Raw genomic sequence first — 72,089 nt, 5'->3', positions numbered from 1 at the left:
CGCATTTGGAGACCCTGATGTGCCTAAACAGTGGAAACCCACCACAAGTGGCACCATTTTGGAAACTAGACTCCTCAGGGAACTTATCTACATGTCTGATGAGCACCTTTAACCACTAAGTGCTTCATAGAAGTTTACAAACTACATCTCTCAAATAATTAATCTAGGGGTGCAGTGAGCATATTGACACCACAAGTGGATCACAGAATTTTATACCATTGGGCAGTAAATAAAAAAATAATTACTAGTGATGAGCGAGCACTAAAATGCTCGGGTACTCATTGCTCGGGTCGAGCAAATTGGAATACTCGGGTGCTCGACCCGAGCAACGAGCCCAATGTAAGTCTATGGGAAACATTTTTCAGGCGGCACCCCCCGGCGGTCTGCAGAGGGCATAAAAATTTCCAAAATCGACGGGAACAGTGCTCAAATGACATGGGAACAGCATGGGGAAGACCCCTGGAAGCATTTCTGACTCCCAGGTCACTGCTGTCAACAACGTTGTCAGAGTATTACGCCACTTTTACGGACTCACAATAAAACATACCAAAACGACACCAAAATGGATTTTCCTGGGAAATACGTTAAGGAACATCCTTTCCAGGGTAATGACTTGTATATAAGGCAAAATAAATACCCAAAAGCAAAAATATTACTCCACACCTTGGGCTATGTTCACACATAGCGTTTTTGATGCGTTTTTGCACTTTTGCATTGCTTTCAACCAAGACAAATGCATTCACTGGGAAATGTAATTTTAACATTTTACAACCTTATCTGGCCATGTGGTGTGTGACACATTATCAGACACATTCATACAGTGCTGAAAAGACATAAGAACAGCTTGGGGAAGACCTCTGGAAGCATTCCTGACTCCCAGGTCACTGCCTAAAAGTGTGCCCATCATAATTGATCATTGGTGCATGCGAAGATGCCTCCCGTCATGCACCTGTCATTGCAGACTTGCAACAATCACCGTCCACGTCCTTGTCCCAGTGCAGCGTTCAGTTGTCCCTACCCCATTCCTTGGAATGCAAGCGCAAGTATGCAGCCAGCTACCCACCCACAGGCTGCAATACTATACTGCCAAATTTTTGACAGCTGCTTGCACATGAAATGTGGCCTTTTCAGCTCATGGAGGCGGAAGCTGTCCACAATCTTATGGCGACGGCGACCGGGTATCCATACCCGGTCCCCAGCCGCCACTATTTGTCCCAGTGTCGTCTCCACCTTCCACAAGCACGGGTCCCACAACATTACCCGTGCCCTCCCCAGTGCACTTACTGGGAAAGACCGCCTAACCACAAACACGTGGACAGGTGAATGTGGCCAGGGACGGTACAGAGCCAGTCCACAGCTTTTTTTGCTGTGTTGTATTTCACCACAGCCATATTCTTTAGCTTGGTGAAAGGACTTGGGAAACCATATCTACCCCGCTGTCATTTCTCTCAGGAAGTCCTCTAATGCAGCTTGTTGCAGAAGCAATGGCAGCCCGTCCAGCATCAACTTGAACTTGTCAGTAGTGCTTTGACACACAAACATCTTTCTTTGCGCATTTAATTTTTTGAATACAGAGTTGGGCAATGGCCTGATCTGCAATGCAGTTTGAGAAATATCATGCATAAGCACGTCCGATCCACATTAAAAAAGCAGCCATAGAGTGTCCGGGAACCTTCCCCCACACTTTTCTTAGCCAGGGCTGCTTCTCGGCAGGGAAGGACGGTGTGAGGAACTGCCCCCTTACTAAAGACTATGATACTTTTCCAGCAACGGACCACCATTTTTGTCAATATTATTATTGTGCATTATTAGTGATTTACTTGTTATGTTTTTTATAGTTCTGCTTACTTGTCAGTATGTAAGATTCACTTGTAAAATGTCCAGCATTCCACTAATCTCATCTTTATCTCAGGAGTCCATTGTTTCAACAGCCAATGGTCTCATTAGGTGAGTGTGGATTGAGACACAGTGGAGCCGTCACCACAGGGGGTCTTGCAGGCAGTCTCAGATGAAGGCTTCTAGAAAATTCTTCATTGCTTTTTGGCTTACAGTGAATGCTTGAGGGGGAGGGTGATCACTTCTGATCTGGGAGGGGACTGATCCCAGTGAAAGAAAGGAGAGTCATGTTTTAGAGAGTTGGGTGGAAGGATTGAAGGAAGAGGATGGAGACCGTGGACTTGGAAGGATGAAGGGATAAACATGTTACCATTATGGATTATGTTGTTTGGATTTACACTTTCTTAAAAGGACTGCTGCTACTGGATACCTGTGCTTTCATCGTTTTATCTGCCATCTAGAGGATCATGGACTGTGGCTACAGACTATACTGGCTGGAGATACGAAATCTGTGGGCCAACCAAAAGTTGGGAAACAGTGAGTATGGCCTTATACAAAGCCAGTGGAACTACTAAACCCAGATTGGGAATTTGAGGACTGAGAGAACTGTATTTTTGCCATTTACCTGGAATTGCTTTATTACCATGGCTGTGATCAATAAAATATTGTTGCATCGTTAACCTGCCTAGGTGATTACTTACAACCCACAACCTCAGATCTCTACAGACGGACCCACCAGAAAATCGGAGACTCCTCCGGTGGGCCCTGGCTTCTCCTTCAGGAGGCTTTATAGTGCCGAGGTGAGGCCATGATGATGATAGAGACCACCATCTGCTTAGTTTTCTGTTACTTGGAATGCAAGCGCAAGTATGCAGCCATCCACCCACAGGCCGGAATACTAAACTGCCAGATTTCTGGGCAGCTGCTTGCACTTGCTTTCAACAACTCTGCAGCGCTAGGCGGTTTGTCACCTAAGCATTAAGCATGTTATCTTCAGCACAGCCTGTTGCTGCTTGGCCAAGGCAGTGCTGCAGTGCTGTCAGCTTTTGACTGATGTGGTCATTTTGGAGAAGGAGGAGGAGGTGCAGGAGCTGAACAAAGTGATTACATTGAGGTTACATTGGTGAAGCATTCACCGGGAAATGTCATTTTAACATTTTACAACCTTATCTGGCAATGTGGTGTGTGACACATCATCAGACACATCCTGTTTCATTTATGATGGAGGGACTCTGAAAGTCATAAAGCCTAATTTTATAGGGCCATCAGGCGGCCCTTACTATTCTTAAAAGGCCAGCAGGCGGCCCTTACTATTCTTAAAAGGCCAGCAGTCGGTCCTTGCTATTGTTAGAGAGCCATCAGCCGGCTATGCTTTGTTGTTCCCATTATTAACAAGTGGGTCTCCTATACTGTTATTGCGTATGCAGTGACTGCAAGGGCTGCCAAAAATTCAGACGCAACCCAATACCCCTTTGAAGAAACATAGAGGAGGGTCTCAGTAAAAGAAATATTCTCATTATAAAGGAGCGGGTCTCCTATAGTGGTAATGCCCATGCTGTGACTGCAAGGACTGCCAAAATTTGGGAAAAACCCCACTAACAATTTGAAGACACATAGAGCAGGGCCACAGTAACGAGTACGACATGTTCCTATTAGAAAGGAGAGGGTCTGCTATACAGTTTTAGGGTATGCAGTGAGTCCAACGGCTGACCAAATTTAGGAAAAACCCCACTAAGAATTTAAAGACACATAGAGCAGGGCCACAGTAACAAGCACGACATGTTCCCATTAGAAAGGAGAGGGTCTGCTATACAGTTATAGGGTATGCGACATGTTCCTATTAGAAAGGAGAAGGTCTGCTATACAGTTTTAGGATATGCAGTGAGTCCAACGGCTGACCAATTTTAGGAAAAACCCCACTAAGAATTTCAAGACACATAGAGCAGGGCCACAGTAACAAGCACGACATATTCCCATTAGAAAGGAGAGAGTCTGCTATACAGTTATAGGGTATGCAGTGAGTCCAACGGCTGACAAAATTTAGGAAAAACCCCACTAAGAATTTAAAGACACATAGAGCAGGGCCACAGTAACGACAAATTCCCATTAGAAAGGAGAGGGTCTGCTATACAGTTATAGGGTATGCAGTGAGTCCAACGGTTGACCAAATTTAGGAAAAACCCCACTAAGAATTTAAAGACACATAGGGCAGGGCCACAGTAACAAATAAGACATGTTCCCATTAGAAAGGAGAGGGTCTGCTATACAGCTATAGGGTATGCATTGAGTCCAATGGCTGACCAAATTTAAGAAAAACCCCACTAAGAATTTAAAGACACATAGAGCAGGGCCCCAGTAACGACAAATTCCCATTAGAAATGAGAGGGTCTGCTATACAGTTATAGGGTATGCAGTGAGTCCAACGGTTGACCAAATTTAGGAAAAAACCCACTAAGAATTTAAAGACACATAGGGCAGGGCCACAGTAACAAATAAGACATGTTCCCATTAGAAAGGAGAGGGTCTGCTATACAGCTATAGGGTATGCATTGAGTCCAATGGCTGACCAAATTTAGGAAAAACCCCACTAAGAATTTAAAGACACATAGAGCAGGGCCCCAGTAACGACAAATTCCCATTAGAAAGGAGAGGGTCTCCCATAGTGTTGGCCTATGCAGTGAATGCAAGGGCTGCCAAAAATTGGGAGGCACTCCAATGCCCCTTGGAAGAGACGTGGCAGAGGGCCTCATTAAAAAATGTTCCCATTAGAAAGGAGCTGGTCTCCTATACTTGTAATGCCCATGCACTAAGTGTATGGGCTAACAAACATTTAACCCTGGGGGGTATACATGAACATACTGTATAATTTTTTTTTTTACAGGCAACATAAACACCCTTTAAAAAATTATGTGGGTGTTGCATTACGGACCACGGTCACCCTGGTGATATGGTAGTGGAGGATGAGGATGAGGAGAAGGAGGAGGACAAGAGCAAATAGCCAAAATCAGGAAGGGTATACCCATGTCTGGGGGTGAAGAGGTGCATGGGAATACACCTCCCAAAAAAAGACACTGGATTTGAGTTTATGTTACACTGCTATCATTTTGGTTGTGTTGAGAAGTCTGGCCCAATCCAGCCCTTGTTCATTTTTATAAGAGTCAGCCTGTCAGCATTTTCAGTTAACAGGCGGATGCGCTTATCAGTTATAATTCCACCAGCGGCACTAAAAACCCGCTCTGATAAAACGCTAACGGCAGGGCAGCCCAGGACCTCCAAAGTGTAGAGAGCCAGTTCATTCCACGTATCCAGCTTGGATACCCAATAATTATAAGGCACAGAGGAATCACGGAGGATGTTGCTACGGTTGGCAAGGTACTCCCTCAGCATCTTTCCAAACTTTGCACTCCTTGTGAGAGTACCTCGCAGCTCAGGGCCTGTGCGATGGGAGGGTCTGAGAAAACTGTCCCAAAACTTTGACAGTGCTCCCCTGCCTCTGCTGGATTGCATTTGTGTCTCTCTCGCCTGTACTCCTTGGTTGTCCAACGAACTGTGACCTCTGCTGCCAGCGTTTTCAGATGGCAATTTTATTAATAGTTCCGCAACAAGGGCCTTCTGGTACTGCCCCATTTTTGTAGACCTGTCTGCCTCCGGAATAAGAGATATAAAGTTCTCCTTGTAGCGTGGGTCTAGAAGTGTCACCAACCAGTAATGACTGTCACCCAAAATTTTGAGAACGCGAGGGTCATGGGAAAGGCAGCGTAACATAAACTCAGCCATACGTGCTAGACTACTAACAGGCAAGACTTCCGTGTCCTCACCAAGAGAATGACTGACCATGCTCTCCTCCTCCTCCTCCCTGTCCTCTGGCCATCCACGCTGAACAGACGGTATGACAGTTGTGCAGGTAGTAAAGTCTATAGCGCATTAAACTAGCTCCTGTTCTTCCTCCTCTTCCTCATTGTGACCATATCCACGTTGGGATGAGATGAGGCTGGGATGTGTAATCACCCTGTATGGTTCCTTGCTCCATCTCATCGTGCTCTGCCTGCAATGCATCCTCTTTGATTGTGAGCAGAGAGCATTTCAGAAGACAGAGAAGCGGGATGGTGACGCTAATTATGGCTTCATCGCCGCTCACCATCTTGGTGGAGTCCTCAAAGTTTTGGAGGATGGTACATATGTCTAACATTCATGTCCACTCCTGAGGTCTTATGTGTGGAGTCTGAACTGAATACCGACGGCCTTGTTGATGCTGGTACTCAACAAGTGCCCTCATCTGCTCACAAATCCTTCCCAACATCTGCAGTGTAGAGTTCCAATGCGTGGGGACATCACATACCCGTCTGTGAGCCGGAAGCTGCAAACGCTGCTGAAACACGACAAAGGCGGCGAAAGCTGTAGCTGACTTTCTAAAATGGGCACACAGGCGGCGTACTTTAACAAGCAGATCCGGCAGCTCCGGGTAGCATTTGAGAAACCGCTGAACCACGAGGTTAAGCACATGGGCCAGGCATAGTACGTGTGTGAGCTCTCCTCGCCTCAGAGCCGCCACCGGGTTCCGGCCATTGTCACATACGACCATGCCTGGCTGTAGGCTCAGCGGTGTGAGCGACAGATCTGCTTGCTCTTTCAGAGCTGTCCACAACTCTTCAGCATTGTGCGGTTTGTCACCTAAGCATATTAGCTTCAGCACAGCCTGTTGCCGCTTGGCTGAGGCAGTGCTGCCGTGCTTCCAGCTTGTGACTGATGTGGTCATTATGGAGATGGAGGCTGAAGAGGAGGAGGAGGCTGAGGAGGATGAGGTTCAGGAGCTGTAGACTGTGGGGGCAACCCTGATTGACCCAGGGATCGCAATCCTTGGCGTCGGGAGGATGTGTTCCGTCCCAAGGTCTGACTGGGTCCCGGCTTCCACGATGTTAACCCAGTGTGCCGTTAGCGAGATGTACCGTCCCTGCCCACAAGCACTTGTCCACGTGTCCGTGGTTAGGTGGCCTTTCCCAGTAACTGCGTTGTTGAGGGCACGGCTAATGTTTTGGAACACGTGCTTGTGTAATGCGGGGACGGCACACTGGGAGAAATAGTGGCGGCTGGGGACCGAGTACTGAGGGATGGCCGCCGCCATCAGGTTGCGGAATGCTTCTGTCTCCATGAGCCTAAAAGGCAACCTTTTCGACCGCAAGCAGTTGTCAAATGTGGGAATTTAGTACTGTAGCCTGTGGGGCGTTGGCTGTGTATTTGCGCTTGCGTTCCAAGGACTGGGGTATGGACAACTGAACGCTGCGCTGGGACAAGGATGAGGACGTGCTTCCTGATGCTGCTGCTTGAGAGTGTGCAACGACAGATGCAGGGCAGGAGGCATCTTCTCATGCACCATGGACAGGGGATTGGCTTGCATGCACAACAGCGGAAGAGTCCTGAATCTATAAATGGAAAAGTGAACAACCCTTCGGAGTGTACAAGTGTGGGATCAGTTGTCTCTGGGCACTCGGCATGGTGGGAGGAAGGAGGTTCTGAGTGAGTAATATGCGGTCCAGACTCACAGCTACTGAGACTTGACTGTGTGGAAGACAAGGTGGTGGTGGTGGTGGTGGCTAAGTGACTGGAAGCATTATCTGCTATCCAACCAATAACCTTTTCACACTACTCTGTGTTCAATAGTGGTGTTCTGCGGTCCCCTATTAATTGGGACAGGAAGGTTGAGCGAGAAGATGTGGGTGTTTGTTGTGGCACAATTTCAGCTTGCCTACGTCCTCTGCATGCACATCATCACCATCACGTACAGTTCCCCATCCCTTGCCACGTGCCTTGCCCATTTTAAATGGAGGACAATATCTTCCACGCTCACAACAAATGAATGAATTTGGAGCGAACTTACAGTATATGTGATCCATGTGACGGACAAACCACAGTTTTAAATACCTGGCCTGTAGGTAACTATTTTGAACAGCAAACTGTGTCAATTGCTTCACTGACACACTGAAACTCATTTTTAATGGAGGTCAGAAATGGCAGTATTTTCTGAAAACTTATATGTGATCCGTGTGACGGAGAAAACACGGTTTTAAGTACCTGGCCTGTAGGTAACTATTTTGAACAGCAAACCGGTGTCAAAAACTTTGCTGACACACTGAAAAAAAAATTTAATGGAGGCCAGAAATGGCAGTATTTTCTGAAAACATATATGTGATCCGAGTGACGGAGAAAACACAGTTTTAAATACCTGGCCGGTAGGTAACTATTTTGAACAGCAAACTGGTGTCAATTGCTTCACTGACACACTGAATTTTTTTTTAATGGAGGCCAGAAATGGCAGTATTTTCAGCGCAATTATATGTGATCCATGTGACGGACAAACCAGTTTTAAATAGCTGGATTTTTAGCGCTGTAATATGGAAAGGACCTGGCTGTATTCTGCAGTGCCAACAAGCAAATGGCGCAGAAAAACTGTGTTCTCTCGATTGCTTTTTAAGGAAATAATGAGGATTAAGATGCAAAAAATTATTATGCCTGGCCCCTGAGACCTGGGCCTATTTTTAGTAATATCTAACAGCAGCAGCAGACAGAACTGGAATGGAGCCTCTTGTCCTATGTGCACTGCAGTCTGCTATATACCCTGCCTGCCTATATACACTGCCTGCCTGATATCTCTGGAGATGGATTAGTCCTCAGAAGGACTGTTTGTTGAGATGGATATGTGTCTCTAATATAGTTTGGTACACCTACACTAACTAGAAACAAGCAAATCTCTCCCTAGCTCAGCAGCACCTCTACCTACACTGTCTGATTCCGGAGTGACTGTGATGAGCATGGCGGCGCCAGGTCTGATATAGACCTGATGACGCTGTGCGGCCAGCCAGTTACTGTAATGCCACAAACAACATGGCTAAGGCATTACAGTGAGTGGAAGGCAATCCCTGCATGTTCATTGGCACTCTAAAGAGCACCAAACATGCAGGGCGGAGACCCGATCTCCCGCCAAGCAACCCTGGAAATACTCGGTGAGCGCCCAGCATCTCGATCAGTGAGATGCTCGGGCGAGCAACGAGCAGTAGCGAACATGCTCGCTCATCACTAATAATTACATTTTTACCACCAACATTTTGTTTTAGCCCCAGATTTTATATTTTCACACTGGGAAATAGGTACAAATGGCACCAAAATGTGTCCCACAATTTCTGCTGAAGGTAGAAATACCCCATATGTGGTTGTACAGTACTGCTTAGCCATATGTCGAGACTCGGGAGGTACGGAGTGCTATTTTCCTCCTGGAGCACAGATTTTTCTAGAATAGTATGCGGACTTCATTTAGGGGCTCTGTCCTAAGTGTTAGAATAGCAGAATCCCCCCTCAAATTACCCCGTTTTGGAAATTATACTCCTTTGGAAATTTATCTAGAGGTTTAGTGACAATTTTGACTCCATGGGTCTTTTCCAGGAACAGGCAGCAGCGGATGTTGCTGAATGAAAATTGCAAAAACTGCCATTGTAGCAATCAGTATGTTGTGCCCAGCTCATGTTTCTGGAGACATGCACCCGTAAATTAGGCGTCTCTCATCGCTACAGAAATGCCAAACATGTGGACACTAACTGCGGTTTAGGCACACTGTGGGGCTGAAAAGTGAAGTGAGCATTTGTATTTGGGAGCACAGAATTTGCTTAATTTATTTTGAGGGACAAGTGCCATTTCGCTTTTCCAGAGTCTTTGTGCTACTTGTAACGTGGAAGCCCCCTATATAAAAAGATGATGGACCTTTTTTTGTGGATTGAGTCAAAGCTTTTATTGTGATCCAAAATGTTATGTAAAATGTTCCCATTTATCCTGTGCTCTACGCTGAGCACTGATATCATTGTTTCCATTTAAATCTCCGAGTGACATAACTCACATGAAACCCCTGAGGGATCCATTCCCTATAATGAGGCAGACGAGTTATTTTGGACTCCGTCTGGCCTCTGTTAAGCTGTGTCCTTTTTTTCAGAGGTTTACAAAACTGTAGCCGACGGCACTTTTATGCACTTCTAATAAAAAGACTGACACTGTGGGATCACAGGCCAGACGTCGTCCACAGTGTCTTCATCTGCCTCATTATAGGCAATCTTCCACCGGAGGTTCCGTCTGAATCACGTATTTCAGAGATTTACACGGAAACCCCGGTGCAAGTGCTCAGAACAGAGCGCAAGATAAATGTGAGCCGAGCCTTACTGCGATCTTTGGGAGGCAGAATGAACAAATCAGCAGCAGGTGAAGAATTGGTGTTATTTATTTTTTACGCTGTTCCTCATGCGGTATAAGTGATTAGATGACTTTCTTCTTCAGGTCGGTGCGATTTCAGCAATACCAGATTTATATCAGGTTTTTATATTTGACTTCTGTCACACACTAAAAGACGCTTTTTTTTTGCAAAAACTAGTTTTTGCATCATCATATTTTCAGAGCTATAATTGTTCCATATTTCGGTCGACAGTCATGTAAGGGCTTGTTTTTTTGCAGGACAAGTTCACGTTTTTATTGGTACCATTTTCGGGCACGTGACATTCTTTGATTGCTTTCTATTCCGATTTTATCACCCAAAACATGTCATACAAAATCTACCAGTAGGAGAATTTGTGAGAGCAAAAAGATGTTGCACCACAGAAAAACAATATTTACACCGTAGATAACCGTTTTTTGAAAAGAAGATATTTGAAAAAAACTCTAACCTGAGCATAAAAAGTAGCTAATTCAAAATCCCGAGATCAATATCTTACACAACAAGATAAAATAAAAAAATATACTGAAAGTAAACCTAGAATTTTTTTCCACTCAGTGTAGTAATTCACATTATCAAATTACTAATATTATCAAAAAATATTTACCGATTTTGAACACAGATCATTCCTTGAGAAATATTTTACAAACAGGTTACAAATTTGTGTCTAAATGTGGAATTACTATAGGTAATATTATTTTGCCAAGTGATCATACCAATAGAAATAAAATTCCTAATAATTGGTTATCAACAAATTGTTCTTACAAATGTGGAAAAAAATGTGCGGTTTGTGTCCCTATATGGTAAACACAAAAACTTGCACTTCCACTTCTACCAATGAAGAATTTAAAATTAATTCCTTCATCAATTGTAGCACTACTCACACTATTTATGTTATTACATGTGAAGTTTGGAAAATACAATATGTGGGGTGTACTACGCACCCAGTAAGAAAATGCATATCAGAACACATATATGATGCTCAAAATAAAACCACACAAAGTCTCTCCGATGCCTCTCAACAGTTCCTACATATTCATAATGGGAATGTTAGCACTTTGATGGTTAATGCTATAGAGAAAGTATCCACACCCAATCGACCTGGAGATAAACCACATATTTTAAAATACAGAGAGGCTTCTTGGATTTTCAATTTATATACACATACTCCAAAAGGAATAAATATTAGATCAGAACTTATGTAGCATACTCCATAATGTATTTATTTATTATGTTTAAATTTCCTTTTTTTTCTGTGGCACCCCAGGAGTCCGGTTGCCACATTGGCATTGTGTCCCTCACAGGGGGCAATGCCATGCCTGGAAGCAAGGAGGGGTCCCCTTATCAGGTAACACCAGCATCCAACATATTTCCTGGCTCCAGACCAGATGGGGGAGCTCTAACCCGGTTTCAGGGGAGCTTCTCCTTTAAATTGGAGCCCGGGGGGGGTAGAAAAGTCAGTTGGAGTGAGAAAAGTCAGTTGGGGACAGAGGAGAGCAGGAGAAAGACGAGGGAGAACCCTCAGTCCTGCACCCCAACATCCACAATCCCCTACATAAACCGTACCGGTAACCCTGGGGCCCTGCTCTACCAGTGGGGAGCAAATCCATCCCAACTGTGTCACCAACGGCCCCAGCGGTCTCTTTCAGCAGCGACGGCCACCTATAGCCGCATACCACTGGTGGCGTCACAAAACTTTTCCCCTAAATAAACTGTCCATTTTATTGACCGCCTAGGGCCCCGGACCGGGTCACGCCCCCGTGACAATCCCAAGGAACCGACCAACCTGATGGCGAGTACCCCACGGTTCTAGGGGGCGCGTCATTTTTTGCGTCACGAACAGGATTGTCGTAGCCTGGTATAACCGAGTACTGTGTGCCATAGACTTATATATCTATAGACTATAGAACTGTATAATCACGTCATTAGATGTCAGCCGGAGGGAAGCTGGAGGCCCTGATCCGGAACCGCCGGGTAAGCGATCCCTCTCGCCTGCAGAGCAGCAGACTGGTACGCCAGCAGAAACCCAGGACCTGGCTGAGGTTCACTAGGGGTGGAAGAAGATGCCCAACCTAGAAGAGGGTCCAGCTGCGGGCGCGGCGGCAGCAACTGTACTGCCTTTATCCATGCTGTATATCCCAGGGGCGGCGTGGTTGCCTCAGTACTCAGGGGAGTGGCACACCCTGAGCGAATTTGAGGAGAGACTGCATAGTTTGTTCGAAGTGTACCCCCTGTCTGAGAAGCAAAAAGTCAGCATCCTTATAGACCACCTAATTGGTGCAGCCCAGAGGGAGGTGCAGTCCTGGCCGGGGAGGGACAAAAGAACTGTTAAGCAAATTCTGGCCAGGTTGAAGGATACCTTTGACACCCGCACAGCAGCGGAGATTAAAATGAAGTTCTACCGGTGCAAACAAAGGGTGCAAGACAGTTTACGGGACTATGCTCTAAACATGCAGGAGGAGCTGTGGGCCATTAAACAGGTAGACCCCGATAGTGTGCGAGACGAGGACTGATTGCTAACCGAACAGTTTATTGAGGGGCTCCTGTCTAACGCTCACCGGACACAGCTGCGCGTTATGGCTCTGCAAAACCCTGATCTAGACTTTGCACAATTTAAAGACCGGGCCATCCGGGTGCTGCAAGAATCAACCCCAAGTGGCACTGCACCCCTCCGGCTCCCAGCTATCACATACCACCAGAAGGCGGCGTCCTTTTTCCCGGCACCTGTGGAGGCTGATGCGCAGACCCTAGATAATGACCCCTCTGCAGACCTACGCCTTCAGGTCCAGGAGCTGACCAAAAGTGTGGCTACACTAACAAAAACCGTGCAGGCCATGCAAGTGTCTCCAAAGGAAAGGATCCAGCTGGCTTCCAGTCCAGATCACATCCCGTGGCGACGGCAGAGAATAATTCCACAGACCAGAGGGAGAGTCAGCGATTGCTACGACAAGAACAGACAACCCATCTGCCGCCGCTGTCAAAAGGCGGGGCACATCGCAAGATTCTGTGATTTAAACAAGCAACCCCTGGGGCAGAGGGTCAACCCCCAGGAGTAAGACGACCAGGCCTACAAAGCTGGCGAGACAATTACGTGGGAGGACGACCGGTCCTGCCTGTCGTGCTTGATGGCATCCCGATGAACGCGTTACTGGACACCCGTTCCCAGGTGACAACGATGCCGTATATTCTTTTTAAACGGTACTGGGCTGATTCAGACATTACCCGCAGTCCAGATGAACACTTTAACATCTTTTCCAGGAATGGTCAACCCTTGCCTCAGGTGGGGTATAAAGAGGTGACCATAAAGTTTGGCTGAGTAGAATTGCCATCACAAGGGTTGATTATTGTAGATATTGAAAGCCATCCTATGATAACCTTAGGCACCAATGTGATAGAGAATTGTCTTGGGGAAATTATTGTTTTGTTGCAACAGGTCACAGAGACTGCCAGTTCTAGTCAGCAGCGAGTTCTCCAGAAGGAGATTAAAGCCCTGATGCAGAGACAACAGGTAGAGCTGTCTGGTGGAGAAGTTGGCAGTGTCAGAGTGAGTGATCCATTCCCCATTGCAATACCCCCTAGGAGTGAAATGTTAATATGGTGTCGGGCAGCAATAGGTCTCAGGGATCAAGATTATCAGGCCCTGGTAGAACCCGTGTACTCTGATAGTAGGCCCACCATCTTGACTGCCAGGGGGGTAGTCGATGTCCGCAAGGGACACCCTTGCTAAGCTGTTCACTGTCAGTAACAACGCAATAAAGGCAGTGAAACCCTTGCCTCCGCCTGAACAATGTGCCAAGGGAATGTTACGGGAGATGAAGGAGGCTGGGGTGATCAGAGATAGTTGTAGCCCCTGGGCAGCTCCATTAGTCCTCATTAGAAAGAAAGATGGTACAATAAGGATGTGCGTTGATTATAGGCAGATTAACCGCACTACACATAAGGACGTCTACCCATTACCCAGAATTGAGGAATCATTAGCTGCACTGAGATCCGCTAACTATTTCTCCACTTTAGATCTCACCAGTGGGTATTGGCAGGTTCCCGTGGCAGAGGCAGACAGAGAGAAGACCGCATTTACGACACCAATGGGCCTCTGCGAGTTCAACTGCATGCCATTCGGGCTCTGCAATGCTCTGGGAACATTCCAGCGGTTAATGGAGTGTTGCCTAGGACACAAAAACTTCGAAACCGTTCTGCTGTATCTGGACGACGTAATCGTCTACTCAAAGACGTACGAAGACCACCTGGAGCACCTGGCCGAGGTGTTCGAGGCCTTATCCGGTTTTGGCCTGAAAGTAAAGCCGTCCAAGTGCCACCTGTTGAAGCCCAAGGTGCAGTACCTAGGCCATGTGGTAAGCGCCAAGGTGTAGCACCAGACCCTGAAAAAGTCACCGTGATCAAGGATTGGCCAAGACCCTCCACTATCAAGGAAGTGCGGAAGTTCCTCGGGCTGGTAGGCTACTACAGGAGATTCATCAAGGGTTTCACCAAGATAACGGCACCCATGCAGGACCTCTAAGTGGGCCAGTCCAAAAAGGCCAAGAACCCGAATCCTCCGTTCAAGTGGGGTAAAAAAGAAGAATAATCCTTCACTCGACTGAAGGTGGCTCTTACAGGAGATGGAAGTCCTGGCCTACCTCGACTATGGCCAACCCTTTATACTCTATATGGATGCCAGCAACGTGGGATTGGGAGCGGTGCTATCCCAGGTACAGCAGGGCAGAGAGAGAGAGTGATTGCCAACGCCAGCAGGAAGCTCCGTCCCATGGAAAGGAACCCCGACAACTATAGTTCCTTTAAGTTGAAGTTTCTAGCCATAGTCTGGGCTGTAACGGAGCGCTTCAAACACTACCTGGCTTCAGTGAAGTTTACCATTTTCACAGACAATAATCCGCTGACCCACCTTGAAACGGCAAAGCTAGGTGCGCTGGAGCAGCGATGGATGGCCCGGCTGTCCAACTATGAGTTTACCATCAAGTATCGGGCGGGGCATAAAAATGCTAATGCTGATGCGCTGTCCAGGATGCCCGACTTGCCAGATAGGGGAGAAGACCCGGAAGAGCTTTAGAAAATAGAGCTTTCCATCATCACGGGGTGACCCAGTGCTCCCACTGTGTGAGGGACAAGCGCTCCGCCAACAGAGAGGCCACGTTTAACCCATTGCCCCACCATGGATGGGCAGAGACGCAGGATAGCAACCCAGCTGTCCGCCTAGTAAAGGAGTTTCTGACACAAGCTGACTCGCCCCCTAGTCCATAATGCTCCACAGGAGACCCAACAGTTGTGGAAGGAGAAGGGCAAGCTGTTTATCTATGAGGGAAAGCTGTGTCGTAGAAGCATCAACTCCCGGACACACGAACTTGTCTGCCAGGTGGTAGTCCTGAAGCGGGATGCGCCAATGGTCTTAGAGGCGTACCACAATGGAGCAGGATATTTCGGGTGGAAGAAGTTGAAAGTCCTGCTACATGAGCGATTCTACTGGGTTGGCATGAGGAAAGCAAGCGAGAGATGGTGTCAAGAATGTGGTCCATGCAACCTAAGACAGAAAGACCGTGATAGCCAGAGGACTCCCCTGCAGCCCATAGTCACCAATCAACCACTTGAACTGGTTGCCTTGGACCACGTGAAGCTAGCCCCAAGCCTGTCAGGCTATGTCTACGCTCTCACCATAGTAGACCACTACTCCCGGTTCCTGGTAGTAGTGCCAGTGAAAGATCAAACGGCTAAGACGGCAGCCAAAGCGTTTCAACAACACTTTTGTCGCCCGCACGATTACCCTGAATGAGTGAAGCAGAAGTGTTTCAGGAGTTCTGTAACTTGTACGGCTGCAAGAAAATAAGGATGACACTGTATCATCCCCAGACCAACAGGTTATGCGAGAAAATGAACCAGGTAGTTATAGACCTGTTGAAGACGCTGCCCCTTGAAGAGCGTACCCTGTGGCCAGAGAAGTTACCGGATTTGGTAGACCTATATAACCACATCCCGGTGAACTCCACCAACTGTACACCCGCCTACCTGATGAGGGCAAGACCTGGCAAGTTACCCATTGACTTAGACATGGGAGTTTTAACACCTGAGACGACATCACCAGATGCAGACTGGGATACGAAGCGGCAGCATCAATATCGCAAGGTGCAAGAATGTGTAGAGAGAAGTTTGTCCCAGGCGAGACAGAGGCAGGAAAGAACTTATAATCAGCATGCACCTGCAGTTCCCTTGTCAAGTGGAGAACAGGTACTCAAAAGGAAGAGACGAGTTCATAAATTAGACGATCAGTGGGAGGTTGAGCCATACACCGTCTTACCTTCAAATTTCGACAGCACCAAGGTATGCCTCATCAGTAAAGATGGAGGAGAGACTTTGGTGGCAGTCTCAAGAGACCACAGAAAGATATGCCCTGATCAATTGAGACACCAAGAGGAAGACCAAAACAGCCCCCAGCACACAGAAAAGGTGGAAGAGACGGTCCAAACCATCCTTGGAGAATTTCCCCGGTCTTGGACGCGGGTGAACCAAGCAATCGTGGTACCTGTCCTGACTTTTCCCCAAGTAGCCTTACCAGAAGCCGCAGAGGCTCTAGAACAGCTGGGAAACCAGATGGCCCCAGCAACTGATGCCACAACCTGTCAGTCCCATGGTGAGTTTAGGAGTTCGCAGAAGGCAATCTGGTATACCAGTACCATGTAGGTCCACAAGTAGCGTAGTGAATAGTGCACCCACCACACCAGCGGTAGACACTAGAGACCCGGGTAGGTCATTAGCAATAACTGTACTGTGTAGATCAACCCATAGTACCAGAGGTCAGCTCCCTGCCCGTTATAAGGACTAAGGTGTTATAAGATAATAGTGTATAGTATATAATTGCAACCGTTAAGCATGAGAGCCTACAGAGACTTCCTGTAAAAACTTTTAAGCAATCGTGAGTGCATATAGTTATTATATTTATGGACAAATGGACCACAGGACTAGATGTGGTCAGAACAATATTGAGTAAAGTTAATTGTTAGCCTTGAAAATAAACCGCTAGCGTGGCCGAAAACCAGGCCCACCGACAGAGTGCCCTGAAGCCACGCCCAGGGACGATACACGAAGTGGGTTAAGGCGGTTCCCACCAACCAACCTTCAGGTACCCGGAAAAAGACAATTCCCGGATAGCGGCGTAAAGAATAAGCGCCGCAATGACTGCTTCCAATTTTTGTTTGTGTTTTGTTGTTCTGTAATTTTTGCCTTTTTGAGACTTTGTAAATTTTTGGTAATATGAATCGTTATTGTTGTTAATTGTTTAACTCTAAAGGTGTCCTCAGTCCAGGAGTACTGAATTTAACTAGGGGGGAATGTGGCACCCCAGGAGTCCGGTTGCCACATTGGCATTGCGCCCCTCACAGGGGGTAATGCCATGCCTGGAAGCCAGGAGGGGTCCCCTTATCAGGTAAAACCAGCATCCAACATATTTCCTGGTTCCACACCAGAAGGGGGAGCTCTAACCCGGTTACAGGGGAGCTTCCCCTTTAAATTGGAGCCCGGAGGCGGGGGTAAGAAAAGTCAATTGGAGTAAGAAAAGCCGGTTGGGGACGGAGGAGAGCAGGAGAAAGACGAGGGAGAACCTGGGGAGGGGAGCTGTGACTAAGCTCGCCCCAGAGAAAAGCGCCAGAAACCGGACACCGGAGTCCGTGGTTGCTCGGGTACTGAAGTCCCGGCAGCTAAATCCGGAGGGCAGAAGACTGCAGGTCTCCTGGCCCCACCAAACACCCGGCGGCTCAGCAGCATACTAGAGCCCGAAGCCACCACGAAGGAGCGACCCCTGTAAAAAGCTCGAGCTGCCTACCATACGGGCTAGGATTTAACGATCACTCAGGAAAGAGGGCCACAGCATAGCTTTAGGAAGCAGGGCCAAAGAGGACAGCGCAGAATGTAGGCCTACAACCCCACCTGGTGAGGTGGATCCCAAATTGCTTCTAGGCTGTCCGGATGTCCATTACTTTCTCTTACCAGTGCCCCGGTCTGCACCATCAAACATCAAGTAAAGGTAGAGGAAACCGCCATTCCTGTGTCTTCTGGTCATTTTCTGCACCCTCAGTCCTGCACCACAACATCCACAATCCCCTACATAAACCATACCGGTAGCCCTGGGGCCCCGCTCTACCAGTGGGGAGCAAATCCATCCCAGCTGCGTCACCAACGGCCCCAGCAGTCTCTTTCAGCAGCGGTGGCCACCTATAGCTGTATACCACTGGTGGCATCACAAAACTTTTCCCCTAAATAAACTGTCCTTTTTATTGACCGCCTAGGACCCCGGACCGAGTCACGCCCCTGTGACAATCCCAAGGAACCAACCGACCCGGTGGCGAGTACCCCACGGTCCTAGGGGGCGAGTCATTTCCATGACACAAATGTCACTTCACCTTTCTTTGGATACAAAATGGACTCTATATACAATGAGATTGTACCACGTATAAGAACTGAACTGTTCGAAGCACGTAAGCTTCTTCCCTATTATTTTTTTCTTCACACTATTTTTCTTGGATGTTTATAATCTTAAATTTTAATGTGGAATAATAACGGATTGCTATTGGAAACATATACTCTGGACGTGATGCTGGATGCACCCAACATTTGCATTTCTACCCGCTGCCAACACAGCTTCTATCCCTGCACCGCCCTAGGATGATGTCAACGAACTGCATTTAAACTAGGTGAGCTGGCTTTCAACTTTTTCTATGTACTACAATTGTATATAGAGAGGCTATTTTAGGGCCCATAATGTATATAGGGGGCTATGTGAGCACTCATACTGTATCTAGAGAGGCTATATGAGGGCTCATACTGTATTTAGGGAGCCTGTGTAAGGTCTCATACTGTACCTAGGGAGCTATGGGTTGGCTCATACTGTATATAGGTGGCTATGTGAGGGCTCCTACTGTATCTACGGTGCTATGTGAGGGTAAACAGTATATACGGGGAGCTATATGAAGGTTCATACTGTATATAGGGGGCTATATGAGGGCTCATGCTGTATATAGGGAGGTATGGGTTTGCTCATACTGTATATAGGGGGCTATGAGGACACTATATAGGAGGTTATGTGGGGGCTCGTGCTGTATATAGGGGCTATGTGTGGCTCATGCTGTATATAGGGAGGCTATGTGTGGGCTCATACTGTATATAGGGGCGGTGTGGGCTCATACTGTATAAAGGGGGCTGTGTATGGGCTCATACAGTATATATGGGGATGTCAACATACTTAATTCTGCTCAGTATTAAGTGATTGAATTAATATGTATATAAAATAATAATTACCATTAATATGTTAATATTAATATTGAGCAGAATTAATTTCAGTCTATTGGTTCGGCCTCTACAACAGTACAATGTGTAATGTGGCCCCTTAGGAAAATTAATTGTCCACCCCTGTTCTCTTATTTATAGCGCTATGTTATGTATAGTATTGTACATAAGGGAAAAAAAATTGCATTGTACGCCACTGTCTCTTGTTTTGCATCTACATAGGTGCACCAGAGCACCTGTGTGTTAATCACGTGACTTATCACATGATACATTTGGGAATGGAGGCCCCACGCCTTCTAAACTGCCCAGCACCCTGGCTACTCTTAATCTTCCCCTGGTAAGAGTTAAATAAAAGTGTTGCAAGATTACTGTAACCCCTTAACAGTTGGTGCAAATATGAGTCTTTAAAATAATAAAATACAATATATAAATGCATGATCTCTAAGTCTTTTGTATGTTAGTGAAAGATTTTTTCCGAAAATTTAATTTACCACTCTGTGTTGTCATAAAGATATATTTCATACATGTTCTATACATACCAAAGGTGACTGAAAAAGATGTTCCTGGAAATACATATCCAATTTTACTTTTTTATTTTTTTCAGTGTCAGAATAACTTAAAAAATATAATATTAAAAGTAGGAAACAGCAAAAAAAATCCCCTTTTTCCAATACAGTGCAGTTTTTGTAGAGCTAACATGGTACATTTACACGTATTGCTTTTTCCACACAGAACTACTCGATCTGTTGGATGCATGCATAGAGTCATCACAGCAAACATTATAGTCCAAGGTCGAGTGTAACCCAACATTTAATCCCAGCTCCTTCTCTGTATTGTAGTTAGCCCAGTTCTCTTCGTCAGATATTTTGTAAGCAGGACATTTATCCTTGTCTTCAGGAAAAAACATACAAGACTTCTCCAGCACTGGTGCACTAGGTGAGTTATAGGACTTTTCATGGAAGATTATTTGTGTATTACCTGTATATTTGACTGATATACAGCGTTTTATCTTCCGACAAATGCTCTGAATAATAAGAATGGTCAACTCAAGTAGATTAAGGAATAACGAGATAAGAGAGACTACAAGCATGAAAAGGATAAATATGGTTTTCTCCATGGGTCGAGATACAAAGCAGTCTACCTTGTGAGGACACGGAGGTCTTTCACAAACATAATTTGGAGTCATCACAAAGCCGTAGAGATACCACTGACCAAGAAGAAATCCAGCCTCAAGAATACTCTTGGAGACGATACTAATTATGTATGTGCACATCAAAGCGCCCCTTATCTTGACCCTTCCATCCTCCTGAATTAAGAATTTCCTAGGTTTTTTTTCATCTTGGACTTGATGGATTTGATCTTCCATAATTTTATAGTCACTTTCTTTATTCCTTATCTTTGCTTCTTTCTTTGATATGTAAAGTACGTGACCCAGATAGAATAGCGTCGGAGAGCTGACAAATAGGAACTGTAGCACCCAGTAGCGAATATGGGAAATAGGAAATGCTTGATCATAGCAAACATTTGGACATCCAGGCTGTTTAGTGTTACAGATGAAGTCTGATTGCTCATCCCCCCAAACTGATTCTCCAGCTAAACTCAGAATCAGGAGACGGAACACAAACAAAACCACCAGCCAGACTTTTCCAATCCCTGTAGAATGCTCCTGCACTTGGTCCAGTAACTTTTCAAGAAAACTCCAGTCACCCATTTTGCTTGGTTATCTATCTGAAATTAAAAACAGAGGAAATGAGCTCTAGATAAATTTGGTTGAAACAAGAAACATAGAATTTACCAGAATGGAGAGAATCAAATAAGGTGGGATAAGCTGCGGAAAAGGAGGAGCTTTGGAACTTCAAATAAGGTTTCTATTAGTACCAACGCGTTTTGGCACCTTCGTCAAGGTCAAAAAAAAAAATGAAAAGGTGCCGGTCTGGTACTAATAAAAACCTTATGTAGCAAATACACATCTGGAAGATATCTACTACAGCGATGGGGCAGCAGCAGTGGATATTCATGCTTAAACAGGTGTTGTGCCTTCACACATCACCAGGTGAGCGCAACTATCCCCAGCGATCTTCTTTTTAAACGGTACTGCCCTATTGTGTGCGCTTTTACCCCTCTCTAGAGTACTTCAAGAAACATAGAATGGTGCCTTGCTAATTAGAAAAGTGAAGGAAATATTTATCAGTTCATGATCTCTACCACGCTGAAGCCTGACTTTACCTAACTTCATGAATACGGTCCTTAATCAGAACATCAGAGTTTTCAATATATTCAGAAACTGGTATAAGTAATTCAATCTATCTGTTCCACACAGCTCTGGGATTTTTCAATATGAAGACAGTAAACAATATAAAACAAGACAAAAGAATTACCTATGCAAACCTTTGTCATTCCAATGCAAGAGCTTTGGTGGTCATACTGTAGTGATGATGTCACATTCATCGCAAACACTTGACTGCTCCAGCCAATCATTGACTTCATATTTGCATGTATGATATGTTACCACTAAGGCCATTGTTTGGCTGCAGAATTCACCTGAACGATGAATAAGACATCATTGCTATAGGACTGGTGAAGTTCAGTGAAGTCATGGTACTGAAATGGCACAGATATGAACAGGCGAGTAATACTCTTATTATTGCATACCATTTCCTGCTTTTACCCAAATTTTGAAAAAATTTGGACAACCACTTCCTTGCTTTGTTTCATGCCATACATAATATAATTGCCTGATGCAGCCATCACAAAGGGAGCTCAGTGTACATAACTTGATAAAACTGTCAATTAGCTCCCCTAGTGGTGGCCACAGGAAAATACTATGGCCCTACATTAGTAAGCAAGAGAAATCAAAACCAGTCTCCTTTTCACCAGAGGCCCTATAACATTTGAATGATCTAGCTCTATGGTAAAATACACTACTAATTCTTACATTAGTTTTGGTTTAATTGTGCAGTTTATTAAAAAATTCACAGAGTTGATTAGGAGTTCCACCATAAGTATTTAGATATTTTACATGCTTTATCTAAAAATGATTTTCTAGATTTTAGGTAGATAATACGTATTTGCTGTATAGTAGTTTTTGCAGCTTTCTAGTGAGCTTAGCATTTCAATACCTCACCACATCATTTCTAACATCTTTTATTGTTGTCAATGAATGTGTGAATAAGAACATTTTTTATATCTAAAGCATGAAAACTTGTCTTGGTTATTTCCAACATAATCTTGCTCTTAACCACCTGTCCTGGGTATCCTGGGCTCCAATTCCTTCCCCTGGCTCTGCTGCCTTCTGCTGTGCTCCACATGTGGTTTTGCAAGTTGTCCAGAGAGGATCAATGACATCATCTATCTAGACCTATTTAAGGCCCATTTAGACACATACCTGTGTCTTGGGATTGAGACTCTAGTCCTATGTTTGGTATGCTCCACCATCTGTGCTTTTTGTGTTTGTGCTTGCATTCATCCCTCCTGAGCTCCACTTCATCTGTCCTGCTGCTCCTGAGATTCAAGTGTGTGCAAAGCCCTCGATGCCCATGTGCCTTCCTGCTCGCTGCATCAATGCTCGAGGTCTGTGTGCACACCCGGATCTAAGGCTTCTAGGATCCACCTCACCTGGAGAGCCTTACACATGCATAATCATGCACCTGTTCCTTCACTTACTATGACTGACAGCTGGCTCTGTACTGATGCACTGCAGAGACAGCTGTCAGTCAGTGCTGAGGCGTGGTTACAGCCGCTGCACACTATGTACTAAGCGGTGACTGAAGTTGCACCTTTATGACAGAAATCCAAATAATAAAGGAATAAAGTTAATTTTCTCCCAGTAGTCCGCACTCAGTTCAGCTTTAGAACACTGCTATTAACCTGCAGGTTAACCCCTTTAGCTGCAGGTTTATAGCATTTGGGGACATGACAGGTTCCCTTTAACCCCTTTACCCCCGAGGGTGGTTTGCACATTAATGACCAGGCCAATTTTTACAATTGTGACCACTGTCACTTTATGAGGTAATTACTCTGGAACGCTTCAACGGATCCCCCTGATTCTGAGATTGTTTTTTCGTGACATATTGTACTTCATGATAATGGTAAAATTTCTTCGATATCACTTGCGTTTATTTGTGAAAAAAAGGAAATTTGGTGAAAATTTAGCAATTTTCAAAATTTGAATTTTTATGCCCTTAAATCAGAGAGATATGTCACACAAAATAGTTAATAAATAACATTTCCCACATGTCTACTTTGTATCAGCATGATTTTGGAACCAAATTTTTTTTATATTAGGGAGCTATAAGGGTTAAAAGATGACCAGCGATTTCACATTTTTCCAACAAAATTTACAAAACCATTTTTTTAGGGACCACATCACATTTGAAGTCACTTTGAGGGGTCTTTATGACAGAAAATACCAAAAAGTGAAACCATTCTAAAAACTGCACCCCTCAAGGTGCTCAAAACCACAGTCAAGAACTTTATTAACCCTTCAGGTGCTTCACAGGAATTTTTGGAATGTGGAAGAAAAAAATGAACATTTAACTTTTTTCACAAAAATGTTACTTTAGACCCCATTTTTTTTTATTTTCGCAGGGGTAACAGGAAAAAATGGACCCCAAAATTTGTTGTGCAATTTCCTCTGAGGACGGAGATACCCCATACATGGGGAAAAAACACTGTTAGGGCACACGGAAGAGCTCGGAAGAGAAGGAGCGCCATTTAACTTTTTGAATGTAAAATTTGCTTCAATAATTAGTGGATGCCATGTTGCATTTGGAGAGCCCCTGATGTGCCTAAACAGTGGAAACCCCCCACAAGTGACACCATTTTGGAAACTAGACCCCTCAGGGAACTTATCTAGATGTGTGGTGAGCACCTTGAACCCCCAACTGCTTCACAGAAGTTTAGAACATTGAGCCTTAAAAATAAAATTTTCACATTTTTGCAACAAAAATGTTTTTCAGCCTCCAATTTTGCATTTTCATGAGGGAAACAGGAGAAATTGCACCATGCAATTTGTTGTGCAATTCCTCCTGAGCACATCAATACCCCATATGTGGGGGAAAACCACTGTTTGGGCGCACGGCAGAGCTTGGAAGAGAAGGAGCGCCATTTGACTTTTGAATGTAAAATTTGCTTGAATAATTAGCGGACGCCATGTTGCATTTGGAGAGCTCCTGATGTGCCTAAACAGTGGAAACCCCCCACAAGTGACACCATTTTGGAAACTAGACCCCTCAGGGAACTTATCTGGATGTGTGGTGAGCACCTTGAACCCCCAGGTGCTTCACAGAAGTTTAGAACATTGAGCCGTAAAAATAAAATTTTCACATTTTTCCCACAAAAATGTTTTTCAGTCCCCAATTTTGCATTTTCATAAGGGTAACAGGAGAAATTGCACCACACAGTTTGTTGTGCAATTTCTCCTGAGTAAGCAGATACCCCATATATGGGGGAAAACCACTGTTTGGGCACACGGCAGGGCTCAGAAGGGAAGGAGCGCCATTTGACTTTTTGATTGTAAAATTTGCTTGAATAATTAGCGGACGCCATGTTGCATTTGGAGAGCACCTGATGTGCCTAAACAGTGGAAATCCCCCACAAGTGACACCATTTTGGAAACTAGACCCCTCAGGGAACGTATTTAGGTGTGTGGTGAGTATTTGAACCCCCAGGTGCTTCACAGAAGTTTAGAACATTGAGCGGTAAAAATAAAATTTTCACATTTTTGCAACAAAAATGTTTTTCAGCCTCCAATTTTGCATTTTCATGACAGTAACAGGGGAAATTGCACCATGCAGTTTGTTGTACCATTTCTCCTGAGTAAGCAGATACCCCATATGTGGGGGAAAACCACTGTTTGGGCACACGACAGGGTTCGGAAGGGAAGGAGCACCATTTGACTTTTTGAATGTAAAATTTACTTGAATACTTAACGGATATGCCCCTGATGTGCCTAAACAGTAGAAAAACCCCACAAGTGACACCATTTTGGAAACCAGACCCCTCAGGGAACTTATCTAGATGTGTGGTGAGCACCCTGAACTTCCAAGAGCTTTGCAGAAGTTTATAACATGGAGCAGTGAAAATAAAAAAATCAAACTTTTTCCACAAAAATAATGTTTTAGCCCCAATTTTTTTATTTTCACAAGGTTAGGAGGAGAAAATGGACCCCAAAAACTGTTGTGCAATTTCTCTTGAGTACGCCAATACCCCATATGTGGGGAAAATGCAGTGTTTGGGCGCACGGCAGAGTTCAGAAGGGAGGGAGCATTGTGTGACTTTTTGAACGCAAAATTGGCTGGAATTGAGAGCAGACGCCATGTCACGTTTGGAGAGCCCCTGATGTGCCTAAACAGTGGAAACCCCCCCACAAGTGACACCATTTTGGAAACTACACCCCTCAAGGATTTTATCAAGGGGTATAGTGAACATTTTGAATCCAGAGGTACGACACAGAATTTGATAACATTAGGTCATCATATTGAATAAGTTGTCATTAGTTTTGAGCGCAAGTGCTCGCTACTTGAGTTTGCATTGGGTACTCGGATATGCACCATGTATCGCGTGTGCTCGAGTGACATGCTCGAGTCCCCGCTCGCATGTTTCATGGTTATTAGACACCCAAAAAAAACATGCGGGGATCGCTTGTGCATGGCAGGCAATCCCCGCGAGGTTTTTTGGCCACGAAGCATATGGGGCAGACTCGAGCATGTCACTCGAGCACCCACGATGCTCAGTGCATTCCTTAGCACCAGATGCAAACTCATTAGCGAGCACTTGCGCGCAACACTAGTCGCCATATCGTCATCTTTTTTTTTTTTACTTTTGAAAAAAAATCCCTAGCCAAACCCTAACCCTACCCTAACCCTAACACAACCCTAACCCTAGCGCAACTCTAACCCTAGAGTTTATTTTTTACGCCGTTCCTCGTGCGGTATAAGTGATTAGACGTCTTTATTCTTCGAGTCGGTGTGACTACAGAGATACCAGAATCATATCAGGTTTTTATGATTGACAGCTGTCACAAGCTAAAAGACGCATTTTTTTGCAAAATCTAGTTTTTGCATCGCCATATTTTGAGAGCCTTAATTTTTCCATATTTTGGCCGACAGAGTCATATGATGGCTTGTTTTCTGCGGGATGATTTGACGTTTTTATCGGTACCATTTTCAGGCACTTGATATTTTTTGATCGCTTTCTATTCCGATTTTTGGGAGGCAGAATAAACAAAAATCAGCAATTCCAGAATTTTTTTATGGTTTTTCTTTTATGCTGTTCCGCGTGTGGTAAAATTGATAAGGCAGCATTATTCTTCGGGTCAGTACATTTACAGTGGTACCACATTTATATAGTTTTTCTATGATTTGGCGCTTTTACACAATAAAAGTTATTTTATAGAAAATAATATTTTTTTGCATCGCTTTATTCTGAGAGCTATAACTTTTTTATTTTTCAGCTGATGGAGCGGTATGGCAGCTTGTTTTTTTGCGGGACAAGATGACGTTTTTAGCAGTATCAGTTTTATTTATATTCGTCTTTTTGATCGCATGTTATTTCATTTTTGTTTGGCGGTATGATGATAAAGCATTGTTTTTTTGCTTCGTTTTTTTTTTTTACCGTGTTTACTAAAGGGGTTAACTAGTGGGACAGTTTTATAGGTCAGGTCGTTCCAGATGTGGCGATACCAAATATGTGTACTTTTTTTTTGTTTTTCATAATAATATTTACTGATGGGTACATTATATTTTTATTTTTGGTGGATTATTTTTTTTAATTTTTTTTATATTTTTACAATGTTTTTTTTCCATTTTTTAACACTTTTTGGACTTTTACTTTGTGTCCCACTCTGGGACTTTCACTTTTTTTATTCTGATCGGCTGTATAGCACAGGAATGCAGCACCATCCCTGTGCTATACAGGCTGTCAGTGCTGCACAGGGAGAAGATTCTTTGGTTATGCACTGCGCATGACCAAAGAATCTTCCTGCTGTCTGGTGACCCGGATGTTGTCATGACGACATCGGGTCGTCATGGCAACATCCAGGAAGCCGCGGCAGACAGCGCTGGAGGCCGGAAGAGGAGGTGAGTATTGCGATCACCTCCCCTTGCCACCGCAATGCTGCGATCTACTTCAATCACAGCATTGAGGGGGTTAATGTGCCAGGAGCGGTGCGGGACCGCTCCCTGCACATAGTACCGGGTGTCAGCTGTGACTATCAGCTGACACCCGGCGGCGATCGCCCCGCACCGCTTGTGTGCAGGCGCGATTGCCATATGACCTAATAGTATGTCATTGGTCATTTACACTGCAATGGGTGAAATCCTGATGACTCTCCAACAAAGAATTAGCACTGGCACTGTGCAGATTTCAAAAGCAGTTCCTATTTTCTGCAATGTGTAGCTGAGATGTATTAACAACTTATCTACTTAGCTGGTATTCTATTACAAGGAGGGTAAAATATACCCTTAAAGAGAAACAATTTTTTTAAATTTAATTATTGATCAGACTTCGTAAAGTCAAGAATCTTTGTAACATACTTCAATACCTTTCATTAACTATTTTCAATCTTTTCATTTTTTGTCCAGGCCATTTTCATTAATTTTTTAGACTTTACTTTTGTTGAACCACAATTCGAAAGCAATGTCTTATTTTTATTAGTTGATAGTTAGTAAATTTAAATTGAAAATTACTTTTTTCAGTTTCAAGTTATTTTAGTGACCATTGTGGGTGTTTCTTACTTTAACAGAAATGTACCAACAATTTTGTCCACATGTGTATAAGTGAAAAGGAAGAAAGGATTTGTCAATTTGGCTAAATTGCTAATCAGGTGAAAATAAGATTAAAGGGGTTTTCCATTGACAAAGAAAGTTCTTGAATGATGAAAATATAAAACTAAATTTATTAGTCTATTTTAATTTTAAAAACTTCAGAGGCAGCCCTGTTTCTGACACAGGCCAAAAGCTTTCCTTCTTGCAATGTGTGTCGTTGAAGTGATGCAAGTGCTGACTATCCAGCTCAGTTTATTAGCTAAGCCAGCAACTTTCTGTGTCTCACCATTATAAGGGGGTGGCTCTGGTTGGCCTTCTGCAGGTTGTGACCTGTGGCTCACTCCAGTAAGTTTGCTGGGTGGTCCGGAAGTCACAGCTTAATGTTAGGGTAGATTCACACGACCGTTTTCTCCACATTTGAGAAAAAAACATCCAATTATTCTGATCAGACTTTGATCAGAGTTTTTCATGGACACAGACTTGCATTGCGGATTTTGATCCGACAATTGGTTCAAAATCGGACATGTCTCCGATTTTTTCCACAAACCACTCTGCCCGAGAAAAAAAATCGATCGGACATGTCCATAGTCCCATAGAGTATCATAACTATGAGTGCTATCCATGAAAACCAAGGATAGCATTCATATGAGAAAATTGGTTGTGTGCATGGCCCTTTAGTTTATGAGAACCAGAATAAGGCTCTCATAGACTTGCATTGAGAGTTTGTGACTGGTACCTCTGACTTCCGGTCAATGAAAACCTTCAGTTACAAGATGGTGGCGCGGAACCAGAGCAGCTCCGGGAAGAGCAATAGACAATAGCTGGTGAGTATAACACTTGGGTCAGGGAACTTAAATTAGTTACACTACTCCAGTGGTAAAATAAAAAAAACCCGCTGTAGTGGTGCTTTAAGCAGGTGTTGTCCAGTAGTAGACAACCCCTTTAATGTAATGCATTGCTCTTTAAGCAAAATATTGAATTTGTGTTAAACAGTTATTACTTTTAGGCTTAGATTACATATTGCTTTTTCAACTACAATCGGACTGGTAGTGCTGGTATTGATAGACAGTCACACCAATTTTCATAAATTAGATGGCTGGACTTAGGTACACCCTGTCCCCCTCATGCTCCTCTCATTTTACCCAGGACTGGCATAAAAAAGCTAAGATTCACAAAATTTTTGCACAATTTCTTCAAAAAATATCTTCATGGATCAGGAGGACTTTTATTTTGTTTTAGACTACAGTACGTGGATTGAACTCTAACAGATGGCAAATGTTAGACTCCCCTGAACTATATATTTTTGCATTTGTTTTATGCACAATAATCACAGTCTGATAAATAATTGTATATTCAAGAATTTCCCTTTATTAAACCCTGCTGGGAAAAATGTTTTGGGAAAGGCAAAAAGAAGCACAATTTGTGGTACTGCTAAGTGTCAGTTCCTCCCTATTATTTATGGAGCTTTTGTTTTTAACGAGTCAGCTCTGAAACCTGTATAAATACATCATATCCTTCCTGAATGAGAACTTTGTGATCACAGAAAGGAAAGACAAATCTCAGTTTTTATCGTGTTCTGCTAAACTATAAGCTTTGTTACATGCTATTGGAACAAGCACCACAATCAAAGCCAAAAGCTACAGCGTACTGTACATCAAAAAGTGTCTGTCACCCTCAAAATGAAACTGTATCTATGCCAACATTTATATAGGGAATGTAGCCCCTTTGAGCATCATTCTAGTAATTTACATTTTAGTGAAAATTTTATTTTAATCCATATGCTAATGAGGGCAATTTTGTGCACCTGTTGCATGGCCAATGACTTGGTGCACTGTTATGTCCTCCGATTGGAATATTTAGCCCAATCCTTAAGCTTGATTATAAAGCGAGAGCTGCCTAAACTCAAATCACTGTTCCTACATGTGTGCACTGACACTGAAGGAGCCCACCGGGGTGTTCACAGTGTCAGTGCGGCCATGGGCAAACTATGATCTTTGGATCTCTGAAGCCGCTCACTACACTTCTGGGTGCAGCAAAGGACAACTACAGTCTGGCAGGAGATGGAGATCAGTGCATCAGATGTGACTCTGAACTCCGGATCCTCTTTAAAGCCACTTGCTTGCTACATATGCGGGTGCATCGAGTGGCAGCCACAGTGTGTCAGGAGCTGGATATCAGAGCATGCCCGCACACCCACATAGACACTGTGGAACAGGGATTTGAACTTAAGCAGTGCTTGCTGTGAGAAAGCCAGAGCTAGATCAGCTCAAATCCCTTTTACTTCGTGTGTGTACTCACACTGGCGGAGCCCACCGGGGCACTCACAATGGCGATGAGGCCGTGGGCAAACTCTGATCTTTGGCTCCTCTCTGAAGCTGCTCAATACACTTCTGGGTGTTGCGAGCGACAGCCACACACTGACAGGAGATGGAGGTATGAGCATCAGATGTGGTCTAAACTTCGGATTCTCTCTGAAGCTATTCGTTTACTACACTTGCAGGTGTAGCAAGTGGAAACCAGAGAGTAGCAGGAGCTGGATATCAGAGCATGTCGGCACCCACATTGACACTGTACCCCTCCATTGTCAGTGCACATGTAAGAAGACAGACTTATTGGCCTGTCCCCCCTTAAAGACATCAGTGTTGTGTACAATGTAAAGTGTAATGTGTACAATGTTATGTGTTATTGTGACTGTGATGTGTAATGTGAATTGGGATGTAGGGTATTGTAATGTTTTGCACTTGTAATGTTCCGCTTAGCAACAGACAGTGAATAGGATAAGATAGAGTTAAGTGTTGGGACTAGCCCAGAGAGGGAGAGACTATGTAGCAGGATCAGAGAGGACTTCCTGGTAGTAACTTAGGCAGGGCCTAGCTTTCAGCTAGAGCAGATGTTTGGTCTGAGTGTTAGAACTCTCCTGTTAGGTTTTTTCTATTTTGCTAGTCACATGACCTTTTTGCCTATTTAATCCTGCTCCGCCCTCCTGGCCATGCTGGACTTCATTGTAATTTCTACTCTTAAGCTAGCCAGGTGCTTTGTAACCTTTCTCAGTCAGTTTAGCTAGGTCTTTTGACCTTTATGTTCTGTGTTGTGTGTTTGTCTTTTTACTGCTACAATTTCTGCTAGGAGGTGTCCATCTTTCTCCCAGTCCCTAGTTCTTGTAGGAATCCCTCCTTCACATCTATAGGTCTTCGTTCAGACTAGCTGAGGACTTTAGCGGGTCTGATCGCAGGATCAGGTTCCCCGTTACATCGTAGGGATCTAGCTTAGTTCTATTGTAGGGACAGATTTCCTGTCTTTCCTTAGTGCTTGTAGCCTATCATAACAGTAAGTCCAGCCCAAAAATATCTCTAAGGAAAGTCCTCCAGTTTCCATCATGGTGTCGGTTCAGGATTTGGCTCAACGCCTGCAGGGACTCTCTCTGGAGGTGGCCGAGCTCCAACAACACGTGAGTAGCTGTTCTGGAGCGCATTTTGTGGAGCCAAAGGTACGATTGCCTGATTTATTTTTTGGTGAACAACAAGATTTTTTTCCTTTAAAAATGCTTGTTTATTGTATTTTCGTTTGAGACCCAGATCCTCTGGTGATGAATCACAGGGCATAGGGTTCATAATGTCACTTTTGCGCAAAGAACCTCAGGGATGGGCCTTTTCTCTCCAACCTAGTGATCCGTGCTTTAGATCAGTGGATAGTTTTTTTTCTGCTATGGGGTTGTTGTATGATGATCCTGATCGTGTCTCATCAGCTGAGACGGAATTGAGACTTTTGAGATCAGGTAATGTGGAAAATTATTGTACTCACTTCCGTCGATGGTCTGCTCAGGTGCGGTGGAATGATTCAGCTCTGAAAAGTTTGTTTCTTGCTGGGCTAGGTGAAAGAGTTAAAGATCTGCTTATTGCTTATCCTACACCTGGAAACTTGCAGGAGGCAATGCAATTAGCTATACGGGTGGACAGGAGACTGCGTGCAAAGGTTAATGAGAGTAAATCCTTTGCCATGTCAGCTCCTAGTCTTGAGAGGGTCTGTACTGACATTGGAGAGCCGATGGAGATTGGGGCGATGTCACCCCGCTCTCAGGAAAAAGACCGCAGGTTTTCTGAAGGTTTGTGCTTTTATTGCGGAAAATCTGACCATTTCATTAAGAACTATGAGCTTCGTATGAACAAAGAAAAAAAAAAAAAAAAGGTCAGTTACGCCCGTATAGCCTGTTTAAACACTAAGGGGGTATTTCTTTCTGCTACTACTGCAGCTCAGGAAGAATTAATTGAATTTCGGGTATTTGTGGATTGTGGTTCTACTCTGAATGTGATTGATGGGGGATTCTTGGAAAAACTTAAATTAAAACCCAAACCTTTGTCATCCCCTATTGCCGTGGTTTCTGTCGATGGCTCTCCCTTGAAATGTGTTACTCACAAGGTTTATGAATTTCCTCTCACTATTAATGATATTCACCAAGAAAATTTGGATTTGGTAGTATTAAATAATTTGCCTTCTCCAGTAATTTTGGGGTTACCCTGGTTAAAATTGCACAATCCTGTACTGGATTGGTCTACTAATGAAATGAAGTCCTGGAGCCCTAAGTGTTATGACAAGTGTTGTAACGGGCGCATTGCTGCTGTGGATAAAGGGGAATTACCTGTACCTGTTCAGGATTTTTGGAAAGTTTTTTCTGAGGAGGAGTTGCAAATTTTGCCTCCCTATAGAGACTATGATTGTACCATTGAATTTGTCCCTGGAGCGACTCTTCCTAAAAGTCGTTTATTTAATCTTACTATTCCGGAGAGAAAGGCGTTGGAGGAATACATACAGACGAGCTTGGCTGCCAGTCATATCAGACCCTCTAAGTCACCTGTGGCTGTTGGATTTTTTTTTGTTAAAAAAAAGGACGGCGGTTTACGTCCTTGTCTGGACTTTCGCGAGATTAATAAAATTACTGTACGTAATCCCTACCCACTGCCATTGATTCCTGATTTGTTTAACCAGTTAGTGGGGGCCAAGTGGTTCTCTAAAATTGATCTCCGGGGGGCATACAATTTGTTGCGTATGAAGGAGGGTGATGAATGGAAGACTGCTTTTAACACTCCTGTGGGTCATTTTGAGAATCTGGTTATGCCTTTTGGTCTTACCAATGCACCAGCATTTTTTCAGAATCTTATTAATGACATCCTTAGACCTTTGATCGGCAAAAATGTGGTTGTGTATTTGGATGACATTTTAATTTATTCGCCTGATCTGGAGTCTCATTGGCGGAGCGTACGTGAGGTATTACAGTTATTAATTGACAATTCGCTTTTTGCTAAGCTAGAGAAATGTGAGTTCGCTGTACAGAGAATTAGTTTTTTGGGCTACATTATCTCCAGCGAGGGCTTTGAGATGGATCCGGTGAAAGTTCAAGCTGTGCAGGAATGGCCTAGGCCTATTGGTTTGAAATCGATACAGAGGTTTTTGGGTTTCGCCAATTATTACAGAAAATTCATTAAAAAATTTTCTATTGTTAAACCACTGACCTATCTCACCAGGAAAGGTGCTGATGCGGTTCAGTGGACTACTGAGGCCATTGAGGCGTTTGTGTTTTTAAAGGAGAGGTTCAGCTCTGCCCCCATCCTTATGCAGCCTGATGTGACTAAGCCGTTTTTGGTTGAGGTTGATGCTTCTTCTGTGGGGGTCGGTACGGTGTTGTCTCAGGAAAACAAGGATGGAGTACATCCCTGTGCCTTTTTTTCAAAAAACATTTCTGAGACTGAACTTAATTACGATATTTGTAATCGGGAATTGCTGGCTATTAAACTCGCATTTGAACACTGGCTTCATCTCTGAATTTCCCATTCAGGTTTTCACTGATCATAAAAATCTGATCTATCTTGATGCTGCCAAGCGCTTGAATGCCCGTCAGGCTAGGTGGGCATTTTTTTTTTCGCGGTTTAATTTTATCGTTACTTACATCCCGGGTACCAAGAATGTTAAAGCTGATGCGTTGTCTCGCAGCTTTTCTCCCATGGTCGGTGCTGAGGAGGAGGAGAGCATTTTACAAGAAGGTGTTGTGATTGCTGCATTGGACTCCGTTTTGGAAGATGAGATTCTTAAAGCACAGGAGAATGCCCCATCTAACACTCTCCATGGGAGGTTGTTTGTGCCTAGGACCTTTAGGAGAGATTTGTTTGTTGAGTGTCATGAGTCTCGGTTGGCAGGTCATCCAGGAATTTCTGAGACCAAGAGACTTGTGGGTCGCAGTTTTTGGTGGCCTGGATGGCAGAAGGAAGTCATTAAGTGGGTGCGTCTGTAAGGTGCCCCAGCGAGGTAGTCGTGGGCGAGCTGTAGCCCCCTCTCGCTATGGCACCCTACAAACAATACGGGTCCTCCCTCTGAAGTGTGGCTGTGTATGTAGTGCTCTTCACTTACTTCAAGCCATCCGATCGCGGCTGTCTCCAGGCAATTTTCTTCTGGGACCAGGGCAGCAATAATTTCAGAGGACACGAGGTTCTTAACCAGAACTTGGACTTTACTTGGGGAAGAGGAATATATACAATATTTACAGTCAGATATAATGGATAAGGCCCGACAGGCAATCATCTCTCTCACAGGCGCTGTTAACTGCTTCAGCCCTGGTTCCCTCTTTAAGCGGAGCATCTCTGTGGCTATAATCCCTGGCCCAAGAGACTCCTCTGTATTGACAGTGACCTGGATCCGATATCTCTCCCCCACATCTTAGCCTGGAGTCCTATTTAGCTTCCTCAGCTTCCTGCAGACTAGAAGTGCCCCGTGTCCTCACTATGCTCTGATGAGTCTCTCCGACGGGCTGACAGGACTCGTGCTCTTGTGTGGGGAGACTTGCACACTGGGATCCCACTGTCTGAGGGTACGGAGCTCCCGTCTACCCTAGCAGCCACTATAATCAGGCTGTCTGAACAACTTGCGGTCTCAAGGTTCCTACCTCCTGGAAGATTAATCCGGTGTTTCATGTTTCTCTATTGAAAAAAGCTGATGTATCAGATAGAGACGCCACTGCCACTGCCCACATCCTTAATTCTAGATGGTATAGGGGGAGTTTGCAGTATCTCGTCGCTTGGAAGGGTTTCGGTCCCGAGGAAAACTCATGGGTGAGGGCGGATGATGTTTCTGCGTCCAGACTTGTCAGAGCGTTTCACAAGAGGTTTCCTGATAAGCCTGGGCCTAGGGGATCCGGAGGATACTCTTAGAAGAATCACTTCCTGATTCTGGAAACTAAACAGAGACTTTCCTAATATGCCCACCCTCAGTGAGCTGTCATCACAGAACTTTAACCCATCACTGTCTATAACTTTGCTGGCAGACTCAACCTGACATCTGCACCCAGAATAGTGGCATCTTGTGGCTGTTTTCAGGTACTACAGCCCAGAAGGAATTATACCAGGAACAAGCTTTGTATCTCTCTGGGCCTGATAAGGGCACTAAGTTCCCCCTCTACTCTACTAACTGGACCACTAAAGCTAACCCCCTTAGCTTGGTCTACCACAGAGAGGGAGGTCTGACCTCAGGAACACTTCCTTTAACTATCTCAGTACCAAGGGAAGGATACGCCCTTCCCCACTATTACATTCCCCGACACTTTAATGTTGGTCGACCCTGACCACACTAAGCAATAAACATCAATCAACAGCTATAAAATTATGTTGCATAACTAAATTTTACTAAAATATTTTTAGTAAACGACTGGTCCTGAGGTCATCTTCTTGGATGCAAGACTGGCCCTTCTCGGTTAAGGGCCCTGGAACAGCAACTCAGGACAGTCCGTTATCAACTTTTTCAGAGGCACCGGTCCTTCTTGGTAAGGACCCTGGAAACGAAGTGTCCACAGTTTTAAGTCAGGTCAACACCTCAATAGCCCCCAATCCCCACCTGGGGCTACATTCTGAGGCACACAGTCACAGGTAACACCCTGTGAGTCTCTTTCTTCTTGGCCCTAGCGGGGGTCACCGGTTCTTCCCGCTAGGCCGCAAGTCTTTTTGATTTGGAGGATATCCATCCTCAAGGTGTGCCTCAGCATTTTAAATTCCAGCAGAAAAAGGCGCAACAAGCGCAACAAAAAGAAAACAAAAGTAAAAACAAAAAGAACAGCTCTCCTGGGCACGCAACTTTTGGGTGCTGCTTAAGGCCTTCCTGGCCTGGGAGGTAGGAGAACAGTCCTCCATTTTAATTCAACATGGGGCACTCCGCCCCCATTGGGTACAAGTCCCAGAAACTGGACCACCGCTGGTGGGTCCTGATAAAGGAAGAGATGAAAGGTCAGCGGACCCTTAGCTAGTTAGCTTACTTCTTCCGGGCCTCCCCCCGTTCCTTCATGAAGGCGGCCCATGCTGCAGATGAAGGTGGCTTCCTCCACTTCCACGGCTGATCGGGGTATCCACTAGGCCCGGGGTCCTCGTCCGAGGACATAGCACTGCCACAGCCGACCTGGGTAGGGCCGTAGCTGGTGACAGAAAAATGATGGACCTCCTGGCTGACACCAGCCTGAGTCTCTCTGGCAGTCCCCTGCTCAACTGCCTCAGCCCCTCCTGGGTGTTGTGGTGCCGACTCCTTCTCTGGCACCTCACTAAGGAAATCAGCTTCCTTGCCACTTGCGACATCCTCCTCCTCGTCGCTCACAATATCTCCCCACTGCCGCCTCCTAGGCTCCTCTGTCGGTGGAGTACTGGCCTTAGGTGGGGAAAGAAAACCTTTAGGGGCTTCCCTAGCCCAGCGCTGCTTAGCCTCTCTTTTGGCCCTCCTCTCGAAGACCTGTCGGTCCTTCTCTAGGACGTCTTCCCATTTGTATGGGCGGGTGACCGCAGCTGCGTACCACCCCCTTGTACATTCACATTTTACGAAGAGGACAATGTCCCCCACGCGTAGGTTGTGGAGTCGGTCAGGCAGGTAGTCACGCTTGATGACCTCACGGGTGACAAATACCTCGTCCCCGGTCCACTCTTCCTCCAGGAACCCGTACCCCTCACGAATGTGGAACTCGAGGACTCGCCCCCGAGTCTGGGACGCCTCCACTGACTCTCTCTGCGCCGCGTTGGACCCTTCCAGCCAGCCTCTGAGGAAGGTGTCGGTCCACCGTCGCTGCTCGCGCGAGGTCATCGGGGGGTCGTGGGTAGCCCACTGTGGACCTCCGGGCTTGGTGCACCGCCCTGCTGAGGAGGAGTGCAGGGCTTCCAAGGCCAGCGACCAAAAGTTCTCCTGCGGGGCCTTCTTCCTCGGAGGCCTCGCCTCCGCGCCACCCCCTGTCGCCGTGGAAGCTGCCGCGGCAGGCGAAACCGGCTGCTGGGGTATAGGCTGCTCACCTCCGTCAGTCTCCGTCGCAGCTGTTGCTCCAGCCCCACTGGGATGTTCTCCACCCTCGGCCGAGGGGGACGGGCTTCCCGGCATCCGGCTCCAAGTCCACACACGGAGCTTATGGACGAGCAGGCCCAGCTCCGGTTCGGGCCTAGTAGTCCACTGCACAGCCACTGGGGGTAGAAACTCACGGGCGACATCCGCAAGCGAGCGACCCTCGCCTGCAGCCCCTGGGGTACTCAACTCCAACACTTCTTCCTCACTCCGCACTCCGGACAGGTCGTCCGAGCCGCCGTCTGCCATTCTTCCGGAGCGTTCACCGCAGCGCCTCCTTCTCACGTACCGGACAGAAAATGGCGCCGGTCGCTTATTGGTGACGCGTTTCCTGCGCGTCCAACTCCGCCTCTTCTTAGGCCGGCCTTCTGACGCGACCGCCGCGTCACTTGACACTCTCGGCCGCTCCGCCTTTAGCCCCGCCCCTTCTCTGGGCGCGCTGATACTCACGGGGCCGGGCTTCATTTTACGCCGCGCCCTCTTCCTCACTGGACGTCCCATCCTAGGACGCATCTTCACTGCTGGACCCATCCTTCTTCGGACCGGAACTCGTAGGGGCTGGACAACTTTTCGAGCTCTCCGGCGCCGTCCACTCCCACGATGGGCGGTTCTTCTCCCAGACTTTACCGCCGTCGTCACCATCTTGGAATCCATGCTTCGGGCCGCCATCTTGGGCCGCATGCCTTCCAACACTTTCTCCTTAGTGTTCTGTGTCGACTCTTCCCCGCTTTCTTCATGCGAGGAGCTCGCATCATGCCAAATGTAAGGTGCCCCAGCGAGGTAGTCGTGGGCGAGCTGTAGCCCCCTCTCGCTATGGCACCCTACAGACAATATGGGTCCTCCCTCTGAAGTGTGGCTGTGTATGTAGTGCTCTTCACTTACTTAAAGCCATCCGATCGCGGCTGTCTCCAGGCAATTTTCTTCTGCGACCAGGGCAGCAATAATTTCAGAGGACACGAGGTTCTTAACCAGAACTTGGACTTTACTTGGGGAAGAGGAATATATACAATATTTACAGTCAGATATAATGGATAAGGACCGACAGGCAATCATCTCTCTCACAGGCGCTGTTAACTGCTTCAGCCCTGGTTCCCTCTTTAAGCGGAGCATCTCTGTGGCTATAATCCCTGGCCCAAGAGTCTCCTCTGTATTGACAGTGACCTGGATCCGATATCTCTCCCCCATGTCTTAGCCTGGAGTCCTATTTAGCTTCCTCTGCTTCCTGCAGACTAGAAGTGCCCCGTGTCCTCACTACGCTCTGATGAGTCTCTCCGGCGGGCTGACAGGACTCGTGCTCTTGTGTGGGGAGACTTGCACACTGGGATCCCACTGTCTGAGGGTACGGAGCTCCCGTCTACCCTAGCAGCCACTATAATCAGGCTGTCTGAACAACTTGCGGTCTCAAGGTTCCTACCTCCTGGAAGATTAATCCGGTGTTTCATGTTTCTCTATTGAAAAAAGCTGATGTATCAGATAGAGACGCCACTGCCACTGCCCGCATCCTTAATTCTAGACGGTATAGGGGGAGTTTGCAGTATCTCGTCGCTTGGAAGGGTTTCGGTCCCGAGGAAAACTCATGGGTGAGGGCGGATGATGTTTCTGCGTCCAGACTTGTCAGAGCGTTTCACAAGAGGTTTCCTGATAAGCCTGGGCCTAGGGGATCCGGAGGATACTCTTAGAAGAAGGGGTACTGTTTGAACTCTCCTGTTAGGTTTTTTCTATTTTGCTGGTCACATGACCTTTTTGCCTATTTAATCCTGCTCCGCCCTTCTGGCCATGCTGGACTTCATTGTAATTTCTACTCTTAAGCTAGCCAGGTGCTTTGTAACCTTTCTCAGTCAGTTTAGCTAGGTCTTTTGACCTTTATGTTCTGTGTTGTGTGTTTGTCTTTTTACTGCTACAATTTCTGCTAGGAGGTGTCCATCTTTCTCCCAGTCCCTAGTTCTTGTAGGGATCCCTCCTTCACATCTATAGGTCTTCGTTCAGACTAGCTGAGGACTTTAGCGGGTCTGATCGCAGGATCAGGTTCCCCGTTACATCGTAGGGATCTAGCTTAGTTCTATTGTAGGGACAGATCTGCTGTCTTTCCTTAGTGCTTGTAGCCTATCATAACACCGAGAGCTCAACAGGGCTGCATCCAGAAGGTGTTCTGGGGCAAGAGAGAAAGGAGATCGGGACAGACATAGCGTGATCCTGCGCAACAGACTGAGACAGAGAGAGAGTTACAGAGCTGAAGAGAGAAGGACAGTGACAGCTCAGAGGATTTACCAGAGAGCCGAGTGACCAAGTGAGAAATGTCCAGAGAAGGTACGCCTGTCAGCAAGGCCCCGAGTAGCTTACAGCTCTTAAAGGTAACGGACCAGGATGGAATAGAACGTGAGATAAAGTGAGTGCCCTGGACGGGAGTTCCCTAAGTGTCAGAGAGCTTGAAGCTGAGTCTGGCCATATCGGCAAACCTGCTCCTCTATGAAGAGAATCAGATGCGGAACCGCATGAAGAGGAAATTTTTTCTACGGACTACACTTTGGTGCTAAACTGGGTGATGGTAAAGGAAATGAGACCAGTGGAGGAAAAAATGTGTGAAGCCGAGTAATGAGACTGTGTATTGAAATGCTCTGTATTAATGAAGAAACATGTGAAAAGTTATGTACCCCCTATCCTGTGTACATAGTTGCCATGCAATGGCAGTTTAGTAAAGCATCGTTTCTTAAGAACTGGTGGTCTTCTTTCATGAGCTGGTTAACATCAGGTCCTGGCAAACCAGCGTAATCAGTTACATGCGGCCTGCATTGGCGTAGTGCCCTCACAGCACAAGTCCACACACCCAACCAGGACTCCCACTTTCATGTAATGTGCCGGGGCGCAAGAGATGAGTACCTTGCCCACGGATACCGCCCCGTGCCACGTTACACATATACGCATGGACAGGGATTTAAACTAAGCAGCCCTTGCTGTGAGAAAGCGAGGCAGTCATTCAAGCTCAGGGAAAGTGCTAGATATGCAACTCGCAGGATGTAACAGTGCTCTAAGATATTGGCCACGTCAAGGGTGCACCAAAGCGCCCTCATTTGCATATAGATTAAGAGTGATTTTTTTCAGCAACTACATCACTGAAATGTATGTTAATGGTATGATTTTTATAGCGTTAAATCCCCTTTATAAATATTTAAGTGGCTGACTTTGCATTTTGGGGGTGACAGACTCCCTTTAAATAAAATAATATTATGACACCTACAAAACAAGAGTCATACGTGCATTGTACTTTATAATTATCTGCATTATGCATTCAAAAAGTGAAAAAATACTACTGCCATCAGATGATATGGTCAGTTTTAATGGGATTATGCCAAAAACTATTTTTTTATGTCAAGCTCCATGTAGCCTAATAAACTCTCTAAAGTAGCCCACCCTTGAATACAGATACTCACTGACAACATTCTTACTCTACACTAAGCAGAGAGATTTATGGAGGAACTGGAGCCTCAAGGACCTCAAGGGGTCCAGTTCCTCCATCAATACAGTAAGAATGTTGTCAGAAGTAGGTGGTCCGTCATTACTGACCATGTGACCAAAGTAAGCTACATTACCCACAAGCACCTTGCACTCTGCTCTATGATTTGATGTTAGCTACAGGGTCAGAGCTGATAGGAGGAGGTTGGGTTATATAAATAGTTAGTAATTAGTACTTCTTTCTATTATTTTTGTATTAATTACTAGATCAGTAAATGCTAATTATTTTTTGTCCCTACCACCAGGTATATAATTTCTGTATGTATTTTAGCAATAGTTTCCCTATATGTCCTTTCCTAGCTTTTTGTTGGCCATAGCAACCAATCACAGTAAAGCTTTCATTTTCCCTGTGCAGTTTAAAAAATGAAAGCTGAGCTCTGATTGGTTGCTGTGAGTATTAAAAACTTATTGGTTAGATGTTTCCATTCTAAGAAATATGGACAGATATATTTAGGCTTTTAATGAGGAAATACTGTACATTGGTTTAGTGGCTGCTACTTCTGTGCCCGTTCTGCTGCGTGTATCACCGCTTTGGCGCAGTTGGGGAGATGATAGCTGTTCCTCAGTTCACTTAAGCAGGCACACAGTGCCCATGTTCACCCTGTGCAGTGATGATGTCACAACCATGCATGCGCTTTGTCACTGCACAGTAGGAAGAGGATAACCACTGTAGAATAATGAATATATATACCGAGAATGTGCGACTACAGGATGTATCCCTCTGAAATGTGGATTTTCATAGGCGGATTTCCAGGACAGCAAGCACTTTCTGAAAAATTATGGCATTTGACAAGCTTTTTTATTTTATGATTTTAAGCCACTGATGTATGATTAATATTGTAGGAATAACAATTTAATGGGTTTGTCCATCTTTGGGAACAATTTTCTCTTTTTATTTAAATTTATAAATCACTTTTGCAATTGGGATTTATTAAAAATGGTGCAATGTTTACTTACTATAGCCTCTGCATTGTACTGTCTATTGCGGAATGAAGAATGAAATGTCAATGAGCATATTCTGACAGTCTGACAGGACAGCTAGTAACCGTTTATCTGTCTCTTTCTGAGCTCCTCTCTGCTGATTTATGGCCAAAGAGCACACCAAAGTTGAATAAACAAGGAAACAAAGAGTGTGTAAAAGCCAAATAGTGCAAAATTTTGAATGAAACCCAATTAAACAAATACTTTTAGCCACAAATACATGCATTTAAGTATTTAAAAAAAAAAATTGTCCCCAAAGGTAGACAACCCCTTTAGTATTAGAATGCTGTGTCTACTAAAGGCAGTATAGATTGTAATATAGACTCAATCGTATGTATCTTAAAGAAATGTTTAAGGAGAAATCAGTGTTTAAAAGGGTAAAATGTTCCCCATCGCCTTATAAATATATACAATATATACAGTATATATATATATATATATATATATATATATATATATATATAGTGGGGAAAAAGAGAATATGATACACTGCCGATTTTGCAAGTTTTCCCACCTACAAAGAATGGAGAGCTCTGGAATTTTTATCATATGTACACTTCGGCTAATTGACACCCAGGCTTGGGTGTTTAAACACTTCCTGTTTGCTATCGAGAGGTGCTGGTGATATTCACATGACCCCTTGTGAAGGCTTGGAGCTGTTGCTGTCTGCTTACTTCCTCTTTGGTGCTAAGAGGCCGTGTGTGTGATCTCTCTGAAGTCAGTTCAAGCTAAGTTACTTCCCCTGTGTCTGTCTCCCTTGCTGTCTTTAGTTGTTAGTGGGGACTGACTAGCGCTCATCCCTCCTTCCCTAGCCAGGGCCTAGCTCTAGGGAGATACAGGGTTTTACGTTCCTGATCGGCTATTGGTGAGAAATCAATTTAGGGACGGTAGGGAAGACAGGGTGATATCAGATCAACCTAAGAGGTATCCACCCCCTCTTTCCTTAGTGTCTGGGCTCCCTTCCCCTCTTCCCTTCATGTTGCACTTTGTATTTCCTACACTGTGCGTGACAGATACAGAAGCTAAAAAGATAAACCAGAAAATCACATTGTATGATTTTTAAATAATTAAATTGTATTTTATTGCATGAAATAAGTATTTGATCACCGACCAACCAGCAAGAATTCTGGCTCTCTCACAGTTCTGTTAGTTTTTCTTTAAGAAGCCATCCTACTCTGCACTCACTACACGTATTAATTGCACCTGTTTGAACTCATTACCTGTATAAAAGACACCTGTCCACACACTCAATCAATCACACTCCAACCTCTCCACCAAGAGCAAAGAGCTGGCTAAGGACAAAATTGTAGACCTGCACAAGGCTGGGATGAGCCTTGGACAATAGGCAAGCAGCTTGTTGAGAAGGCAATAACTGTTGGTACAATTATTAGAAAATGGAAGAAACAAAAGATGACTCTGAATCTTCCTTGGTCTGGCGCTCCATGTAAGATCACGCTTTCTGGGGTAAGGATGATTTTGAGAAAGGTCAGGAATCAGCCAAGAACTACACGGGAGGACCTGGTCAATGACCTGAAGAAAGTGGGACTACAGTCTTAAACATTACCATTAGTAAAACACTACGCTGTCATGGATTAAAATTCTGCATGGCACGCAAGGTCCCCCTGCTCATGCCACCACATGTCCAGGCCTGTTTGAAATTTGCCAATGACCATCTGGATGATCCACAGGAGGCATCGGAGAAGCTCATGTGGTCAGATGAGACCAAAATCAAACTTTTTGGTATCAACTCCACTTGCTGTGTTTGGAGGAAGAAGGAGGAGCACAACCCCAAGAACACCATCCCAACCGTGAAGCATGGTGGGGGAAACATCATACTTTGGGAGTGTTTTTCTGCAAAGAGGACAGGACGACTGCACCGTATTGAAGGGAGTATGGATGGGGTCATGTATCACGAGATTTTGGCCAACAACCTCCTTGCCTTAGTAAGAGCATTGAAGAAGGGTCGTGGCTTGGTCTTCCAGCATGACAATGACCCGAAACACACAGCCAGGGCAACTAAGGAGTGGCTCCCTAAGAAGCATTTCAAGGTCCTGTAGTGGCCTAGCCAGTCTCCCGTCCTGAACCCAATAGAAAATCTTTGGAGGAAGCTGAAACTTAATGTTGCCCAGCGACAGCCCCGAAACCTGAAAGATCTGGAGAAGTTCTGTATGGAGGAGTGGGTCAACATCCCTGCTGCAGTGTGTGCAAACTTGGTCAAGAACTACAGGAAATGTCTGACCTCTGTAATTGCAAACAACGTTTTTTTGTACCAAATATTAAGTTCTGTTTTTTCTATTGTATCAAATACTTATTTCATGCATTAAAGTGCAAATTAATTATATAAAAATCATACAATGTGATTTTCTGGATTTTTTTTCAAGATTCTGTTACAGTTGAAGTGCACCTACGATAAAAATTACAGAGCTCTCCATTCTTTGTAGGTGGGAAAACTTGCAAAATGGGCAGTGTATCAAATACTTATTTTCCCCAATATATATACAGTACAGACCAAAAGTTTGGACTCACCTTCTCATTTAAAGATTTTTCTGTATTTTCATGACTATGAAAATTGTACATTGACACTGAAGGCATCAAAACTATGAATTAACACATGTGGAACTATATAGTTAACAAAAAAGCGTGAAACAACTGAAAATATGTCTTATATTCTAGGTTCTTCAAAGTAGTCACCGGAAATGGTCTTCCAATAATCTTGAAGGAGTTCCCAGAGATGCTTAGCACTTGTTGACCCTTTTGCCTTCACTCTGCGGTCCAGCTCACCCCAAGCCATCTCGATTGGGTTCAGATCTGGTGACTGTGGAGGCCAGGTCATCTGGCGTAGCACCCCATCACTCTCCTTCTTGGTCAAATAGCCCTTACACAGCTTGGAGTTTTTGGGGTCATTGTCCTGTTGAAAAATAAATGATGGTCCAACTAAACGCAAGCCGGATGGAATAGCATGTCGCTGCAAGATGCTGTGGTAGCCATGCTGGTTCAGTATGCCTTCAATTTTGAATAAATCCCCAACAGTGTCACCAGCAAAGCACCCCCACACCATCACACCTCCTCCTCCATGCATCACGGTGGGAACCAGGCATGTAGAGTCCATCCGTTCACCTTTTCTGCGTCGCACAAAAACACGGTGGTTGGAACCAAAGATCTCAAATTTGGACTCATCAGACCAAAGCACAGATTTCCACTGGTCTAATGTCCATTCCTTGTGTTCTTTAGCCCAAACTTGTCTCTTCTGCTTGTTGCCTGTCCTTAGCAGTGGTTTCCTAGCAGCTATTTTACCATGAAGGCCTGCTGCACAAAGTCTCCTCTTAACAGTTGTTGTAGAGATGTGTCTGCTGCTAGAACTCTGTGTGGCATTGACCTGGTCTCTAATTTGAGCTGCTGTTAACCTGCGATTTCTGAGGCTGGTGACTCGGATAAACTTATCCTCAGAAGCAGAGGTGACTCTTGGTCTTCCTTTCCTGGGCCAGTCCTCATATGAGCCAGTTTCTTTGTAGCGCTTAATGGTTTTTGCAACTGCACTTGGGGACACTTTCAAAGTTTGCCCAATTTTTCGGACTGACTGACCTTCATTTCTTAAAGTAATGATGGCCACTCATTTTTCTTTACTTAGCTGCTTTTTTCTTGCCATAATACAAATTCTAACAGTTTATTCGGTAGGACTATCAGCTGTGTATCCACCTGACTTCTGCACAACACAACTGATGGTCCCAACCCCATTTATAAGGCAAGAAATCCCACTTATTAAACCTGACAGGGCACACCTGTGAAGTGAAAACCATTTCCAGTGACTACCTCTTGAAGCTCATCAAGAGAATGCCAAGAGTGTGCAAAGCAATCATCAAAGCAAAACGTGGCTACTTTGTAGAACCTAGACTATAAGACATATGCCTTCAGTGTGAATGTACAATTTTCAAAGTCATGAAAATACAGAAAAATCTTTAAGTGAGAAGGTGTGTCCAAACTTTTGGTCTGTACTGTATATATATATATATATATATATATATATATATATATATATATATGCATACATATACTTACTATAGTTCTACCTATGAGCATAGCTGCTTGCTTATTTGGAGGTGGCAGTGGGTCCTCTTACCTCTTGGTCCCCTGTACAGGCTGCACCAATGATGTGTCTGCCCATGTGTGTGTGTAAGTATATATATATACTGTATACAGTAATCAATGCATAAGGAGCCCTGACCAAGTATTGAGTTCATTTACTGAACATACATTTCAGTAGGCCAACATTTTGGATTTTAAAAACATTTTTCAAGCTGTTGTTATAAAGTATTCTAATTTACTGAGATAATGACTTTTGTGTTTTCATTGGCTGTAAGCCATAATCATCAACATTAACATAAATAAACATTTGAAATAGATCACTCTGTTTGTAATGACTCTATATAATATACGAGTTTCACTTTTTGTATTGAAGAACTGAAATGAATTAACTTTTTAATGATATTTTATTTTGTGAGAAGCACCTGTATTTATGTAAGTATATATACAGGATGGTCCAAAAGTAGGTGGCCAGAAAATAATAACATTTATTTTGATATATATATAAAATTATATTTACTAACACAAGCATAACATTGACAATTACATTTTATTCTGAACAATAATATAAAAGCCCTTACATTTTATCAACGCAGGTGCTCAAACTGTTTTCCATTACAATTTGCACAGCTTTGAAGTCCGCCTCTTACGCTTCGACAAACTTTTTTGCACAAGTCTCTTTGGGTATTAATTTCTTGAAGTGCATCTCTTATGTAGTTTTTCAAATCACTGACACTTTTTGGTTTTCGACTATAAACTTTGTGAGGAATGAAAAGTGGAATCTGATTGGTTGCTAAGGGCAACTGAGCCAGTTTCACAGATCTAGTTTTCACAGATAGATCTCCCCCAAATCTGTTTTCTTTTCAGATAATTCAGATAACACAAAATGGCAAATAATTTAAATACAGATCAAAGAAAATGGATTTTAGCAGAGTATTGGAAATCTCAAAATGCTGAAACCGTTAGAGCAAATTGGGTTGAAACATTTGGTACTCAAGCCCCAAAGAGACAAACCATTTACCGCATTCGTGACAAATTCAATGCCACTGGCTCAATCCTTAATGCTCCAAAAACTGGTCGACCCAAAACAGTCTGTACAGAAGATAATAAACAACTTGTTGCTGAAACATTTGTTCAGAGTCCAAAAAAGTCCACCAGAAGAGCTTCTTTGGAATTGGGAATTTCACGAGCTTCTATCATGCGAATCCTGAAATCTATTGGGTGGAAAGCTTATCGTCCACGTCTAATTCATGGTTTATTGGAGGATGATCCAGACAGGCGGCTGCAATTTAGTGTTTGATAAATCTCCCCCTTCATAACCTTATTACACTTTCTGTCCACCTACTTTTGGACCATCCTGCATATATACACATATATATAGTGTATATATATATATATATATATATATATATATATATATATATATATATATATATACACACACACACACACATACACACATCAGGAACATACTTACCTTGATGCAACCTGTGAACCTGACAAGATGGTGGATGATTGTCAGATCGATGAGGGTCTACGTTATCAGACATACTGTGGCTCACTTTGGAGAGACAACTGTGTCTAGAATTGTATGTAGTAGCATATTGTGACTTTAAATTGTATGGGAAAGCACAATAGCTAGCAATGCTTAATAAGAACAATATGGTTAGCAATTGGCAATGTATGGAAAGACAAATTCTAACTGGCACTGTATGTTGGCACTATGTGGGGATCACACTGAATGATACTGTAACTCACTCAGCTGCTTGTAAAACCATATTTTGAAGAAAATTTACATTGAAATGAAACACATCCTGTTCAAAAAAGAAGTTCTTCAGGAGCTTAGGTGTGTGACAAAAAAGCTAATTATTGACTTTTACTTTTCTAGTTTTCCGTTGCCGATGACACATAATCAGAGAAACTACTGTAGTGACATTAACATTTAAATAGCATGTATAACTATTATGTAATCATTCTTGGATGCAGTCAGCATCTAAATAGGAATATAGCATCCAAAAAAATTTTGACAACGATTCTTCACATCTCAATGCCATATTGAAATCAGTGTATGGAGGAAAGGAAGTAACAAACCCTTTGTACAATGTTTTGCTCAGAACTGCATTTGCCAATTTTATTTTTGTAGCCTCAAGGGATTTCCAATTGTTCACTGTTCACCCAAACCCTCCCTATCTTTGATCTGCATCTTACAGAGAGGAGAAAAGCTTTTATTTTCATATCAAGGAAGCAAATAAAACATTCCCATTAATGAATGACATTGGGGCAGTTTTAATAATGTAATTATTTTATAAATATATTGAAAAAGAAGATGTAAGCAAGGTTAAGGACCTTATTTATGAAGACCCTGCACCAATGTTTCAGACATAGAGAATTACAATTTTTTAATCTAACACGCAAGAGATAAATGATATCATGATGGAGGGAAGTTTCTTGATGCAAAAAGCTGTAACTAGACACTAAGCACAGCACAAGGCACTGAACACGTCAAGGTAACATTTCTTCCTACATCTTGCTATGTGCTTAATGTTAGGAAATGCTGTTTGTTTTAATACTTTACATTTTCAGGTATGCTTTATGGGTATTAGTTGACATGCTTTTTAATGATTTGGCTGTAGAATGTTATTATACAAACACATCATTTAACTTTAGAGCATTGAACTTTTCCTCTTACCTTGAGAATAGAAAGTTGGTGGCTAGGTGTCCGACATGTCTATATCAGGCTTTGTATTTGTCAGTAATATCACCGCCTTAACGATGAAGACATTATCCAGAGATGCCCTGAAACAATGCAAGGGGACAGCCAAGTCTTCAAGCAGCTTAACCTCACATTAGCTGAACACATCTTGAACAAAAATGATCTTAGGTGTTTGATACTCCTTACTGCCAATTTGGTAACTCATCACAGTTTCATGATATTGACTCATTCAAATTGTAATAATAATAACTAACATTGTTCTTTTATTAATGCCATTTGTTCAATTAATAAACAAAAAAGTTGTAGATAAAGATTCAATAATATGGAAGACGTTTCACTGTAAACAGGATCTTATTGTCCAATTTAATAAAAGCTTCAGTCTATTACAAGACATGGTTCCCATCTACCTAATGGTTCAGAACTATGTAGGTAAACAATGTATTGAAAAGTTTCCTTAGTTTTTAACATCCTCTAGTACAATATAAATATAAATATATATATATATATATATTATTTTGGTACAAAATGTTTACAAGACCATTTTATTGCACAGTCAAGTTTTTGATTTGATCACCTATCAAAATTATATATCCTAATACTTGATGCACAGTAATGTAAAGATTAATACTATTTAAACAATTCATAAACCCCAGTGGCTTTTCTCTTTCTTGATTATTGGAAGCTATTGCATTACTCTAGGAATATATCCATTTTGTTTAGACGTGCCATAGACAGCTAGAATAAAAAAAAGTGCAGACTTCCTGGATTAGCATTACGTCCTCTTGAAATGTTCTTTAGTAAGAAGAACAACAAAGCTAAGAGCAAGTCTAGTCAGCGGGCAGTGGGTATGACTTACCTTAAGTAAGCTGTTTGATAGCTGTAAAGTAGCGAGTAAAGTGTGAAGGATTCCGATAGATAATTCCGAATGGTACACGGATTCAGTGATGGGATGGTAGAAGATTTTTGAGTACAGGATGCTGAGAGGAGGAGCAGGGAGAAAAGGGCAGGACATGATTCAACTTATTTTAACTCATTGTCTGTAAGCTTTGTGCAATGTAAAATAATTAATTGAAAAGTATACAATTATATATAAAAATGTAAAATATACAAGAATAAAAACATAACATGATATAAAATATATATTTATATATGCATATGTAAATACTTAAAATTTATATAAAAGACCCCTGTACTCTAGTGATTATAATACACTGATCATTCATGTATGAATATACAGCAGTTACGTATGTTGTTCTATGAGGATTCACAATTTCATTTCACTATTTTAGACTCTGATTAGGTAAGGACTGAAAAAGATATGTGTATGTTCTTCAATTAAAGTTCATAAATGTCTGTGTTGTATAGATCCATAACATGGAGCCCGCAATGGGTACATACTGTTCTTCCATGTGGCATATGATATAAAAAAAATTGTGGTATATGATAATACGGAGGTGTTCCTTCCTTCTGTGTGTCACCATACAGGGTCAGAGTCCACCACTTTGCCTTGTGCACAAGTCCTCTTTATATAGAAACACACATAGGAACCTTGCGGAAGCAGGAAGAATTTAATAATAAAAGGAAAATTTCCAAATTTAGAAGTGAGGCGTACAGCTGACTGGATCTGTAGAAAAGGGGATTGTTCTAAAATACAGTTATTTATTTTATTACTGTGAATGGTATATAAAAGAAAAACAACAAACAAAATCCCAAAGTTTCAGTAGCGAAAAAATGTTAGCCTTACAAGACAATGCCAACAAGAGCAGAAAGTTCAGTTCCTCTTGATGTCTCTCTTATGATTATGATAACTATGAATTAGTTTCAATATGATATTTCCAACACAAATGAATTCTTTTTTTGAACATGAATAATGGCTATATTCCAGTTTAAAACAGTGGCTAACAAAAGATGCCACCGGTCTTTTTTTGAGTCATTTTTACATCAGCGTTTATTCTGATTGGTTGTTTCTGAAAACTTTGCATTCATAGGTAACCCTTTTATCTGACTTAATGTGCTTCTGACTTTTGCAGAAGATAATACTCACTGATCAGGCATAGTATTAAACAATAATTATATCTCATCACAAAGCAAGTAAACATTTCTTAAAACGTTTTAAAGTCTTTTAATGTGTTATAGCCACATGAAAACCCTGTTGGGTCTTAAGACCTCTATCGATTACTTAAAGGGGTTGTTCATTACTTGGACAACACCATAGGTGGATTATAATGAGGGCAATCTGGGCTACCATCCGGGGGCCCAAGGCTCCAGGGCAGCCCATGGCCAGATTGCCCTCATTATAATACTTTTTTGTGCCAACATCGGCAGCACTTATCGCCAGCAGGGAGTACTCCTCTTGCTCCGCTTCTGGCAATAGAGAGACGGATCGTAGCTGCAGCCATCACCTTCTCTATGACTCAGCCAGAGCAATGATGTCATCACGTAGCTGCGTCGTTTACCACGTACGCGCCGGCAAGAAGAAGAAGGTAGCAGAGCTGCAGGTGATTGCCAGGAGAGGTGAATTATTCTTTTTTTTTTCCGTAAAGTGAATGAATTGGGGTGGGTGGATGGATGAGAGCACTGTACAGTATGTTATAATGAATTTAGGGTGGGAGGATGGGTGAGAGCATTGCACAGTATGTTATAATGAATTGGGGTGGGAAGATGGGTGAGAGCACTGCACAGTATGTTATAATGAATTGGGGGGTAGGTGGCTATACTGAATTGAAGTATGTAAGTATAATGAATTGGGGGTATGTGGCTATACTGAATTGGGGTATGTAACTATAATGAATTGGGGGGTATGTGGCTATACTGAATTGGGGTTTGTAACTTTAATGAATTGGGGGTATGTGGCTATACTGAATTGGAGTATGTAACTATAATGAATTGGGGGTATGTAATTATAATGAATTGGGGGGTATGTGACTATAATGAATTGGGGGTATGTAATTTTACTAGAATAAATTGGGGAGAGGACATGTAATTATAATGAATTGGGGGAGCGGGAGGAGCACAGTGGGGTTGAGGATGCAGGAGAGTGACTGGTAATGAATTGGGGGAAAGAGCACAGGGGCTAATTCATTTATAATTTTTATTGGGTGAGGAAAAGAGACTAATTATAGTTAGTGGGGGTCAAAGTAGTGGTGTATTAATTTATATTTTACATGGTGGGTTGCACAATGGCTAATTATATATTACTGATGGGTGCGTGTCTGTATTCAGCGGCGCAGTGTGGGGGATTCTTTTTTCAGGAAATAAATTATGTTTGTGTATATATATTATAGGGTTTTGGTACTCACTCAGCCACGTTAGAGATTGGCACGGGAAACGGTTTCTTTAAAAACGTCCAAGGCAGGTTTATTGTACCTTCATAAACCGCACTTTTAGAAGTAAACAAAAGACAGCCTTTTCCGGCACAGAGTAACAAAAAACGAAAAATAAACAGTCCACACAATATGGCGGGTTCGTCCCCTCACAGTCAGTGTCCTTTAGCACAAAACACTCTGGAGGTCTCCACACCTCCAGCCACAGACACTGAATGAGACACTCGGTCTCCATTTTATTTACACACCCTGAGGTGGCGATATGTGAGCAGCCAATCCCTCCCAACTCTTATGACTGCTCATAAAAATTGGCCCTGATACGCCCAATTAACCCTCTCAGTACTATGTCTGCTGGAGCATGCTTTTCCCGGGTTTACATCACCGTAGCTACCAACCTCGGTGATACATATCTCCCCTCAAGGACCTGTCCAGTGGCCATATTACAATATATATATATATATATACAATGAGGGACAATTCTAGATATATAATTATAGATATATAAAAATGTAAATGTTCGTTTGTTCAAAATCTTAAATCTCCAAAAGTTCTTCACCGATTGCTTTGAAATTTTGACACAACTTTTCATTCAAATACATGCATGTTTTTATATACCTACTATGTTTTTATATACCAGCTGTTGGACGTAAAAGCAACAGCGAGAGGGGGGTGTTACGCGCTCAGTCCCAGGCTGGCTCCGACCGCCTGGCATTCCCCCCCCCTTAGTGACATCTCATTCATAAACCCTTCTCCCTCTCCTTCATTCAACTCAGCCACTGCCTGTGCTCTGCTCCTTTCGTGTTCCCCGTGGGGGGTTGGGGGGAAGAGGAATGACGAGACTGTCTGTTCGAGGCCAAAAGACGCTGCTGCTCATCACCACCACTGCCTGAGAGGCGGCCGCCTCTGCTTTCCGGCACTGCTGCTGCTCCAGGCTCTTCTTCTCCGGCAGGTGAGTCTTATTTCCGACTACGCAACAACAAGCCGGGAAGGGAAGGAGATAGGGAGGCTGCACGGAGAGGTGCAGGCCGCGGCCTCCACTCTGGGCGCTCAGCTGGGCCCGAGCCTCGCAGCAGTAGGCGGATAGCAAGCGACTGCAAATCCCACTACACCACTGGTAGGAGCGGCACTGTGATCTGGCCAGTACCGGCCTGGGACATGTCAAGCGGATCACCCCCTCCTCCTCTGCCGCAGCCTGCCTTCATCTTTGCGCCCCTCCTGTCACATTCCCTCTGTACTAGGGAATTGCATAACTAGCAATCCCTGACATGACCGGCTCCATTGTGACACCTGACAGCAAGTACCGACCTCTTTAGTGACCTGTTCAAAGTACAGGCCTGCAGGGGTCACAGGGTACAGGCATGCCTGCCTGATGGGCACAACTATCAACAGCGCCACCATTGCCCCATCTGATATATATCTATATAAATAAAAATGTAAGTATATATATGTATTATAATCCCACCAAGGACAGCATCTGCAAGGAGTTTGTATGTTCTCCCCGTGTTTGCGTGGATTTCTTCCAGGTTCTCCGGTTTCCTCCCACACTCCAAAGGCATACTGATAGGGGAATTTAGATTGTGAGCCCCAATATTGACAGCGATGATTATGTATGTAAAGCGCTGCGGAATATGTTAGCGCTATGTAAAAATAAAGATTATTATATATATATATATATATATATATATATATAAATAAAAATGAACGTTGCATTCAAATACACGCATGTTTTTATATACCTACTATGTTTTTATATACCAGCTGTTGGACAGAAAAGCAACACACGCTATACCCAAGCTTTGCAACGGCACGCAGCTTGCAGTAAAACAATTAATGAGCAACGTCGTTGAAGCAACAATCTTGACAGGACCTTTCAAAGGTGAAAATGTCCTCATTCCTTGCATTCCTATGATTCCAACGGATATGCTATTTCAATTTAGGAGATTGCAATTCCCAATTCGATTTGCATTTGCAATCACCATCAACAAAGCTCAGGGCCAATCTTTAGAATTGAGCGGTTTAAATCTAGGCACGGATTGCTTCTCACATGGACAATTATATGTTAGTCTTCTAAAGTCGGCAAACCAGACAATCTCTATATCTACACAGACAATGGAACAACAAAAAATATTGTATACCCACAAGCATTGTGAAATTAAATATTTTAGAAACGTGTGCTTTCTCTTTTCTTTCTTTTCCATTTAACCAGACTGAGCCACAGCAGCGCGTGGCCGGGTACAGCTAGTAAATATATATATATATATATATATAAATATATATATATATATATATATATACAGTAAATATATATATATATATATATATATATATATATATATATATACATTAATAGTCTAGTAAATTGATATGCACTTCATGGTTATCTACATTTGGTATGTCCATGCACACATGCAGGGCCGGCGTCAGCACCCAGCGCAACCGGGCAAGTGCCGGGGCCCTGTGTAGGCGGGGGGCCCACTTACCATCGGGCACACCGCCACTCTATGGGACCCGTGAGCGGAGGAGAGCGATGTCAGCGTCCGCTCCCCCCCGCTTACTCAGGGCCCCGGCAGCCGTCACAATACTACGTACCTCTCTCCATGCCTCCGCAGTAGCTCCGGTCTCTTCCGCGTCCTCTGACTGTGACATCTCAGGTCAGAGAGCACGGTGACGTCTTTACACCGCTCTCTCTCCTGAGCCATCACAGCGCAGAGAGCGGGAAGACGCCGGCGACACTGGAGCCCAGAGCAGCGTCAGCAGGTGAGAAGTGAGGTGAGTATTTGATTTTTTTTAATGTATGAAGGCATGGGGCATTATATTGGGGAGGGGGGATTGACATCCTGCATGGGGCATTAAAAGGGAGGGGGGGAGTGACATCCTGCATGGGGCATTATAAGGGAGGGAGTGTGACATCCTGCATGGGGCATTAAAAGGGGGGGGTGACATCCTGCATGGGGCATTAAAAGGGGGGGTGACATCCTGCATGGGGCATTATAAGGGGGGGGGAGTGACATCCTGCATGGGGAATTATAAGGGGGGTGACATCCTGCATGGGGCATTAAAAGGAGGGGAAGTGACATCCTGCATGGGGCATTATATGGGGGGGAGTGGCATCCTGCATGGGGCATTATAAGGGAGGGGTGTGTGTGACATCCTGCATGAGGCATTATAAGGGGGGTGACATCCTGCATGAGGCATTATAAGTGGGGGTGACATAATGCATGGGACATTATAAGGGGGGGTGACATCCTGCATGGGGCATTATAAGGGAGGTGACATCCTGCATGCGGCATTGTAAGGGGGGATGACAATGCATGGGACATTATAAGAGGGGTGACATCCTGCATGGGGCATTATAAGGGGGTGACATCCTGCATGGGACATTATATGGGGGGAGCAGCATGCATGGGGTATTTATAAGGGGGGAACAGCCTGTGTGGGACATTATGTGGGGGAACAGCCTGCGTGGAGCATTATTTAGGGGGAACAGCCTGCATGAGGCATTATGTGGGGGGGGGACAGCCTGCATGGAGCATTATGTAGGGGACAGCCTGCATGGAGCGTTATATGGGGGCCAGTATTCTGTATGGAGCGTTATATGGGGGCCAGTATTCTGTATGGAGCATTATATGGGGGCCAGTATCCTGTATGGAGCGTTATATGGGGACCAGTATCCTGTATGGAGCATTTTATGGGGGCCAGTATACTGTGTGGAGCGATTCGCCGGTTTCTGAGCTATTGTGGAATTTACAATAGATATCGCTCATGTAATGTAAGAAGTGAAATCTTTGCATTGTACTATGCCTATATTTTTCTGCGATATCTGTGCATCATGAATCGTGCTATGTGTTAAAGGGGCCCACTGAGACTCTTTCGCCCGGGGCCCAGAAAAAACTGGAGACAGCCCTGGTTTAACCCATTATATGATGTAGGCAAACGGTTCATTCCGTCACCGGCCACATACTGTATATACGGTGTCTTGAAGAAGGCATTGTACTAGATATATATATATATATATATATATATTTATATATATATATATATATATATATATATATATATATACAGTACAGACCAAAAATTTGGACACACCTTCTCATTTAAAGATTTTTCTGTATTTTCATGACTTTGAAATTTGTACATTCACACTGAAGGCATCAAAACTATGAATTAACACATGTGGAATTATATACTTAACAAAAATGTGTGAAACAACTGAAAATATGTCATATATTTTAGGTTCTTCAAAGTAGCCACTTTTTGCTTTGATGACTGCTTTGCACACTCTTGGCATTCTCTTGATGAGCTTCAAGAGGTAGTCACCGGAAATGGTCTTCCAACAATCTTGAAGGAGTTCCCAGAGATGCTTAGCACTTGTTGGTCCTTTTGCCTTCACTCTGCGGTCCAGCTCACCCCAAACCATCTCGATTGGGTTCAGGTCTGGTGACTGTGGAGGCCAGGTCATCTGGCGTAGCACCCCATCACTCTCCTTCTTGGTCAAATAGCCGTTACACAGCCTGGAGGGGTGTTTGGGGTCATTGTCCTGTTGAAAAATAAATGATGGTCCAACTAAACGCAAACCGGATGGAATAGCATGCCGCTGCAAGATGCTGTGGTAGCCATGCTGGTTCAGTATGCCTTCAATTTTGAATAAATCCCCAACAGTGTCACCAGCAAAGCACCCCCACACCATCACACCTCCTCCTCCATGCATCACGGTGGGAACCAGGCATGTAGAATCCATCCGTTCACCTTTTCTGCGTCGCACAAAGACACGGTGGTTGGAACCAAAGATCTCAAATTTGGACTCATCAGACCAAAGCACAGATTTCCACTGGTCTAATGTCCATTCCTTGTGTTCTTTAGCCCAAACAAGTCTCTTCTGCTTGTTGCCTGTCCTTAGCAGTGGTTTCCTAGCAGCTATTTTATCATGAAGGCCTGCTGCACAAAGTTTCCTCTTGTTGTAGTTGTTGTAGAGATGTGTCTGCTGCAAGAACTCTGTGTGGCATTGATCTGGTCTCTAATCTGAGCAGCTGTTAACCTGCGATTTCTGAGGCTGGTGACTCAGATAAACTTATCCTCTGAAGCAGAGGTGACTCTTGGTCTTCCTTTCCTGGGGCGGTCCTCATGTGAGCCAGTTTCTTTGTAGCGCTTGATGGTTTTTGCAACTGCACTTGGGAACACTTTCAAAGTTTGCCCAATTTTTCGCACTGACTGACCTTCATTTCTTAAAGTAATGATGGCCAGTAGTTTTTCTTTACTTAGCAGCTTTTTTCTTGCTATAATACAAATTCTAACAGTCTATTCAGTAGGACTATCAGTTGTGTATCCACCTGACTTCTGCACAACACAATTGATGGTCCCAACCCCATTTATAAGGCAAAAAATCCCACTTATTAAACCTGACAGGGCACACCTGTGAAGTGAAAACCATTTCCAGTGACTACCTCTTGAAGTGCATCAAGAGAATGCCAAGAGTGTGCAAAGCAGTCATCAAAGCAAAAAGTGTCTACTTTGAAGAACCTAGAATATAAGACATATTTTCAGTTGTTTCACAGTTGTTTGTTAAGTATATAATTCCACATGTGTTAATTCATAGTTTTGATGCCTTCAGTGTGAATATACAATTTTCAAAGTCATGAAAATACAGAAAAATCTTTAAATGAGAAGGTGTGTCCAAACTTTTGGTCTGTACTGTATATATATATATATTTCTCTGCGGTATCTGTGCATCATGAATCGTGGTATATGTTAAAGTGGCCCACTGAGACTCTTTCGCCCAGGGCCCACAAAAACCTGGAGCCGGCCATGTACTTACTGTATATTTATTATAATTAGCTCACCCATCAACCGTTTCTGTTTTCTGTTTGTCCTGTTTTGTGTCTGAATTTGCTTGAATTGTGTTGTGTACATATAAAATTTATTAATCTAATACAATTAAATTAATGTTTTTATTAAAGACATTGTTGCATTTTTTATTCCTGGCACATTTTTTCCCTTATTGGTCATATGTTTTCCTTGTTCTTATGGGAACCTCAACTTAATTGTTATATTTGGGTTCGTTGAGACTCATCTGAATTATTCTGTTCAGTTCTAGTAACATGTGGAGGGCAGGTCCATTGCAGAATAGATGCAAACGGGACTGCATTGACTATAGTTGGGTTCACCTGGTTTCTGATATACAGTACCATGTCTAAGTTTTAGTTGGAGACGTTTCTCTTTGCGGAGAGTGACATGTTAAGCATGTCAAGATGAGGAGACATGTGCGCACGTTGAGTATTTGGTGAGTTTTTTTATCTCGGTATTTGTAAGCCAAAACCAGGAGTGAGAAATGCAGAAGTGGTGACGGGTTTCTATTATACTTTTCCTCTGACTGTTCCACTCCTGGTTTTGACTTACAAATATGTGACGCCCAGCTGCGCTTGGTATCACAAATCCTAGAAGGGTGTATTGAAGGATTCCTCCACAAGAAACCCCCATAACCATTCACACATCTCCACCTTCCACCTCAGACCACCAGAGGGAGCCTGTTAGGGATATAAAAGGGAAGGTGGAGCCAGGCAGTTCAGTTCCTCTGGAGAGTTCAGCAAGTACAAACCTGAATGCAGAGTCGAGCTCAGTTAGTCTAGACTGGAGTCGACAGAGAGCAGAAGTCTGTTGAGAGAGTTCCTGCAGTAGAAGCCTGAGAGAGGTTAGTCTGCAGTGGAGTACAGTCGAGACTCGGTTGTAGCTCAGGGAAGTGAGCTTCAGGTGTGCCGGCGCCATAAGATCGGTGAAGCGTGGCACACTGCCGTTAGTGTGAGTAGCCTATTGAGGGCCCGAGTAGGCCGAAGGCGAGTAGAGAGAGTTAGTTCATAGGGGGCAGAGGAGCTTAACTAGCTCACCCCGAAGAAGTAGTTACTGGACACCGGGTCTGAAGTTTACCGGGATCTCCACGACCCAGTAAGATAAACCGGAATCCCTGGAGAACTACAAGTCCCAGGATCGCTAAAGTGCTGATACATAACAGAGCCAGGAGACACATAGGCCCCGTAAGTCGGGAGCGTGCGCTCCAAGAGAAGGCCCTACCACAAAGTCAGCCAGCGCAGGACAGAGACAAAGTTAGGCCAAGCTCCAGGCAGGTCAGAAACTTACTACGCAGAAGCAAGAAACAGGAGGCCTAACAACTGCTTTTTGGGGAGGATCCTGATATGCACCCTTCACCCTACAGGGCTCCGGAATGTGCCTGAATTTCCACCAGTAAAAGGTACTGAAGTGACTGTCGTGTCCGTCCCCGTTCTTGCTCTGACCAGGCAAAATCTCTCCATCCAGCATTCCCCATTCAAACCCTGCCCTGAGGCCTAGCTCCACCTGTGGGGAGCCATACCATCTAGCTGCCTTATCATCGGCCTCAGTGGACTGCGCAGCGCTGGTGATTCTCACCAGAAACCACAGGTGGCGTCACAAACTCTTTAATAAAACTTAACATCTATCAACGCCTTCTTAAAGAGGGACCCCAGGGTACGGGCCCGGCAGCCGACCACTGCGACCTCCTTAAGGCTAAAGGCCCGGGTAACCGAGTAATTCCCATTTCCCCTGGGCGAGTCATCTCTTCCTGGCGTCACGAACAGGATCACGTGCCCGCTGCAACGCCGGAGTGTTATGCCCGTTGCCACCGGGTACTGTGCGCCTTTATTCTGAACTGTGTACATAACGTTGTGGTGAAGGTTGCCTCCATTGTTGGGCCGCTGAGCGAGAAGAAGGGCGTAACCGCGGGAAAATTAGGGGCGTACCTGCAATAGAGTGCGAAGTCCCGGACACGCCCCACGCTTCGACGTCAAACCAAGAAGCGCCAGGTCCTGTAAGGAGCATCGCTGAACGCGCTGGTGTAGGACCCAAGCGACTCAAGGTCCTGAAGACGACCATCACCTGCGGAGCTGCGGCCTACCGGAAGAAAAACCAGAAGGTAGGCCACGGTTAACTAGGGGGGCGCCAAGATGTCCGACGAACAGCAGAACGCCGACATGCCGGCCAACGTCCCTGAAGTTCAACCCGCGCCCGACGATGAGCAGGCCGAAGCCGCCGCTCCACCAACAGGACCCGTATCTCCTGTCATACCCATGGCCCTGAATGTCCACAAGGTGGGGGAGGAGAGCAAACCCCCGCCATCTACGGCTGATGACCCGGCTGGGCCAGCCTATCATGGACAGGTGCTTCCCCGGAAGGAGCACCATTATTGAACTGCTGAAAATGTTTTATATGTTATAATGTTTTTGTTATGCAACATTTAAGAAATGTGCCTCCCATAAAGGGAAGATTGTTAATGCATTGTTCATGTTTCCTGTTGTTATAAAATGTACTTCATCCCGGGAGTACTGAGCTTAAGTAGGGGGGGAATGTGACGCCCAGCTGCGCTTGGTATCACAAATCCTACAAGGGTGTATTGAAGGATTCCTCCACAAGAGACCCCCATAACCATTCACACATCTCCACCTTCCACCTCAGACCACCAGAGGGAGCCCGTTAGGGATATAAAAGGGAAGGTGGAGCCAGGCAGTTCAGTTCCTCTGGAGAGTTCAGCAAGTACAAACCTGAATGCAGAGTCGAGCTCAGTTAGTCTAGACTGGAGTCGACAGAGAGCAGAAGTCTATTGAGAGAGTTCCTGCAGTAGAAACCTGAGAGAGGTTAGTCTGCAGTGGAGTACAGTCGAGACTCGGTTGTAGCTCAGGGAAGTGAGCTTCAGGTGTGCCGGCGCCATAAGATCGGTGAAGCGCGGCACGCTGCCGTTAGTGTGAGTAGCCTATTGAGGGCCCGAGTAGGCCGAAGGTGAGTAGAGAGAGTTAGTTCATAGGGGGCAGAGGAGCTTAACTAGCTCACCTCGAAGAAGTAGTTACCGGACACTGGGTCCGAAGCTTACCGGGATTTCCACGACCCAGTAAGATAAACCGGAATCCCTGGAGAACTACAAGTCCCAGGATCGCTAAAGTGCTGATACGTAACAGAGCCAGGAGACACATAGGCCCCGTAAGTCGGGAGCGTGCGCTCCAAGAGAAGGCCCTACCACAAAGTCAGCCAGCGCATTACAGAGACAAAGTTAGGCCTAGCTCCAGGCAGGTCAGAAACTTACTACGCAGAAGCAAGAAACAGGAGGCCTAACACCTGCTTTTTGGGGAGGATCCTGATATGCACCCTTCACCCTACAGTGCTCCAGGATGTGCCTGAATTTCTACCAGTAAAAGGTACTGAAGTGACTGTCGTGTCCGTCCCCGTTCTTGCTCTGACCAGGCCAAATCTCTCCGTCCTGCATTCCCCATTCAAACCCTGCCTTGAGGCCTAGCTCCACCTGTGGGGAGCCATACCATCTAGCTGCCTTATCATCGGCCTCAGTGGACTGCGTAGCGCTGGTGATTCTCACCAGAAACCACAGGTGGCGTCACAAACTCTTTAATAAAACTTAACATCTATCAACGCCTTCTTAAAGAGGGACCCCAGGGTACGGGCCCGGGAGCTGACCACCGTGACCTCCTTAAGGCTAAAGGCCCGGGTAACTAAGTAATTCCCATTTCCCCTGGGCGAGTCAAATACTGAGGTAAAAAAACTCACCAAATACTCAGCGTGTGCATGTGGCCTTAAGTCACCATGCTCCTCTGGGAAATATGCAAATTGTCTCCTTAGAGAGGAAGAGGACTATAACTCTGGTGCCACCTATAGGAAGTAGCAATCCTAAATGTCAATATCGACTCACTAACGAGCCTTGTCACATGACTTAGGATAAAAGCCAGACCCAGAATCTTAATTTGCAGACACTGTGCTTTGGGATACTGCCCTTTGTCAGTGCAAAGTGTGAGATCTGGTTTGGCTGGGTGAGAGGCGTCTGACCGGGATCCAAGGGGTAATGTTTCTCCTTACAGAGAGTGACATGTTAAGCATATCAAGGTGAAGAGACTTTTAAACCGCAATACTCCTCTGTGAAATATGTAAATTGTCTCTTCAGAGAGGAAGAGAACTCTAGTGCCACCTATAGGAAGTAGCAATCCTAAAAGTCAATATCGACTCTCTAACTAGCCTTGTCACATGGCTTAGGATTAAAGCCAGAACCAGAATTTGAATTTGCAGACACTGTGTTTCGGGGTACTGCTTCTGGCTTTTATCCTAAGTCATGTGACAAGGCTAGTTAGAGAGTCAATTTATCTGTCACAATCAGGGGTGGATTAAGAGTAGCAAGGGCCCCGGGCAGTTTAGAAGGCACGGCCCCCCCCCCCCCACCTGATTTATCACGTGACATGTCACATGATCCCCTGTGATAGATCATGTGATAGTTCACGGGAAATTAATTTGGCACAATATTAATTGTGCTGCCTCATCTGAGAGCAGCACAATATTGGGGCAGATACCCTGATTCCAGCGATGTGTCACTTTTTCAGCTGCTTGTTGTCATTTTGAGAAAATCACCGTTTTATCTGCTGCAGATCTAGCAGCTCTCTGAATGCTGTGCTCTGTATAGCCCCACCCACACCACTGATTGGCAGCTTTCTGCCCATGCTCAGTGTACACAGAAATCTACTGATCAGTGATGGGGGTGGGGTCCTACTGAACTTACTAGTCATCTAGTGATAATTACCTTCTGGCAAATCAATGATTTTATCAAAACAACACTAAGCAGCCCCGTAAGTGACACATTACTGGAATCAGTGCCTCTAACCCTACATTATGCTGCTCTCAGATTAGGTGGCAAAAACCTGATGACAGATTCCCTTTAAAGGAGCTGTAAACACAAAAAAAGTTTGTATTAAAAAAAATACAAGCCATTTGTGAAATTAACTTTTTTTCATTGTTAATTCACATTAGACTGTATCTTCAACACTTTTGTCAGCAGGTCTTATTACAGACTCTGAATAGGGCAGCTCTCTCCCTCTCCCTCAGCAGAAAGTCACAGCATGGTTAAAAAACGGGATCTTTTATGATTTTCTCATAATAAATAAAAAAGGACATGCAAGTCCTCCAAACTATTTTCCGTTTCTGTATAGGGGAGGTCCTAAATCTTTCTTGTTCTTTAGTTGATCACATGTCAAAAAGGCAAAGCATTTACTATGAACTCGCCTAAAAAAATATACACTTGGAGAGTAATATCATCATCTGCATGTAAATATTCCTTGACTCTAAGGGCTCGCTCACACTGTCGTATAACACGGCCGAATGCTATGAGATGTTTTATCGGATAGGACTCGGCCCTATGTTATACTATGGGACAGTGCAGATCTGCTATTATTGGCATGAGAAAATAATCTCATTCGATATTCGGACCATGTGCACCCATACAAGTCTATGGGTGAACGTAAAACATTGGACTGCACTCGGATGTCATCCAAGTGCAGTCCGATGAACACTCACAGAGACTATGGAGAAGATGGAGAAATTAAGTTCTCCATCTTCTCCATATCTGTGCTGCGAGAGAATCGGATCACACTCAGTTGAAGCTCTGACAGAGTTTGAGCCGAGTGTCATTAGCATAATTGGCCCTATTCTCTTGCATGAGAGAATATATGGCTTAGTGAGTGGACCCTAAAACTGAATAGTAGTGACGGACAGGAACCTCACAAGCGGGATCCATGTAGCTCTCAGATGTCATGTAGGTAGGGCTTCATTCCATGGGGTAGGGCTTAATTTCAAGGTATATAAAAAAATGGACTTCAAATAAAAATTAAATGAACACAAAAAGCACTAATTGAATTATTTTTTTCGTATTTATGTTTGCAGCCCCTTTAAAAACCCTTTGAGGACCAAGGCACATATATGTCCCATAGTTTTAAACTGGAAAAAAATTTGATTGAATAAAATTTAAGGTCCTCGAAGGTTTAAGTAGGTCATAAATTCATATGAATACTTGCTCATACAATTGCACATGCCATAAGATGAAGAACAGAATCAAAAATATGACATTAAGTGGAGCACTTACAGGTATTCAAGGTGAAAGAGACCAGCAAAGGCATCGTCTTGAATGACAGTAAATGAGTTAGAATTCAGCAAGCTGAAAATGAAGACAGCAGGTTAGAAGCGAACCAGACTTTATGGTGCTCAGAATTAGTCAAGCAGAATTTATTGACTGCTCTTGCAAAGCACTGAGACTCCCGCTGTGTATAGATGGCGCCGTGCGGCCTCCCGCTGTGTATAGATGGCGCCGTGCGGCCTCCCGCTGTGTATAGATGGCACCGTATAGATGGCTATGTGCGGCCTCCTGCTGAGTATACGTGTATGGATGGCTACGTGCGGCCTCCTGCTGAGTATAGATGCCGCACGGCGCTCCCCCCAGAGACAGCAGGAGGTCGCACAGCGCCATCTATACTCAGCGGGAGGCCGCACGTAGCCATCTATACACAGCAGGAGGCCGCACGGCAACATCTATACTCAGCGGGGGGCCGCACGTAGCCATCTATACACAGCGGGGGGCGCACGTAGCCATCTATGCACAGCGGGGGGCCGCACGGCACCGTCTATACACAGCGGGGGGCCGCACATAGCCATCTATACACAGCGGGGGGGCGCACGTAGCCATCAATACACAGCGGGGGGCCGCACATCGCCCCCCCAGAGACATCAGGAGGCCGCACGGCGCCAACTATACTCAGCAGGAGGCCGCATGCAGTCATGCACACACACAAACATATACAGACACGCATAAACACATTTGAAACACAAAAATACATACAAACAGACATCACACAATGACATCTGCCCACACACACAAACACACACACATACACAGACAGACATCACACACACACACACACACACCTGCCCACACACACACATGCGCACACACACACATGCGCACACACACACACACCTGCCCCCACACACACACACCTGCCCACACACACACACCTGCCCACACACACATGCACACACACATCTGTGTGTGTGTATGTATAGTGTGTGTGTGTGTGTATAATGTGTGTGTATGTATAGTGTGTGTGTGTATAATTTGTGTGTGTGTATTTTTTTTTTAAGTTAAAAACAAGTAAAATGCATGTGGCATCAATATCAAGACTCCAGATATAAGGGCCTATTCACACTGAATTTTGCAATGCATTCATCTCCTCTTTCCAGGCTTCTATCTAAATCCCTGAAAAATGGCATTCAGATGGGCCTTGACATAGCCATTGATTTGAACAAAGGCAAACCGAGGCTAAAGTCTGAATCTTTAGGCTCCATTTGCTCTGCTTTCAGATGTCTCATTTCAGACAGCACAATCCTGAATTTCAGGGATTCAGTTGTAAGCCTTGTGTAAAGACCTGAAAGCAGCGCTGAATGTAGTATGAATAGGTCCTTACATCCTACACCACCTCAGGGTATTGTTGTTATGGAGTATTGCCCCTGGGTGGCCGCAGTTATGACCACCACCAGGGCTCGCGGTCACCCACCCTAGCTTTGGTATTCTGGGGAGCTGGTATAATGAATATCTGAGAAGAGCCCTAGAGAAGCAAGAACATTGGACAACCAAGAGGTGGTGGCCTCAAGTCAGGTGTAGTGTTCAACAGGGCGAGACTTTCTAACCTGCCCACACACACACACACACACACACACACACACACACACTTCTGCCCACACACACACACACCCACCTGCCCACACAGACACACACACCTGCCCACACAGACACACACACACACCTGCCCACACAGACACAAACACACACCTGCCCACACAGACACAAACACACACACACACCTGCCCACACACACACACACCTGCCCACACACACACACACACACCTGCCCACACACACACACACACACACCTGCCCACACACACACCTGCCCACACACACACCTGCCCACACACACACCTGCCCACACAGACACACACACACACCTGCCCACACAGACACACACACACACCTGCCCACACACACCTGCCCACACACACACACACACCTGCCCCCCCACACACACACACCTGCCCACACACACACCTGCCCACACAGACACACACACACCTGCCCACACAGACACACACACACACCTGGCCACACAGACACACACACACCTGCCCACACAGACCCACACACACACCTGCCCACACACACACACACCTGCCCACACACACACACACACACCTGCTCACACACACACACACACACCTGCCTACACACACACCTGCCCACACACACACCTGCCCACACACACACCTGCACACACAGACACACACACACCTGCCCACACAGACACACACACACACCTGCCCACACACACACACACCTGCCCCCACACACACACACCTGCCCACACACACACACACCTGCCCACACAGACACACACACACCTGCCCACACAGACACACACACACCTGCCCACACAGACACACACACACCTGCCCACACACACACACACACCTGCCCACACACACACACACCTGCCCACACAGACACACACACACCGGCCCACACACACACACACCTGCCCACACACACACACCTGCCCACACACACACACACACACATCTGTCCACACACACACACACCGGCCCACACACACATCTGCCCACACACACACACATCTGCCCACACACACATCTGCCCACACACACATCTGCCCACACACACACAGACACACACACATCTGCCCACACACACACATCTGCCCACACACACACACATCTGCCCACACACACACACATCTGCCCACACACACATCTGCACACACACACATCTGCACACACACACATCTGTGCACACACACACACTCACCATCCCCCGGCTCCATTCCTCCTGCCTGCTCTCTCTCCTCTCCGGTGGTAAGTAGCAGTACAGGCCGGGCGCGCACTGCGTGACGTCACAGCTAGGAGACACGGCCGCGCACAGGGCCGTGTCTCCTAGCAGTGACGCGGCCGGGCCAGCACAGGGAAGTTAACTGCTGCAGTGCTGGCCCGGCCGATGAAGAAGTAGCGGCGGCCGCTGCTGGGGGAGCGGTCCGGGGCCCCCCCTCCCGCCACTGCTACTGGTATGTGCCGCGGCGGCCCGCACATATAATGAGGGCAATCCGGCATTAGACACCCCGCCTGGAGCCGCGGGCCCCCTGCAGGCTCGGGGCCCCGGGCGGTGGCCCGGATTGCCCTCATTATAATCCGCCTATGGTCACAATCATATAATGAGACAAAAGTTGATATCCCCTTTCTAATTCTTTTTGGAGGAACTCCAAAAACTGATTTAACTGTTAAGCCTTCATCCTCCTTGAAACCTTAGCTGTTTAGAAATTCACACCATGTTCTCCCATAGATTTTTGGGGTTACGGATTTTCCTGCTTTTAAAAGTAGTAATCAAATTACCTGGAATAACCTCTTTTGTTAGTGATTCCCTCTCAAATTTCAGGCTGTTAAAGGCTGGATACTTGCGGGTAAAGAATAGACTCTAGAGATAGCAGATCCGCTTACCTCTAATGGGACCAAGGGATTGGAGGCTGACAAGATTTTTGCCCTAGAGAACAATGAACTCTTTGGCCAAAGTGGGACCACTAGGATCTCTGGTCTTCCCAGATCTCAGTCGAAGACTTTGCCTCATTTTTCAAGCAGAAGATTGACACCATTAGACAAAGCTTTTGCCTAAAGTCCCCACAGCCCCTCCTCATATCTACTCAACCCTCCTCCTCCAAAACCAGATTCTCCACCATTACGGACGATCACGTTTCCTCTTTACTCTCCAAATCACACCTCACCACCTGAGAACTTGACCCAATCCCGTCCCACCTCATCCCTAACCTCACCACAGTCTTCATCCCAACCCTAACCCACCTCTTCAACCTGTTACTAACAACTGGTGTCTTCCCCTCATGCTTCAAACATGCCTCATTCACACCCATACTGAAAAAGCCTTCCCTTGACCCAACCTCTCTGATTAGCTATCACCCCATATCACTTCTCCCCTATGCCTCAAAACTACTGGAACAATACGTCCATTCTGAACTGTTCTCTCACCTCTCCTTCTGCTTCCTCTTTGACCACTTGCAATCTGGCTTCCGACTGCATCACTCCACTGAAACTGCCCTGACTAAAGTCACCAACGACCTACTAACCGCCAAATCTAAGCTATACTACTCTGTCCTCCTCCTCCTGGACCTGTCATCTGCCTTTGACACAGTGGGCCATTCCCTCTTACTACAGACTCTCTCATCTCTCGGCATCACAGACTTGGCCCTATCTTGGATCTCTTCATACCTAAAAAACTGGACATTCAGTGTCTCCCACTCACACACCACCTCCTCATCTCGTCCCCTATCTGTCGGTGTCCACTAAGGTTCAGTCCTAGGGCCCCTACTCTTCTCCATCTACACTTTTGGCCTGGGACAGCTCATAGAGTCCCATGGCTTTCCATATCACCTCTATGCCAATGACACACAGATCTACCTCTCTGGACCTGATATCACCTCCTTACTAACCAGAATCCCACAATGTCTGTCTGCTATTTCATCCTTCTTCTCTGACAGATTTCTAAAGCTTAACATGGATAAAACTGAATTCATCATCTTTCCACCGTCTCACTCAAACCCCCCATCTGACCTATCCATCAAAGTCAATGGCTGCTCACTCTCCCCAGTCCCGCAAGCTCGCTGCCTCGAGGTAACCCTGGACTCTGATCTCTCCTTGAAACCACATATCCAAGCCCTTTCCACTTCCTCCCGACTCTAACTCAAAACTATTTCTCGGATCTGTACATTCCTCAACCATGAATCTGCAAAAACACTAGTGCACGCCCTCATCATCTCCTGCCTCGACTACTGCAACCTCCTGCTCTGTGGCCTCCCTTCTAACACTCTCGCACCCCTCCAATCTATCCTAAACTCTGCTGCCCGACTAATCCACCTGTTCCCCCACTATTCCCCAGCCTCTCCTCTCTGTCAATCCCTTCACTGGCTTCCCATTGCCCAAAGACTCCAGTTCAAAACCCTAACCATGGCATACAAAGGCATCCACAACCTGTCTCCTCCATACATCTGCAACCTAGTCTCCCAGTACATACCTGCACGCAACCTCCGATCCTCACAAGATCTCCTTCTCTACTCCCCTCTTATCTCCTCTTCCCACAATCGCATACAAGATTTCTCCCGTGCATCCCCCCTACTCTGGAACTCTTTACCCCAACATATCAGACTCTCGTCTACTGTGGAAACCTTTAAAAGGAATCTGAAGACCCACATCTTCCGACAAGCCTACAACCTGCAGTAACCACTGCACCACCATACCGCTGCATGACCAGCTCTACCCTCACCTACTTTATCCTCACCCATCCCTTGTAGATTGTGAGCCCTCGCGAGCAGGGTCTTTTCTTCTCCTGTACCAGTCTCTGACTTGTATTGTTTAAATTATTGTAATTGTTTGTGCTATGTATACCCCTTTCACATGTAAAGCGCCATGGAATAAATGGTGCTATAATAATAACTAATAACAATCTTGCAAAACAGCTGGAATTAGAGCAATTGGAGGGAATGTGTAAGCCAGTTTGAAGTCCCATTTGAGTAGGAAAGCATTTACTGCTCGAGGGGATCGCTTGGGATCCAGGGAGCAAAACTTCCTCACCTTCCTATTTCCTCTGTCCATGAACAGATCTATTTCCGTAGCTACCTAGGATCAGTTTTAACAGCTCCTGATTCAGTGTCTACTCCCACTGTTTCAGTTGAACACAGTTTAAAAAATCTATTTTGTTGTTCTCTGTTCCTCTTATACGAACAGCTGATAAAGACAGGATGTTTATTTATGTCACATGAAGAATTTCCCCCGTTTTCATCTTCAGGGACCTGGATATTGTTTGTTGATTTATGTAGGCCACTCTAGACCTGTTGTCTGACAAGCTTCTTATGTAACAATTCTGTATAAGCGGAATCATCTGTATCACCCATTTTTGTCTACCTGCTCTGTCTGATCTCTCCTCTCCTGACCTCAACTTTGTATCCTGAACCTATGCTATCTGCCTCGGCCTTGGACTTTCTGACTTCATCTCTGCCTGTGCCCTCTGTACCTCGTATCCTTGCCTTGACCCGTCGGTCTGCAGCTGCAGGTCTGGGCACTGCCCTGGAGTGGTACCTGGTGGCCACCGTGCCGCCCAAGCCTATACTCATCATCAGAGCGAAGACCAGGTAGCCACTTATTTACTCCCCTCAAGGGTAAGCCCAGCCAGTGGTGCAGTGGGTACACTCCCACCTTCATGACAGCAACCTCAGATCATGGACCTTGCTGACAAATCAGCACCCAGAGATCCCAGGTGTAAAGTATAAGTCTTGTACGAGGAAGTCCATGCTCCACGTGAGCGTCAAGACCAGCTGATGCAGGCAATCAGTTTGGTGACAACTGAGCTGCAGGATTTGTCCTCCTCAGTCTCCTCACTATCCTGCTCACTATACCTTGTCAGTCCATCCTTCCTCTGGACGGGCAGACTCTCCAGGGGAACTGACTAAAGCTACAGCATCAGATTTCACTCCTGTCCCGCTACGATGGAGATCCCAAGGAGAGCCGCGGTTTCATAAACCATTGTAAAATTCATTTCACGCTCCAGCCCATCTCTTTCCATCAGACCAAACTAAAATTGCTTATATGATCTCTCTGCTATCTGGACAAGGCCTGGCTTAGGCATATCCCATTTTGGAGCATGGAGATCCTGAGAACTGCCATTTAGGGAGGTTTCTGATGATGTTCCATGTCGTGTTCAAATAACCAGGCCGCACCTCCTCAGCCTCCTCGTCCCTTCTGACCTTAAGACAAGGCACGGACACTGTCGCACAGTATGCTTTATTCTTTCATATCCTAGTTGCGGAGCTTGCTTGGAATTAAGAAACTCTGGTGACGACCTTCTGCCAAGGTCTGTTCTGCTGTATTAAGGATGATTTGGCTGGCAGAGGTCTACCTTCTTCCCTGGATGCCCTTATGCACCTGGCTACTAGGATCGATCTCCATTTCCATGAGCGAGCTCTAGAACAAGCTCAAGTATCTTCTCACGTCAGAAGACCACCCAGGTTGGCTTCAACCTTCCAGTACCCTTTACTGCCACAAGCCATACCTCTGGCTATAAAGCCAATGGAAGTAGAGAGAGATAAACTTTCTGTACAAGCAAGTGACAGTGAAGGTATATAGAGATCGAGTACATATACTGTGGAGGCAAAAAACATTATGTTTGTCTGTGCCCAGTGAGGCCAGGAAACTTCAGCACCTTGAGTTGGTAGGAGAGATGACCCTAGGTATGAAAGATTGCTCTCCAAGTCCAAGGTCACCCTGACTTGTGGAGAAAGGTCTCTCTCCGCTGCAGCCTATTTAGACTCTGAATCTGCTGCCAACCTCATCCATTAGGATCTGGTTCTCCAACTTCAGCTTCCTACACAAAAACCAGATCAACTCCTGATTAAAGCATTCATTGATGGACAACCCTTGGCGCAGCCTATCCAATATATTACACAGCCAGTCACTTTGCATATTGGAGTCTGGCATTCTGAAAGAATCTCTATGTGCTACTTAAATCCGTGAACTCCGTTTCCCTAGGCCTTCCATGGTTGCGTTTACATGTGCTGGTTGTTGAATGGTCCACCGGCCAGGTGCTTCAGTGGGGACCATGTTGTGAATAAGTCACCGATTTATCAATAGAGAAAGTGTATACAATTACTATTATAATCACAGATCATACACATAAAATCACTTTTTTTGATTAAAAAGCAAGAAAGAATTCCCTCAAAAATTGAAACCGTATCTAAAGAAATAATAAAACCACAGCAATCAAATAGTTCAAGACAAAGGGGCAATCACCCTACAGTCAACACTAACCTGGCCCCTATCTGTCAGTGGAGGGCTCACCCTGATAATCCCTATAAGACCCTAATGAAAGTGATAAGTCAAGGAGGAAGACATACTAAAGAAATCATGGAATGGGGATAAGTGGTAACATAATAATGTAGGTTGAATAAAGACCCTAGGTCTATCAAGTACAATCCCCCTCCCCTAATTGTAAACAACCACTAGTTATAAACAATGATCCGCGACAGATATAGGTT

General features: G+C 44.9%; 1 protein-coding gene across 2 annotated transcripts; it reads right to left on the bottom strand.

The window, feature by feature from the left end:
- Positions 1-20,031: 20,031 nt before the first annotated feature.
- LOC141217150 (gap junction alpha-4 protein-like) lies at positions 20,032-49,751 on the bottom strand. Of its 2 annotated transcripts, none has more exons than XM_073665748.1 (3): positions 49,623-49,751; positions 48,743-48,849; positions 20,032-21,097 (listed from the first exon to the last, which is right to left on the bottom strand). In XM_073665748.1, the coding sequence occupies exon 3, from the start codon at positions 21,078-21,080 to the stop codon at positions 20,076-20,078; it is 1,005 nt and encodes a 334-aa protein (XP_073521849.1). In that variant the 5' UTR covers positions 21,081-21,097; positions 48,743-48,849; positions 49,623-49,751; the 3' UTR covers positions 20,032-20,075. The 2 variants fall into 2 exon arrangements, with proteins under 2 accessions (XP_073521849.1, XP_073521848.1); XM_073665747.1 differs by having other exon boundaries at positions 20,032-21,093.
- Positions 49,752-72,089: the final 22,338 nt, after the last annotated feature.

This window comes from Phyllobates terribilis, unplaced genomic scaffold, assembly GCF_046119375.1.
Source record: "Phyllobates terribilis strain yellow unplaced genomic scaffold, ASM4611937v1 Scaffold_2__4_contigs__length_985480577, whole genome shotgun sequence".
NCBI classification, from domain to species: domain Eukaryota; kingdom Metazoa; phylum Chordata; class Amphibia; order Anura; family Dendrobatidae; genus Phyllobates; species Phyllobates terribilis.
The sequence above is the reverse complement of the archived record's forward strand: the minus strand, read 5'-3'. Positions and strand labels throughout refer to the sequence as shown.

Excerpts from the sequence above, each read along its gene's own strand:
- LOC141217150 (XM_073665748.1), bottom strand. The coding sequence starts at position 21,080 with ATGGGTGACTGGAGTTTTCTTGAAAAGTTACTGGACCAAGTGCAGGAG.